Below are 53,067 nucleotides of genomic sequence, written 5' to 3'. Positions count from 1 at the left end.
CCCAGGGATGGGGAAGATGTCGATCTACTGTGAGACAGTACCGCCTTACCATCGCCAGGCTTCTCTGGCGACCCTGACCCTTCGGGTGTCCTCTCTTCACTGCAGGAATGAGGCAAGGGTGACCCTCCCTTCCTTCACCATCTGCCTCTGGGGCCCTGGGTGTCCCGCAGCCCAGACAGGTCTTCAGACTGGGCAGGTGTGCATGCCCCTCCCTAGGCTTGGAGCCCAGATCATCATTGATGTCTCCTCCAGTTCCGAGGTCAGGAACACTGTCTTCTCACAGCTCGTGGGGCTGGCTGCTTCTCCCACATCAGGTCTCACTGGGATGCCACATGTCCCGGGGAAGTGATCTTCGCAGCTGGGCAGGAGTTCCCTCCTCTGTGCTTCACAGCCCCAAGTGTGTCTCCAGGATGACACCTATCACTGCGGGGTTTTTTGTTTTGTTTTTTGTTTTAATATTTTTGGCTATGTTGGGTCTTCGTTGCTGCAAGCGGGCTTTCTCTAGTTATGGCGAGCGGGGGCTACTCTTCTTTGCAGTGCACAGGCTTCTCAGTGTGGTGGCTCCTCTTGTGGGACACGGGCTCTAGGCGCACAGGCTTCAGTAATTGTGGCACTCGGGCTCAGTAGCTGTGGCTTGCGGGCTCTAGAGCATAGGCTCGGTAGTCGTGGTGCCCAGGCTTCGTTGCCCCATGGCATGTGGGATCCTCCCTGACCAGGGCTCAAACCCGTGTTTCCTGCATTGGCAGGCGGACTCTTAACCACTGTACCACCAGGGAAGTTCTGTCACTGTGTTTTAATTAGCTGATTTACTTGTTGACCTGGCCCACTTGACTGTGAGCGCCTGTCCTCAGACAGGGTCTGTGTCACTGCTGTATCCCCAGTGCCCAGAATGAGGCTTGGCACGAGTAAGAGCTTTGAATCAGTCAACCAGCTTTAAGATTTTGGTGACTTCTGGAGTGCTACAGAGGACAGCATCTTGAGACTCCAGGCCTCCTGAGGGGTTGTGTGGAGGCCTCTCTGTGTGCTGTCTTCACTTGCGGGGGTGGGGGTATGCAGAGATCTGGTCTGAGCCAGGCATGACTTGCTCCTGCTGGCAGCAATCTGTCTTCTTCGATCATCTGAGCCCATCTCAAAGCTGAGAGAAACAACCTTTTCCCCCTACCACTTTCTACTGATTTTTCACTTAGCATTACTGTGTTCCAAAGGAGCAGCCCTTTTTTTGGCCTACACACCAATTCTTTCCTTCTCTGTCTCAGGAGTTTGGGCTCAGCCAGGAGCCAACTTTTCCCTCCCCAGGTGTGCACAGAACAGAGGAAGGGGCTGAGAATCAGCCTCCCGGGTTTACAGGGGCCATGAGTGGGCATCAGCACTGAGAAAGGGTGGGGATAACGCGGTGCTGTGGCAGGGACAAGGCCAGGTAGTCTGGTCCCTTCCGGCTTGTCCAAAGCCCTGAGGATTCCCACCACTTCTGAGCTCGTTAAAGGCCCAGGGTGACTTGCCTCTCCCAGAGCTTGACTAAGGCAGCTCTTTGGTAACTTTGAGTTAGGGACAGGGACTGTAGGGTGGTCCCGGCCTGGAGACAGTGCTGGCCTGTGGCTTTAGAGAGGCGGGGAAAATGCTCAGTGCCTCCTGGGGGTTCGGCTCCCTAGGGAGGGCTAGATACCCACTTGCTCATTTGATTCACAGCTCCATTTATAGCTGAGAAAACTGAGGCACAGACAGTTGTCTGTCCTCAGGCGTGCTTGTCAGAGGCCACCCAACTCTGGGGAGGTTAGAGCTTGGGCTCTGAGGTCAGAGCTACCACCTAGTGGGTGTGAGACTGGCAAGAAACTGCCCTTCTGGGCCTCCGTTTTCCTCCCCAGGAATCTGGAGTAGTAACAGTGGTAATAATGGTAGCTGCAGCCAGGCCTCGGAGAACCCTGGCCACCGACATCTCCCCACGGCCAGAATGTCACCTTATACATCTGGCTTCCTTCTGATGCCACCTGTGACCCGGACTTCAGCTCAGCAAAACAAACAAAAACCAACATGCTGTAACAAACAAAAACTGCAACATTTAATTTTTTTCCCCCCAAACCAAGACACTGACACTAGGCTGATTTCCCCTTACAATGCTATTTTCTACAATAGAAGCTGGGACAGAGTTACAAACACAGCCCACTGAATCAGGGGGTGGTGGTGATGGTAACATTCTGTTAGAAAGGAGGGGGTGTTAAAAAAAAAAAAAAAGACCTCCCCTCCCCCCATCTCCCTGCTCACCTCCCTAAAGGGAGGAAACCATGGACATTCTCCAGCCTGGCAGATCATGCCACGTGGTCAGTTTGTGGGGTGACCAGGGAAAAGAAAAAAAAAACCTAAAAATATTGTAGACCTTTATTTCTTTTTTTTAAATCTCCTAGTAAAAATGTTAAACTGTCTTTCAAGAAGATTCCAAACTGGCATTGCATAGACCAATTCCTTTCCAAAAATATCTCTAATATATTCTTTCTATCTCTCTCTATATATAGGATTTTAAGTCCAGAGCTGTGGGCACCTAATGGGAATTCGCTGAGCTTGAGGGGACCAGAGGGCTGAAGAAAGGGCTCCCACGTGGGGATGAGGCCGGGAGGCCGGGACTCCAGGCCTCCGGCTCCAGCCAGCATTAATTTGGTTGTGGCCGAATTCTGTTAGTCCAATTAACCTGGCCCAGGGCCTGGCGTGGGAGGATGTGGCAGGCTCTGTCTCTTTCTAGGGTGACTGTCAAGTTCAGACCTCGCCTAGGGTGGGGCTGGGGTTCCTGGTTTGGGGAATTCTCCCCAACAGCACCAAAGCCAGCTATTTTATGCCTAAAGCCCCAGAACTTTGAATCAGACCCTAAATATACCCTGAATGCTTCTCTTCATAGGGCTGAGGTCATGCAGACACAGAAGGGAAGGACAGCGTTCCTCCATCTTCTGGGGGTCACTTCAACTGGAGACAGTGCGGCCAGCTCCCTTTTAAAGTGCCAGGTGTCTATGGGGCAGGAAGGGACCCGCAGAGCTGACCAGAGCCTTCTCCAGCCAGAGCAAATGCTCCGTCCTGCCTCAGCAGACACCTTCTAACATTCCTTTTCTAAGAGGGTTAGGTAATTAAAAACAACAACAACAAAAATCCTAGAAATGCTCTGGTCCCAACGCCAGGAGGTTCCAAGACCAAGACTCCAATTCTTGCCAGTGGGGCAGAAGGGCAAGGATCCCTCCCAGCCTGGGGAGGATATACCCCCACCTGCACCCCACCCAGATTCCCAGCCCTGCTGGGACCCAGCCAGCGGGTAGGGAGAAAACAGAACCACCTCCCCTCGCCTGGGGGAGGAGAAAATACCAAACTGTGAACTATAAAAAAGAAAAGAAGGAAGGAAGGAAAAAAGAGAAAAAACGAGGAAAGAAAAGGAAAAAGGTAGAGGGCTGAGTAAACACCAGCCTGCTGGGTTTATACAAAATGAGTGAAATTTAAGAGTGACAGGGGAGTCTGTCCAGGGACTGGCTGGCAGGCAGAACTCACCTTCAAGCAAGTAATGAGGACAACAACGGGCGAAAGTGACGAGAGCAGAGGATTCAGGGAGGGGCGGGGGCGGGGGCAGGGCCAGACTGCTCCCCGCGGGGAAGACCCCCCTAATGGACCCCACCTCTCCCTTGCCCAGAGAGGGGATGCTTTCAGAGGACGGCTGAGGCTTTTCTGGCCAGGAAGCCAGCTCCGGCCAGTCCAGTCACAGCCTACCTGCCTCTCCAGCATCGGCCCTGGCCTGGGCCAGCTGACCCTGAGGGGAGAGAAAGGGTGCTTTGCTTGCCAAACCCAGCCCAGCCAGGCCACTGACCTCCAAGGGCTTGGGAGGCTCCTTCCCTGGCTTCCTACGGGAAGCCAGCTGCTCAGGACCCAGCCCTGGGCAGAGGGGAACCACTGTCCACGCTCAGACCTTGCTCAGCATGGGGATCGGGCCTCAGCTGGGGCTAACTGGAGGGGGGAGGGGCAGCGCCACGTTCCAGCTGGGCTGCTAGGGCTGGGCTGCTGACTGCACAGCAGGCAGTGCCCAGGAATCCTTGGGAAGGGCTCAGAGCACGGGCAGGCGAGGGCCAGGGAGCGGTGCTGGAGACAAGCGTGTGCAAAGTGCAGGCTGCCGGGGCAGCAGGAGAACATTTGTTGCAGGGGGAGGTGGGGTCTCAATCTGGAGTGTGGGTGGGGTTTGAGGTCTTGGTTCCCAGGAGGAGGCCGCCAGCAGGTCCCCTGGGACAAAGGGATGGGACAACTGAAGCTCTAAGCAGTCAGAGGGCCATGGTGGCAGGATTCCAGGGGTGGACTGGCCCCCCGAGGGCAAGGGAGCAATGGAGCAGGGCCCTGCCAAGGCACGGCTAAGCCGGTGCTCCTGGAGTGAGCAGGGACACAGGACAAGAGGCCCCTCGGCCACAAGCACCCTTGCGTGTGCAGGAGCTGCTGCGTGTCCTCGCTGAGGGGCCAGGTGGGTCTCCAGAGGGGCAGTCCCGCCGTGTTTGGCTGGCCCACCTGCTTCATGGGCCCATGTGTCCTGCCCCCTAGTGGTTCAGAGGAGAATATTCACAGTGGTGCCCGGGGCCCTAGCGGGCCATGAGCATCCCAGCAACGATGGGAGGTCAATGGAATGATGCTTTGGGGCTGGAGTGCACGGAGGAGGCACAGATGAGATGCGGCACGGACGGTGATCCAAAGGGGAAGGTCCCTCGTGGAATGGTGCGGGCCTGGACACCTGAGAAGGCAGGGCCCTTCTCCAGCCTGGACACCCGCTCTTCAATGGCTTTCAATCACGACTGGCTCGTAGACCCCAGAGGAGACCCTGCGGAGAGAGACAGGTCAGCTTGTCCTCCTTGATGGTCCTTTGGGCCAGGCCCTTGGAAGTACTTCACAAGCAGGCACTGTTAACGGGCCCCGTTTTGCAGAGAAAGACACCGAGGCTCAGAGAAGTTGAGTCACTTGCCCAGGGCAACACAGATGTTAAGTACTGGAGTCTGTGGGAGTGCCGAGCTGGCACAGACCATGCCGCAGCCCTCCTGGGCACCGGGAGCTACCACGCGGGGGTGTGCTGTGCCCAGCCTCACGGCAGCTCTGGCAGGGAGCGTCTGCAGCTAGCTCCACTTGACAGATGGGGAAACTGAGGCTCAGAGGGGTTATGAGGCTCACTAAAAGTGCACCAGAAGGTTGGGGAGCTTGGTCAGCTCTTCTTCCCACTGAGGCCAGGCCCACCCCTGGGGTTGTGGACATTCAGGGCTCAGCATACACCATACAGCTCTGCAATGACTTTGCTGCTAAATAGTTCGGTTCTTCCCATCCTGCATCTCAGTTTCCTCATCCTCAGAGGGGGCTAGAGAGGGATGTCACAAAGCCCCACAGAAATGCCCTCTGTTTTCTTGCCCACCCCACCCGGGGGCAGCCTAGGAGGCCGTGGAAAGAAGGCAGTTGCAATTTCAAGCCTCGGCCAGTAGGGGTCAGCAGAGCAGTACCGGAGGGCAGGTCTCCCTCCCTGGCCCTAGACGTTAAATGGGCACCTTCCCATCGGGCCCACGGGAACCAGGGGCAAAGGCCTCAGCACAGCGCTGCAGGTGGGAAGCTCCTCCACTCACTCATTCATTCAGTGAGCCAGGCACATAGCAAGCATGCTGTAAGTGAATGATCGTGAGAGGGCCCTCTATAAACTGTAGAGTTCAAGTCAGAGTTTGAGCCTACCACCTCCCCATCTCTGAACATCAAGCCGGCAGAAATCTGCCTTGCTCACTGCCACATCCCCAGCACTGAGCTCATCACCTGGTGCGTAGCTGTGCGCAATAAGCGTGTGTTCAATAAATAAACGAGTCATCATCATTTTGGGGGAGTTCCCAGATCCAGGAGGAAGGGAAAGAAAAGTGGAATCCAAAATAAGGATGAATTAAGCCTCTGCTGTGCGCCAAGCCTTGTGCTAGGCACTTTCTAAGGCTCCTCAGAACCCCCAAAACCCACCCCAGGGTATCTGCCCCAGGTTTCCAGGTGAGTTGGTGTGGTCCACATCATTTGACAGATGGGGAAACTCAGGCTCAGAGAAGTGACTGGTCCAAGGTCACACTGACAAGAGCTGGCATTCAAAGCTAGGTCAGTGGGCTGCGGAGGCCATATGTTCTCACCACTGGGCCCAGAGCCACACTCGTGACCCACCCAGAACCTTCCCCCCTACCTGTTGGCCAGCTGGATGCCACTCAGAGTGGTGGAGCCATCGCGGCTCACGAACAGCCGGAGGTTGCTGTCTGTGGGGACACAGGGGAGGATGGAGCCTGAGTGGGGTGGCGCCGCCAGGGAGCCCCTGGGCACCATCCCCGGCTGCCCCAGCAGGCAGCTCACCCTCAGTATTGCTGCCATCCGTGAAGTCCTGGCTCTGCACGATCTTCTCCACAATGTCGTCAGCGTCGATCCGCGTGTCATCCACCCAGGTCGGGTGGCTCTCCACCGAGTCCTTCTTCCTCCTGGGGTGGGGTGGGGCAGAGTGACAACCGTCAGGCCAGTAACAGGCACGACAACGACAGGACCAGGCACCCACAGCACTCAGGATGCTCGAAGTGCACCTGAGAGCTGGTCCAGACTGTATCCACTTAACCGTCACATCCACCCTACGTGCGGATGCTGCTACGACCTGCTTTTACAGAGGAGGCTGAGAGGTTAAGTACCAGCCTCGGAGAGGCCGCAGGGTGTGGAAGCAGGTGGGGACCCAGGGTACACTACACCATTCGCAGCAACCGCTCACTGAGCATGTGCGCCAGGCCGGGTGGGGCTCGTGAGCATCAGCTGGTTGAATAGCCACCCCCGCCCTCACCCCCACTGCGGCGGGGCCCCCTGGTCCCCGTGCTACAGGTAGCGAAGCAGAGGTTCAGGGAGCCACCAGAGGGGCCTGCTCTCCAGGAGCACTTATGGTGATACCTACCGAAATGAGCGGTCCGACAGATGCGGGGGCCGGGGTGGCCGCGGGGGCTTCTCGGGGGGCCGGTGCTCGCGCTCACCGCCCTCGGGACCCTCCACAGCCATGCTGAGGCCGCCCGAGGCGCTGCTGCTGGTGGACGTGTTCCGGCGGTGCGTCAGGTCCGAGAGGCTGGAGGAGCGAGAGTGCTCCGTGCTGTAGCCTGGTGGGCGGTCGGGGGCGTTCATTACCGGCGAGCCGGGGAAGGTGGAAGGCCAAGGGCACCGGGCCGGGTGGGCACTCACCGGAGATCTTGGACTGCTGGCTGGCGTAGCTGGAGTTGCGGGAGTGGCCGGAGTGAAACACCTCCTCGGGGCTGGAGAGGTTCTGGTCCGGCTCCTCTGGCACCCCTGGAACCGGGGAGGGGCGGGGGTTACCAGTGTGCCCACCCTGGCCCTTCGCTCCTCCTCTCACTGAGTGTGGCTGGCGTGGGGGGCACATTATGCATTTCTATTTAAGAAACGGAAAAACTGAGGTTCAGGGGAACAGCAACCTGCCCCGAGCTGCAGGTCACCACTCAAACCCAGGGTCACTGGTTCATTCCACAAATATTTGTTGGGGATGTCCCCCACGCAGGGTGCTGTACTGGGTGCTGGGAACAGAAGACATGGTGTCACAGGCCCCCAGTGGTGGGAAGGAAGAATCCTGAAAAATGACGCACGATTAACCACAACTGGCGAATGGCACAGAGCAGGGAGTGTATGGGGGCATCTGACCCAGTCTGGAATCAGGGAAGGCTTCTCTGAGGAGGTGGCCTTAATGCAAAACTTTCAGGATGCGTGGAAGGGAGCAAGCCCAATAAGGCATCAAGGAAAGAGCCTTCCAGACAGAGGGAACGGCATAAGCAAAGGCCATAAGGCTTGAATGTGCTTGGGTCTGTGTAGCTGGAGTGCAGTGAGTTAAGGTGGGGGGACGACACACACACTTTCAAGCACTGACAGCAGGAGATGCAGGGAACCATGTGGGGTCTGCCCAGGGCTCCACGAGTACCCACCCCACCCACCAGTCCTCCTGGTCAACACAGGAAGCAAGGACTCATCCATCCCCTCTTCAGAGATGAGCACTTCCAGGCCATAGGCTGGACCCCGGCCTGCCTGTGTCCCCCACCCAAAGCCACATGGCTTTTCAAGTCAACAGGTTCTCTGCATCTGAGCGGTTGCAGGAAGAGGGAGAGAGAGGCAGAAAACCAGCTATAGAGGCTTATGGGGGCTCAAATCCCACCCCCTGCGGGAGAGGCACCTCTTCTACTTTGCACAAAAGGCACCAAATGTGCTGGAGTGGCCTGGTCCCCAGATCTCTCCTCTGGGGACCCCCACCCTGAAGCTGGAGAGAGCAATGGAGCTGGGGAGCCCCCACTCCTGCATGCAGCCCCCAGGCTGAGGCAGGTAAGAAGCCCAGTTTTCTGCTCTGGGCCCCACCTGGCTGGGTGTGCAGGAGAAATGGGAGTGGAGGGAAGCTGGCCCTTGGGGTTAAAGGGTCCCTCACTGCTCCCAGCCCCTGGGGGCAGAATCACCCAGAAACAGGGCCTCAGGCCCTGCACCCTACTTGCCCTCGCAGCACTAATAAAGGCCGCCAGGTGCCGCCTTGCTTACTGATCAGCTTGGGGGGAGTCCACCTCCCAGCTCTGAGCTCACCCCCAGGGAAGGCGTGCAGGTACCAGAGCTCATGCTGGGCGGGGAAGCCTGCTTCACCCCACACAGCACTCGGGGTGGGGGGCAGGGCAGAGCCTCCTCTCCTTGTAGCACCTCCCCTCTTAATTGCCGCTCCTTTGGGGATTCAGGCTCATTTGCATTTTCTATAACATTAGTAATAATGATAATTTAATGGACGTGTGCTGGGAAACACAAGACACACAACGTGCCGGCAAGCCGCGCACGTCTGCCCAGCTCATCCCCAGAGCAAGCCAGGGTGTGCTTACTACTGAGGGTCCCACTTTGCAGAGGAGGATGCTGAGACCTGGAGAGGCAAAGCGGCCGGTCAAGGTCACACAGCAAATAGCAGAGCAAGAGCTCACAGGGCATCCCTCTGCCAGGGACACTGCACACCACACCCCATATTCAGCTCAAGTGACACCCCTTCAGGGAGCTTTCCCTGGTTGTCCCCAAGTGGACACCTGTGTTTCTCTCACAGCTCTCGTCACAGCTGTAGGCGGACATGCGTTTGACATATTTACTGCCTCATGGACACCTATCTCTCCCGCTAGACCGGGAGAGCCAGAAGGCCAGGGACCCGGTCAGTCTCGGTCCAGGGTGCAACTGTGACCCCTGGGCCACACACAGAGCCCAAATCACGGGAGGGGCTCTGACGTCTGCATGATGGAAGCAGGGGTGGGTAAACACCATCCCACTAGCCTTCTCTTCTCAGCAAGCGTCCCCCTTGGGACCTAGGGACGGGGAGGTAAAAGCCTTCAGCCATGGGAGGGGCGGGAGGGCAGGTGGGGAACAGTACCTGAGCTGAGGATGGTGGGTCGGGCCTTGGGGGGCCGGGACCCCGTCAGGGAGTTGGTGCTGCTGCTGCCGCCGCTGCTGGTCCCGCCACCCTTACACGTCAGCTGTAAGGAGGAATCCTGGCCTGGGATGGAGATGGACTTGGCAGTGGACGGTGGCCTTGGGAAGACAGATGGGTGTGACTGGGGTGCCCCACTTTGGGGTCAGAGAAGACAGGGGAACCCCAGAGCCTGGAGGAGGGAAAAGTCCCTGTCCCACCCCCCTGCCCCCGTGTCCAGGACAGAGCCCCCAGCCCTCAGACTCCCCGCACCAGCACTCACGTCTTGAAGCAGGGGTCTCCCGAGAGCAGGAACATTCCAATGGTGACCTGTGCAAAAGCCGGAGAACTCAGCCCTGCCCTGCCCACCCCCCAGCCCAGGCGCCCGGCCTCCCTGCTCTGGCTTCAGATGGGCTTGGACTCCGATCCCATCTCTGTCCCTTGCTGGCCCTGACGAGGCCACCAGATTTCACTGAAGCCCAGTTTCCTTGTGCAGAGGACAAAACTGATCCTAATGCCTGCCTCGTGGGATAGTGGAGAGGACGCCCGGCACGGAGTGAGGAGCTACTGTCACGGCAAAGCCACAACTAGACCGGGGGGCCCTCAGGGTGAGCAGACACTCTCCATCCTCCACGCCCCTCACAGCCCTCAGAGTGGGCGAGGCAGGTAGAGGGAGGCTCTCGAAGCCTACACGGTGGGGAGGGGTTCACAGATTCCAACACAGAGGGCAAGGCCTTGTGAAAGTTTGTTGAATAAAGTAAAGTAAGAAGCCATTAGAAATGTAACATCCACTTGGGCAAAGATTTTTGCAATGGTCCCCAAATCTGGGCTGGGATGGAGTGACAGGCAGAGGGGTGATGGGGTGGAAGGAGGTGCTCGGATCACAGGGACACCTCTGACAAAAATGGTGACCGCTGGGGTGAGGCTTTTTTTAATGGATTATTTCATTTGGCCATGATAGCAACCTCCAAAGTACATGATGGCCCCACGCTGTAGACGAGGGAACTGAGACTCAGACTCAGGGGAAGTGACTGCCCAAGGCCCTGCAGACAGGATGTGGGGGAGCAGGCCCTGAACCTGAGGCCACCTGCCCCCAGGGCCCCCTTGATCTGGCATGAGGATGCACTGGGCCACTGGGGTGAGGCTCAAAGGCCTTGGCTCTCACAACGGCTAGCCTGGACCTTTTCAGGTGCCTCTGGTTTCTTTTGCAAAAAGTCCAGGAGGCCCCAGAGCCCCTGCCTACCACTTCCTGCCCAGCTCTGCCAAGCACGACATGCTCCCCCTGGGTCAGCTCGCAGAGGTGTGGTTAGGACAAGACTGTTTTCTCAGCCAGGTGGAAGGGTGTGGGGATGAGGAAGAGAGGTGTGCTGGTAGCGGACGACCAGATATCTCTGTCCCAAGAGATCAAAGAGGCGGCTGCCTGTGGGGGGGGTGCTGCCCCAGCCCCTGGAAACTTTCATGTGGCTGGGCCCTCTGAGCGGCTGCCCGGGTCCAGGGACGGCAGGTCCGTCTGCTCACTGATGCTCTGGGAGCTCAGGCTGCCTCATGACATGTGGGACAGCAGTTGGGGGCTGGACAGCAGGGTCAAGTGCCAGCTCTGCTTGTGACCCCAGACGGATGATCTAACCTCTGTGTGTCAGCCCCCTCCGGTGCAAAACTGGGGCCAATAACAGACACCACACCTCACGGGGCTGTTGTCAGGCGCCACGAGATGAGGGGTGGGAGGCACTCAGCCGTGCTGAGCTCCCCGAAAGTGCTCACCAGAGCCTTACAGAGACTGTTGGGTCCGCCCCTGTTCCCCAAATATGGATGGGGAAACGGAGGCCAGTGCCTGAGTCAGGCCTTCGATGGTGGTTTCCCGACCCCAGGGCCCACATCTTCCCAGTGTCTCTCACTGCCTGTCTGGGGTGAGAACCTGGATTGGTAACAAGCCTCCAGGGGACTCTGACAAGGAGCACGTCTGTCCCAGCCCCTCGGTGGGAGGGGCGGATGAGGCGGCAGAGCCCCTGGTACCTTGAGGATGGAGTTGTCCTGTCGGGTGTTCTTCGTGTCATATCCCTCCAGCAGGCAGCAGCGCACCGTGGAGCCCGAGCCTGCAAACTCCGCCAGGTTCAAGTCGGCAAAGCCCAGCTGGGAGGACAGCGGAGAGGGTGTGAGGCTGAGGGGAGGGTGGGTGCCTGGCTGGCAGCCCAAGGGTCAGCTTGGCAAGGTGGGGGGCGGGGAGGGGAGGCAGAGCCCCTGCGCCTGCCCCACAGCCCAGAATGACTGTTGCATAACCGGCACACAAGGACAGAGGCCCTGGTTGGCGGCTCCAACGTGGCAAAGCCAGGAGCTCACATCCCTGAGCTGCACAAAGCGCCCTTTGTGCTGTGTCCCAGCGTGCACCGGGGCAGCGCCCGAGATGAAAGGGCATTGTCGTCTGTGACACAGACACATTGTTCCCTGGGAAACAAGGCTGTGCTGTGGGAGCCACCAGGCCAGCGGACAGGAGGGGAGGGAAGGCCCGTGGGAACCTGGTGTTGGGATGGGTGGGTGGGGGGCACTCTGCAGGGTGGGCAGGAGACCCTGGTGGGAGCTGGAGTGAGGAGCTGGTGGGAACTCCCAGCTGCTCCTGGGATGCAGAGGGGAGCAAGGGATGGGGAGGGAAGTGAGAAAGTGTGAGAACAGGCTATATGAGCAAAGAAGGCCTCCCAGGTGGCAGCCAACTCTGCCAGACCTGGAGGTTGGGTGGGGGGCGGTTGCTGGGCTTAGGGACTTGGAAGACAAACCAAGCCAATCAGGGACATTTACTGAGCGCCCACTGCATGCAAGTCTCTACTGCAGAGTTTAGGGCACATGCTTCAGACAAGGAAATAAGGTTCAGGGCGGGGAAGTAACCGGCTCAGGGGCTCACACACCTTAACCGGCAGAGCCAGGACTGAAACCAGGCCTGGTCAGCGTCAAGTCTCACCACCTTTCTGGGCCTCAGTTTCCCCCTCTGATTAAGGGGAGCTGAGCCTGTGGTGGAGGTTTGACTAGAAAATGGAAGGGAAGGGCCGCGCAGGTCTGACATGTGACACAGCAGCTTTGGGGGGGGGGGGCGCCCTGGCTGTCTGCTGGCAGTTTCCCTCCTAGTTGTCCTTCACCCACGCACATCAACAGGAGGAGAAATCTCCACTCCAAAAGCACCTTCCGCAGCCCAGTTCTAGCTACCCTGCCCTCTGCTTCTGGAGAGGGTATCAGCACCCTGGCCAGCCAGGGGGTAGTGCACGGCCGGGTCCACTGAGCTTCCTGAGCTCTGGTCGATGGGAAGGAACACGCCCTGAACAGCACCTCCCTCGGGCTCTCCACGCAGGGGGAGGTGAGGCAAAGGCATGTCCCCTCTGGACTGACTGAGCCCACCCTCTGCTGCTGGGCGCCTCCTCAGGCCGCAGAGGGTGGGCGAGAGTCCCCACAAGAAGAGGGCTTAGGGCAGAGCAGGCTGACTCAAAGCCAGAGGTAACCCTTTCAGAGCCGTCCTCCCCCGCCTTCCCCAGGGGAAAAGGCTTTCATGCGCAGGCCTGAAACGTCTGTGGTCACAGGGAAAGCCCGGCAACCACACAGATGTACAACAGCGGGGGCTGGCTGAGCCCCCCTCCCAGCCAGACGATGGGCCCCGCTGCTGTTAGACAGCAAAAGGAAATTTGTGATGACACAAAAACATGCTCATTGTGTATTGGTAAGTAAAAAGCCCAGTTGAAGAATCTGTTTAGAACAAGTCCCTCTTGTGAATTTACAAATCACATCACCTACACGTGTGCACAGGTAACACACACAGGGTGCTCCTTGTATGGTCCTCTAAACCACATATGCATGTGATTTATTCGCTGCTCTGGACATATATTTCATGTTTTTTTATTCCTCAAAGGTCTGGAAAGACCCTCACAAATCAAAATGGTGGAGTCTGAGGAGGAGGCCTAGAGAGGAACAGGGTGGAAACCACCCTTTCACTCTGAAAACCTCTGCACCGTTTGTGCTTCAACAAGTATCCGCTGCCTTTAAACACAAAGACTATCAAAGAGATATTTCCAGAAAACAGTACATCTCATGGAGGGCAGGGCGTCTTCTGTCTGGGGCAAGAAAGGCAGCTGAAGGTTCTTCTAGGAGCTTCTCTCAGGCCTGTCCCATCCCACCCATCCCGTCCCACCCCTCTGCCCCCGCACACGGCCCTGCTTACCTTGGAATAAGCCTTCCCGCCTTTCAGCTCCTGCAAGGGAAAAAGACACAGGCAACAGGATGACCAGGGGATCCCAGGGACCTCATGGGTCTCCCCAATCCACCCCACCCCCTAGTCTGACTCCCGGGGAGGAGGACGAGAAAAGGGAATGGGCCTAAAGCCACCACGCCGGTGGCCTACCAGCCCCCATCAGCCTCACCTTGCGCACCGACACCCGGAAGACGCAGGGGTCCAGCAGACCAGTGGCTGGGTTGGCGCTCATCTTACACACAAAGGTGAACCTCTTCCGCCACCGCACACAGTTCTCCTGCACCTCCTCCCTGCAGGCCAGAGGGACAATGAACACAGGGTACCGGGTCCACTTTTAGGGAGGTGAGGGCCCTGCTACCTGCAGGGATGGGGAGGGGAACTCCCACTTCTCACTTAGCATCACAAAGTGACTGTATTTTCATAACAAGAATCTGCCTGTGGAAATGCTATAAAAACACTAAAAACATAATAAAAAATGAAAAAACACAAGGCGAGGGTGGGATCAGGCTGGGAGCAGCCGTCTGTTTCCAGCACTGCCTGCCCCCTCAGCTTGTTCTGGGGCCTTGGGCAGCTCCTTCAGCAGCCATCGCCTCCTCCAGCTGGACGGGCCAACTCAAGTGAGCCTCACAGCGGTGTCCCCAGGATGCACTCCCAGCCCTTTTTACAGGTGAAGACACTGAGGCTAAAGTGCCCAGTGTCACCCAGCCAGGAAACAGCTGGCCCTCAGCCCCGTGCTGCCTGGCTCCAGAGCCCCGCTTCCTCACCACGAACAATAACAATGATAATAATAATAACAGCAGCTGACGCCAGTACGGCGCTTCCTATGTGCCAGGCCTCCCAAAGCGCTTTATACAACCAGCTGCCACAGGAGCCTGCTCCAAGCCCTGGGGACCCATGGTCACACTCACCCTCCCGGCAGCTGTCTGCGGCAGCTACTACCAGTAGCCGAAGCCCACATTCAAAGAAACCGGAGCTCTGGGCTGAGACCCCGGCCGAGGCCCACCACTGGCAGAGCAGAACAGGGACTTGAACCCAAGCAGCCTGGCTCTGGTGCCACACGTTCAACCCTCCCCACTGGGTCAGGGATGGGGCGGGGGTGGTGGGGGGTGAGGGGGTGTTGCAGGGATGCTGGTTTTCCAGCCCCCGGAGCTCCTCCTGGGCCTGTGGAGTGTAACCAAGTCCCCCAGTTCAACACCCTATCACGTGGAAGCACCTTGTGCCCTGGGGGTGAGTGGGAGCCAATGGGAGCAGTTCACCAGCCTCTCCAGCTGCCTCGGGGGCTGGCGGGTCCTGGGGGTGGAAGCCGCACGTGGTGGAAATGAGCCCCCCCCCCCCCCCCACCGCAGGACTGCGCTCAGGAAGGGAGGGGCCCACGTGAGAGACATTATCTCCAGCCTCATCCCACCTAACAGGAACGGCGAGCGGACAGCTGAGGAAGTGACCCTGGAGACCGGAGGGGCTCGGGTTAACGGCCAGATGGGGGCCCAAGGGCGGAGGGTCAGCACAGGTTGAGCATCTCCTGAACACGAGCTGGCTTGCTTCTCACGGCAACTCAGAAGGAGACTCTGTCACCCCTTCTACAGCTGAGGGCACTGAGGCTCCCGGAGACCACCCAAGGTCACACCCCCAGTGGTGGGCAAAGCAGGGTCTGAACTCAGGACTGTCCTACTGCAGAGTCAGAGCGCTCAGCCATCACTTTGGTTCACAGATCAGGGGCTCGGGAAAGCCTGACAGATGGAAGCCACTGGGGCTGTGAGGTCAGCAGTGCCCTGCCCTGCACCTGAGGCATCTACCATGTCTCTGAGTCCCAAGTATGTGCCAGGCGCTGGACACTGCAGGGGACTTGACTCACAGACTGACATTTGACAGTCACCCCAGGGATGACTCAGTGTCACCAGGACAGGGTGGGGGAAGGGGTGAGTCAGGCAAGGTGACGGGCTGCAGGGAGGTGGCATTCAGGCTCAGACCCGAATGAAGAATGGGGAGTAGCAAGAGGGGGAGACAGTTCCTGGCAGAGGGACGCACGTGAGTGAGGAACAAACATACTTGTGGTTTCTCGGGGGCTGATGAAGGCCCCGAGCCAAGCCTCTATGAGGAGCTCCCTCCTGGCCCCACAGGCGTTGAGGATGAGACCCAGGCTTCCCCACATCCTGCCAGGGCTGTGACAAGAAGCAACAGGACTCGGTCAGGCAGACCTGGGCCCACAGCCTTGCACTCACTGTGCGGCTCGGGCTGGGGCCTGACCTCTGCATCCGCATCAGGTGGGCCAGCACGACAGGCACAGCCGCCACTCACGCGTGGGCTCCCGAGAGCATTCAGTGATGCGAGCCCGCGAGGGCCAGGCCGAGGAACCTGTCTTATCCGATGGAGATACTGGGGTCTAGAGGGACTCGATCACCAAAACGCTTTGACCTGGTTAGGAAGGTGAGCTCCGACAACCCCTGCAGACTGGGCACAGACAGAAAAGGTCAGGGCTAGAGATGAGGGGGAGGAAGGGAGAGTTCCCAGCTCCCTAGCAGACATGGGCAGGAACCCTCAGGAAGCAGGTGCCACAGGAGGAGCAGGAGCCCTGGGCTGGGGCATCATCTGACCCTCCATGCTAGCTCTCCTTGTTCATGCATTCAAATAACTGAGCACCAGTTATGTGCCAGTCCCTGTTCTATGCACTGGGGCCATGGCAGTGACTTGCTTACATTTTGCTGGGATTGGGAAGGAAGAACTGAAACTACCTCTTTTGGCAGATGACTTGATCTTGTGTGTAGAAAATCCTAAGGAATCCCTAAAAAAACTATTAGAATACATGAGTTCAGCCAGATTGCACGATATAAGATCAATACACAAAAGTCAATTATTTCTGTATACTAGTGAACATCCACGATGAAATGAAGAAAATTTCATTCGTAACAGTATCAAAAAGAATAAAGTTAACAAAAGAAGTACAAAACATATACTCTGGGAAACTACAAACTATATTGCTGAAAGAAATTCAAGAAGATCCAAATAAATGGAAAGACATCCCACAGTTGTGGACTGAAAGATTTAATATTAAGATGATAATACTCTCAAATTGATCTAAAAATTCAATACAGTTCCTATGAAAATCTCAGCTGGCTTCTCTGCAGAAAATTGACAAGTTGATCCTAGACCTTGGAAAATTCAAGGGACCAGAATAATCAAAACAATCTAGAAAAAGCAGAACATAATTAAAGGATTCACATCTCGACTGCAAAACTTCTACAAAGCTACAAGAATCAAGAAAGTGTGGCTCTGGCATAAGAACAGACACATTGATCAATGCAACAGACTTGAGAGTCCAGAAATAAACCTTCACATTTATGGTCAATTAATTTTCAACAAGCGTGCCAGTGGGGGAAAGAATAGCCTTTTTAACAAAAGTTGCTGGGACAACTGGATATTCACATGCAAAAGAATGAAGTAGGACACATTTCTCACACCATATACAATAATTAACTCAAAATGGATCAAAGAGACCTAAGTTTGAGAGCTAAAACTATAAAACTCTTAGAAGAAAACATAGGGGTAACTCCTCATGATCTGGGATTAGACAACAGTTTCTTAGATATGACAGCAAAAGTACAAGCAACAGGAGAAAAATATAGATATATTAAAGTTCATAAAAATTTTAAACTTTTGTAATTCAAAGAACACCATCATAAAAAGTGAAAAGAAAAACTCAAAGAACAAAAGAAAATATTTGCAAATCATATAGACAAGGGTCTTGTAGCTAGAATATATAAAGAACGCTTACAACTCAATAATGAAGACAAATAACCCGATTTAAAAATGGGCAAATGATCTGAATAGACATTTCTCCAAACGAGATATACAAATGGCCAATAAGCACGTGAGAAGATGCTCAACCTCATTAACTATCAGGGAAACACAAATCAAAACTCTAACAAGTTACCACTTCACACCCACTAGAATGGCTATAATCAAGACAGATAACAGCAAGTGTTGATGAGGATGTGGAGAAATTGGAGCCCTCGTGCACTGCTGGCAGGAATGTAAAATGGTGTAACTGCTTTGGAAAACAGTCTGGCAGTTCCTCAAAAGGTTAAACATAGAGCTAGCATACGACTCAGCAATTCTCCTCCTAGGTAGACACCCAAGAGAAATGCAGCATATGGCCATGCAAAAACCTGTACACAAATCCACACAGCAGCGTTATTCATAATAGCCAAAAGGTGAAAGCAACCCAGACGGCCATCAATGGTTGAATGGATACAAAGGATGTGGTATATCCATACGATGGAATATTATTTAGCATTCAAAAGAAACCGAGCACCTAAACATGCTACAATGGGGATTAAACTTGAAAACATTACGCTAAGTGAAGAAGCCAGTCACAAAGAACTGTATGTTGTGTGATTCCATTTCTATGAAATGTCCAGAATAGGCAAATCCATGAGAGAGAGAAAAACTGATGACTGCCAGGCGATGGGGCAGCTGGTAAAAAATGGGAGTGATTGCTAATGGGTGTGCATTTTCTTTCTGGGGTGATGAAAATGTTCTAAAATTGATTGTGCTGATGGTCACACAACTCTGCAAACTAAAAACTACCAAATTGTACGATTTAAATGGGTGAATTGTGTGGTTTGTGAATTACATCTCAATAAAACTGTTACCAAAACAAAAACATGGTAGTTCAAATAAAGAGAAAAAAAATGGAGAAAACATAACAGGAAGTACTGATTGGAAATGAGAAGATGGGGGCTGCTACCTTGGGCAGGTCGTTAGGGAAAGCCCTTTGGCAGTGTTGTCTGAGTAAGGAGTGAAGTGAGCATGTGGGTTGAGCGAAGACTGGGGGAAGAGCCGTCCTGATGCATGAATAGCAAGTACACAGGCCCTGAGGTAGAAACAAGCTTAGCAAATGGAGAAGCAGCATGGGGGCCAGTGGCTGAATGGTCAGGGGAAGGGAGAAGAGGGGACGAGGTTGTCAAGGGAGCAGGGTGAGGTCATGCTGGACCATGGTGAGAACTTTGAATCTTCCTCTGACAGTGCCTCTGTCTTGCCACTGTGGAGTCCAGCTTTAGGCAGAGGCTGAGAGCAGCCCTGAGGAGGTGAATGGAAGGGCGAAAAGAGCAGAACACTTCCCAAGCAGCCAGAGGCCCAAGCGTGAAAGCAGAGAAAGCTGGGGGGCAGCCAGGGCTCCCGGGGGACCCTCAGATCTTAGCCCAGCCCCTGCACTCGCTGGGGCCAGCCCAGGAGTTGGAAGCAGTTGCTGGAGGCTGACGAGGAAGCTCACAGTGCTGGGCATGTTGAAACACCCAGAAGAATTAGGATTCGTGTCTGGGAACAAAAGCCGATATCGAATTGTGGGCTCTCTCCCTTCCCCTTTGTGAGTCTGCCATGGGAACGCCCGGCCAGGAAGCCTGCCTGACTGTGGTTCCTGTAGGCCTGGCCAGAGAAAGCCACGCGGAGCCCTCCCAGGCTCAGGTAACAGGCGTCTTCCTCTCCCCCTGCAGGAAGGTGGGCCGGGACAGGGCTCACGGGATCAGCCCTGGGCCTTGCTCATGTTTCCACAGGGCTCTAAACACACACTATTAAATGCCACCACTCCCACGGGAAGAAAATCAGAGCCTCACCCTGTCCCCACCCCCAGGAGGCCACAGCAGCCATTCCCTGAGGGACTACTGTGTGCCGCCTGGAAGTCCTGAACACTGAAAAGTTGGCCCACTTTACAGATGAGGAAAATGAGGCTCAGAAAGGCTGAGAAACTCACCCACAGTCACAGAGCGGTGAGGAACGCAGCCCGATCTCAACACCAGGCCCACCTGTGTCCAGAGCCAGAGATGGCACAGCCAGGACTCAGCCCTGCAGCCGCCTCCAGGGCCCTCTGGAGAGAGGGGGCTAGCACCCCCAGTCAGGTGGTATGGGGTCCTAGGCACAGGGTGGGGGAGATGGGGGTAGTGAACACAGGCTCAGGGGTGGCGGTGAGGGGGTGTTCATTTAAAAAAAAAAAAAAAAGGCAGGAATTAAGATTCCAAGCAGCCCTGCCTCTCCCACCATGAGTCCCAGGTGGGAGCTAGCCAGGCCAGGTTTGAGGAAATCTCAGAGGCTTGATTCACCCCAAAACCTCTTATTAAGCATTTACTAGGTACCAGGTACTGCTGAAGGCCCTAAGGACGTAAACAGTGAACAAGACAGATAGAAATTCCGGCTTTCAAGGGGCTTATAGTCTGGCAGTAGGTAGGAGATGGGCAAAATGAGGCAAAAACACAGCAGATGGTGGTAAGTGCTACGGAACCAGGGAAGGAGGCAGGCAGAGCCTGAGGGGAAGATGGCCAGGGAAGCTGTTGATGGGAAGGTGACACGTAAGCAAAGAGCTGAAGGAGGTGAGAGAGTGACCAATGCAGATGCCTGGGGGAAGAACAGTCCAGGCACAAAGAACAGTCAGTGCAAAGGCCCTGAGGTGGGAATGTGCCTGACACGTTTTAGAAGGCACGAGGCCAGAAGCCAAAACACCACTGTGCGGAATGACCCGCGGGAACAGCAAAGGCTGACTGCAGTGCTGCCAAGAGCCCTGAAGGGTGACCAGGATCCTAAAAGCTGAGTACCGCCTGACACCGGCCATGACCTTGATGGACTGTGGCCCCGGGGGCAACGTGGATCTCTGCATATGTTCCCCAACTCCCCAGGTGCAGTAAGCCGGAAAGAGGGAGAGCGTGAAAAATTACAACAAATGAGCATCTATGATGAAAAATCATAAAGATGATGCTCATTAAGAACACACAGGGGCTTCCTAGGTGGCGCAGTGGTTAAGAATCCACCTGCCAATGCAGAGGTCACGGGTTCGATCCCTAGCTCCAGAAAGATCCCACATGCCGCGGAGCAACTAAGCCCGTGTGCCCAAAGAAAAAAAAAAAAAGAACACACAGGATGGGCCTTCCCTGGCGGTCCAGCGGTTAAGATTTCGCCTTCCAATGCAGAGGGGGTGGGTTCAATCCCTGGTCAGGGAGCTAAGATCCTGCATGCCTCCTGGCCAAAAAATCAAAACATAAAACAGAAGCAATATTGTAACAAATTCGATAAAGACTTTTAAAATGGTCCACATCAAAAAAAAAAAAAGTCTTAAAAAACAAAAACACAGAACACACAGGAGTTCAATCCCAACCCCCACTCCACTCGCCCTGCTGATGCGGCTCAGGATGAGCTGATAACTGAAATGTAAAGATGAAGGCACCAAACCCAAAGAGGACACTGTCCAGAGCCCTGGACTCCGGGCTCCCGAGCCAAGCGGCTTGTTCCACCTGCAAAGGGGCAGGAGGAGACAGTGGCTGAAGGAAGGAGGGAGCTCGGAGTGGGTCTGGCTAAGGCAGGGTGAGGGACCACAGGGCCACTGTCTTCATGTCTGCCCAAGAATTGTTTCTGTAATTGAACTTGAAATTGAAAAATGAGAAAAGGGTGTGAGGTTGGAAGGGCTGGTCCAAAGCAAAAGGGATTTGAGTGCCTATCTACCCAATTCAAGGCCTGGAGCCACACTCGCCTTCCCGGCAGGACTGGGCGCCCCCTGGGTAAGAGATGAAGATGGCCCCGAATCTCCCTAGCCTGGGGTTTCAGGGCTTGAGTCCCCAGCTCCATGCTGCCAGGGACAGGTAATTACAGAGACTGGGTTTTCAGGGGAGTTTCGTTTTTAGCTTTAAGATACACAATTAGACGTCCAAACCCCAGAGAGGCAGGGCGAGCCCTCTCCACCCACCACAGCCCGCTGGCCGCCATCACAGTGGCAGAATTCAGCTATTTCTGGGCTGTCCTGAAATAGAGCAGAGCACCCCACCAGGCTGGTGTCTCCCTCGGAGCTCCCCTGGCCCCAGATCCCAACCAGGGCCTCTATTATGCGTCCACAAAGCCTCACTGTGGGTGCCGGCTCGGTGCCAGGCCCACGCGGGCGTGGGGACACAACGGGAGCAGACCTCCTCAGGAGCCCCCGGCTGAGTGGGGAGACAGACAGACTTACACAAAAAGCAACTGACAACTGCCACCAGCCTCCGAGGAAGTGGAAGGGGCTCCGAGGGAGCAGATCGGGGGCCTGACTTGGGGCAGTGGCGCCACAGCTGGGACCTCTAGGCTGCGGTCGGCTGGGCGAAGATGCGGGGAGATGGCCCAGGTGGTGGGAAGAGCCCAGGAAGACCCGGAAGGAAGGCAGTGGCTCTCAGGAAGAGGCGAGAGAAGGCCAAGGGCAGGGGGGTAATCAAACAGGGCAGGGGACCCGGAGGCCCGTCACAGGGAGCCTGGACTTCATCTGTGAAAGGGTGACACTGCCCACTACGTGGGGCTGTCGTGTAACCCTGAGGTGTCCTGTCCTGTTCCTTTCTTCACTGCTTAGCCAGAGCGGCGATGCAAAGAATTCTGCCAGCATGGTGGGTGGGTGGCCATGTCTTCCTAGTATCTGCCCCACCATGTGTCAGAGACCAAGAAAGGCCACTGGCCACTGTTGGGGCCCCACACAGGTGGGATCTCTCTGCCACCACTGTCTCCCCAGAGCTCAAGACAGAGCTGCACAGAGGGGTACTCTCACTCTAGAACATCCTCCTGCCTCCCAGGTTCATCTTTAATTAATCAACAGCGAAACCCGGTCCCGCTCACTGCGCTTGTTCTACAGGACATGTGTGTTATATACACAAGCAACCACCACAATCCTAGGAGAGAGGTGTCGTTATCGTTCCCATTTTACAGATGAAGGAACTGAGGTCCGGAGAAGGGCAGCACAAGCCCAAGCAAGGTTGGGCAGAACAACAGGGTGGATGCTGACCCCAGGCCACACATTTACGTCTTTCCCGTGTTGGTTCCTCTCAAAAGCAGGAAGGTAAGTAGACACCTGGGAGGAGGGAATGCCTCTTCCTAGGCCACCAACAACTCAAGATGCCTCAAAGGGTGATAGACCAGGTTGAAGTGGGCCTCCATCCTCAGCCTCTCAGACAGGGAAGTTTGGGACTCCTAGCAAGAGGCCACCCCAGAGTCTGGGTTCCATGGCTCCCAGACCAGCCTCACTGCCCAGGAAATGCAGCAAGATCTCAGAGCTTTAGCACCCGCCAGTCTCCATCACACAGGTGACAAGGGGTCAGTGCCACGGGAGCCACCTTCTGGCCACAGGCTGCCCACGGTCCATAGGCTGCCACACCTACAGGGTCCTCGTAGACAGGGACCATCTGGGGCCCCTCCCTGGAGTTGGAGCAAAGGCGCAGCATAGCCAGCAGTGGTCCCAGAGCAGGAAGTCGAGAGAGGGGAATGTGGGGTATCAGTGGGGAGCCCACGGGAGGGCTCCAGCCTGACCTACCCTCAGTCCCTCACCTTCTCAGCGGCCTGGCTGCAAGTACCTCGTCTGCATATCTGTCTGGTCACCGCCATGTGCCCAGCACAGAGCCCGCCTGGCAGGGGGCAGCTCAATTGTGTCCACAATCTAGAGGTGGGGGTGGCGAGGCCTGGGAAGACAGAGCTTCTCAGACTCAAGTCAACACTGAAAATTCCTCAGCTTGTCACAAATGAAGATTCCCAGGCCCTGCCAGAACCAGACTCTGCTGTGGCAGGGTTTCTCAGCCTCGGCACTAGTGACATGTTAAGCCATTCTGGGTTTTTTTGAGGGGGTGTCCTGTGCATTATAGGATGTTTGGCAGCATCCTGACGGTAACACAACTCCAGCTGTGATAACCAAAAATATCTCCAGATGTTGCCAACTGTCCGGAGGCAAAGTCACCCCCGGTTGAGAACCACTGCTGCAGGCCTTGGACTGGACTTTTTAAGCAAGCTCCCAGGTGATTCCGAGGCAGGAGCTGGGCACCCGGCTAAGAAAGGGCACATCCATGAGAACTGAGTGGGACCCCAGGGACTCCCAGCCCCACTGCACTCCTAAAGACTCCTGCCCTTCTGCCCCTGTGGTGAGAGAGAACCAGAGCAAGGATGCAACTTGAGCCCCTCCCCCCTGGACCAGGCAGTCACAGCATTCAGCCTGCACCTCCTCAGCCACGCCCACTCCATGAGTGATCTCCTATCCTTGGTCCTCGGCCGGGTTCCTGGAGGAGCAAGCGGTCACAGTGATGCAACTAAGGCTCCCGGCTGATGAAACCCAGCCCAGGCCGGGAAAGGCGAGAGTCTAATAAGGAAACAATTTAAATCGACATCTGCCTGTGCTTCCCTGAAGAGAAGAGAGTACAGCCGCCTGGGGAGGGGCCCACCGGTGAGGGGCCCACCAGGGAGGGGCCCACTCCAGGGACCAGGCAAAGCGTCTGTCCAGGGGCTGCAGGGCGGTAGAGCCTCCACTCCGGTGACGTGGCCAACGTGGCAGCCCAGCAGCATCTGGCTCCTGCCAGGAATTCAGGGCCGCGCAGGGGAAGCAGCTTGTTGCAATTCCGACACAGCCAGCCCCTCCTCCTGTGACACGACAAGGCAGCAAGAAGTTCCTAGAAGTCAAGCCACTCAGGCGTGGTGGGGAAACACCGATGTTTGGAGTAAGGATTCTGGAGTCAGATGCACCTGGGTTCCAATCCCGCTACTCACCAGCCCGGTAACCTTGAGCTGGATCAAAACACCCAGAGTGGGCAGGTGCTGGCTTCCCCATTTTATAGACACAGGCACACTGCCTCCCTGCTCTGCCTTCCCAGAGGGGCTTGTTTCCAGAGGCAGGCTCTGCAGGCAGCTCGAGCTTCCCTATCGCCCAGGCAGATGTGCTGGCGTGCTGTTCTCAGCTGATCCAACAGGCCACTCCCTCTTGCTCTGACAGCCCAAGAGAAGAGCAGGCCGTGGAAAGGAATCCGAAATAAACTGCTGGCTTTGACCCAGTGCTGGTCCAAACCCAGGCACCTGGGCAAAGGTGCCCTCACCACCACGTGTGGCCCAGCCTGGCTCCTGTTTCCTGGGTGCCAGGTGCTGCTCAAGCACGAACCCTTTGCAGGCACGACCACCACCCACTTCACAGATGAACAAACTGACACTGAGGGAGTCTGCAGGTCACTCAAGAGATGACAGGTGAACCGCACCCTCAAGCCCTACCTCAGGAGCCCCGCCCTGCAGGATCACTGAGAAAAGGCTCTAGGATAGAAAAGCTGTTCTCAGGGGACCGTGGCATCGGTCAATGTCCCTGAGCTTTGTGGGCTGACCCTTCACGAGCCTCAATACCAGGGAAGAGGAGGCCTTGAGACCAGCTTTATCCTAAAGGAGGGGTGATCATGAGGTCAGAGGGCACGGTCAGTGGGGCATGGCACTGGGCCAAACCCGGTAAGACCTGTTGGTTTTGGGGACGAAGCCTGGTCAATCCAGGGTCGAAGGGAGAACGGGGAAATGTGCCTGTGAAAGTCCATAATGTCAGCTTCCTGCCTCCTGAGCATTTCTGAGTTAGCAGGCGTTGAACTGTCAGCTCTCCCTGCCTGACTTCCTGGAGTCCATACCCCAAGCCTGGCAGGTAGGTAGCACCATCCCCACATCACAGGCAGGGAAACTGAGGTTCAGAGCACAGAAGCCACCCATCCCAGATCTGGCTGGGACAGGGCTGTGATCTGATCTGAACCCACAGCTGTCTGACCTCAGAATCTCAAACTCAGCCCAGGCCCTAGAAATTCAAAGCAAGAAGCCACAGCTGGGCTATCGTAGCAACTTTCCCTCCCCCCAGAACCCACGACTGTAAAAAACAGAGCTGTGGGGTTGGCTGTGTGCAGGCAGTTTCTCTCCCTGAGCCCCGAGATCCCCAGCAGGACCATTCACAAGACAAGGGTGCAGGAGGCAGAGAAGCAGGGGTCCAAGGCCAGGATCTGCCACTCACTGGAAACTTGACCTCTCTGGGCCTCGGTCACTGCCCTGCCCTGTCTCACGGGTTTGCTAAGAGGCCTAATGAGAGAACAGGGCCTGGCACATACCCAGAGGACACTCACACTGAAAGGCGGACATGGCCGCTACTGTCAGAAGTAACTCTGAGACTGATGGTCCAGCAGGTGGCCAGGCATGCGAGGCCCCTGATGGAGGCTCCACTTCCCCACCCCAGGGCCACGGATCCGGACATTTCCCTGGACCTTGAACTTGGCTGGGACGTCCTGGGAGGTGGCTGGCAGGTGGCCCAGGCACGCTCAGGCCGCTCCTGGCTGACTCATGCCTGGGTGGTGTTTGAATCACCGAAGCAACGGAAGAAAAAAGGACGGAGGAATCCCCATCCCCGGAGCCCAGTTCCTTGAGTGGACTGGGCTCAAATGAGTCACAGGGATGTCCCTGTCCTCTGAGCCCTTACCCAACCCCACAGCCTTTCCTGAAAGCACCCTCCCCACAACTAATGCAGACAAATTACTTCCTCTTCTGGGCCTGGGTCTTAGTAATGGTGAAAACGGGAAGAGGTTTCCATGTCCCAGAGTGCAGAGGTTCTGAAGGCAGGACCTTTGTTTCACTCACTGCTGCCTCCCATGCCCTAAGGATGGCACCTGGCACATGGGAAGTGCTCAGTAAGTCTCTGGTGACTAAATTAGTGACATTCACAGCCTGCTCCCAATAAGGGCCGCCCTAGACCTTCTTGCACTATTTCCACCTCCAGGAAAGGGGCCTCCAGCTGTGGTCAGGTCATGTTCTCCAGCTCTCTGAAGTTGTCAAAGGGTCAGAGGTCATCACCATCTCTGGATCTGCCCCCAGGTGTTCCCACCACTCTCCACCACATTCCCCATGGCTCCCTGGACTCCTGAGGTGACCGAGGAATCATCAGGGACCACTCAGCCAGAGTCACATCTCTTCACGAAACCAGCAGACTCAGACCTGCTTTGCCGGCCATCTTCAGCAGCTCTCTGAGATCCCAACCACAGACAAAGGGCTCAGGGTCAGGTGGGACCAGGAGGCCCTGACTCACCAATCTCCACCTCCTCCCCAGACACCTGGACTCCTGCAGACTCATGGACTGACCCTGGGCCAATCGCTGCCCTGACAGTCACTCGGTCCACACACATTAAATGAGCACTTACTACGACCCAGGCCTGAGTGGGACGTGGGGATACATCTAGAACAAGCCTGGGCCTTGGTCTTGTCTGCATCCAAAAGGGGCATGGCCTTTCTCACCCAGGTCCTTGTGATTCCTCTTTAGGTGACGGGAAACCCTTAGGAGGTGCTAGAGCCCTGGGTCAGGCCTTCTCTTGCATTCAGGGAGAGCACCCAGTCAAAGGCCCATCCCCAAAGACCGCGGTCAGGGCCAGAGCAGGCAGGAGTGGCTGATGTCTCTCCACCCCGACCGCGCTCAGCACTTCTTGGAGAGCTGATGTGTCTCATGGTCTCCCCTGGCTCACGGGCCCCAGGTTGTCTCGGCCATTGCTGGGCCCAGTGCCCAGTGCAGGGCCGGGGCAGCAGCCTGGCTCGAAGCACAAATGTCTGCTGAATGGGTAAACCACAGGAAGAGAGACGAGAAACAATCACGGGGAGAGAGGGAGGAAGGTGAACCTTTCCTTCCTGCTCCCACCCTGGATCCCCTCCAACAATTGCCCTAGATTAATACCAACCACTGCCAGCCTTTCCTGAGCACTGACTTTGTGCAGGGGGCTTTGCTGGGTACATAACAGGGGATAACCCCCTAAATCCGAGCACCAAGAAGGAGCTCATCACCCCATTTCACAGAAGAGGAAAGCAAGGCTCAGAGAGATCTGGTGGTCTGGCAGCCTCAGGAGCCAGCCTTCCTTCTGAAGCACCAAGCCCCACACCCAGCAGCCCCTGCCAGGGCTTGCAAGAGGCAGAAGGAAAATCCCCAGGGACATCCCTCATGGTTCAGTGGCTAAGACTCCGAGCTCCCAATGCAGGGGGCCTGAGTTTGATCCCTGGTCAGGGAACTAGATCCCACATGCCGCAACTAAAGATCCCACACGCTGCAAATAAGACCCGGTACAACCAAATAAACAATATTTAAAAAAAAAAAAAAAAAAAGACGGAAAATCCCCAGCCAGAGAAGACTGTTGGCAGCTGTGAAGATGAGCTGTGGCTCGTAACTAACGCTTATCAGGTAGGGATGGTTCAGGCTGCCCCACCAGAAAGACCCTGGAAAGACCGGAGGACCTCCTCCAGGTTCTCAGGCGCCCAGCACGACCAAAGGTGCGGGCCTCTCAAGGCCCTTCTCACACAGACACGTGCACACATCAGAGCACGGCTGGCAGGCTCTCCGAGCAGGCCTGTGTAAGCAGCCTCCTAGAGGCAGGACTTAACAGGTCCCGGAAGTCCCCTCCAGACATGACCGCCACCCCAACAAAGACAACATCATCCTGATTCGTATCAGGATGGGTTTTTTTAATCTGAATGCGTTTGAACTTTACATAAACGGCATTGCACAGCATGCTCTGATGTCTGGCTTCCTTCCCTCGATGTTGTTTGCGACACTGTCCTTGTTGTGAGTAACAACGGCTGCTGCGTAGCAGGCGAGTTTTGTTTTTAATCATTCCATGGTGACAGAGGTAGGAAACCGCTCCTCTCAGCTGACAGCCACCTCCCCTCCTGCAACCTGGAGTCCCAAGGGACCACCCCCATGGCTGCCCTTGGGGGTTCTAAAATACAACTCTGATTCACACCCTTCTGTGGATTGCCACTCAGAGAAGTCCAAGCCCCTCCCCATGGCCTCCCCGACTCCAGGCCCCCAGGCCACTAGCTCTTCTCAGCTCAGCACTCTTGCCCTTGCCCCGCTCTGCCATGCGCTGCTCTTCTCCTCCCTCCCCCTCCAACCTAATCACCTACTCATCCCTGGGACCAAGCCTAGCATCTGGGGTGGGCAGGGCACTGCAGGGACAGGGTTGTAACCCCAGGAAGCTGCGAGGGGCCCCCCACACAGAAGGTGCTCCGGAACTTGTCCCTGAGAGACTGGGGGTGGAGGAGCCGCAGGTGTGCCGCCCCCATGTCTGCAGAGAGCTCAGCCCTCTCACAGAGGAAGTGGTGGGAAGTGAGGGCACCTTGCGTGCAAAAAGGACCCAGACTCTGCCTTCCCCAGTGCCCTCCCCAGCACTGGGCTGTGCACCTCCTCCCCTCTCAGCAGGTTTAGTCTGGTTTCAGCTGCTGGGTGCCTGGCCCTGTGCTGAGCAGGTAGCCCTGACCTTGGTAGCCCTCCCACCCACATGGGCACCCCCACCCCACTTGAAGGAGGGGGAGGCCCAGGCTGAGAGGACAAGGCTGTTGGCCATGGTCACAGAGCCAGTGAGTAGCTGCCAAGGTCCAACTGCAGAGCCCGGGGCAGGCACCAGCCTCTGCCTCCTCCCCATCCCCCTAGGAGCACCCCACTCCACACAGAGGGTCCACCCAACACAACCCACCAGTGCCCCCAATGGCCTCTCAATCGCAGCCTCTGAGCCCAAGGCGGTTTCCAGCTGCACGATATGCGGCGAGGGCTGCTCCTGACACGCGCTGATACCTCCGGCACCAGGGTGGGGCGGCGCTGGGCCCAAGCAGCTGGCGGTGACCGGCACGCGGTCCAGCACCATCAGCGCCCACGCTGGTTCAGGGCCAAGGGAGAACAGTCCCAGCCCTGAGCCAGCGCCAACCCTCGGCAGGAAGCCCCAGGGCTAAGATGCAACAGAGGCTACTCCTGCCCACAGTCTGGGGCAGGGAAGACCTCCCAGAGGAGGTGGCTCTTGGGCTAAGCAGGAGTTCAGCCAGGTGAAGAAGCGGGAGAAGGGAGCTTAAGGACAAGGCAACCGCAGAAGCAAACAACTGGAAGAGGAAGGTGTGGTGAACGTCAGGGAGCGCCGGGGGCCTCCCTCCCACCGAGGGCCCCTGGCTTCACCCCCACCCTGGTTCCCCCCACTCCCCGGCCCCTCGCAGAGTCTGCCCTTCACCTCACGTGGGAGTGGTCTTCTGCCTGCCAGGGTGGGTCCCAGAACTGGCTGTGCAGAGGGCCCCTTCCTGCAGGCAGAAGCCCCCCACTCCCTAGCCCAGCCCCACCCCAGGGAGTGCTCCAGCTCTCGCCGGCTCGGAGCCAAGCACCCCAAGACAGGGCAGGTTCAAGCCAACAGGGGCAAGAAAGTGCACAGGCCCCACTGGGGACCCTGAACTCCAGCGTGAGGCCCAGCTCCTTAGACACGAGGTGTGCTCCTCGCCTGCTCCCACCCCACGGGAAGTAGCCTCTGCCCGGCAGCACCCCTAGCATCATGAGACAGAGACGGCACCCCAGTCAGTCCTGGCCCACAGGGAAGTTTCAGCGGCCACAGAGGGGCAAATGAGGTGTGCCATCCAGCCCCCCACCTCGACAGCCGGGGACGGGAGGACGGGCTGCAGTGGGTCCAGTGCCTCGACCACGTGCCAGGAGCCAAGCTGGACAGGTGACAAGCCTTATCTCACTGTGTCCTCCCAAGAGCACTGCGAGGCTGGCACCAACAGCCCCTGAGGCTTAGGGACTGAGTCCCTTGCCCAAGGTCGAACAGGCGACAAGAGGCAGAGGAGAACGGGAATGTCCTGCCAGGCCTGTGGGAGGGCAAGATATCAGCCTGACCAAACAGGCAGCGAGTCCTCCATCGGGGCTCCTTCCTCCCAACCGCGGGCTGGCCTCTCCCAGTTGACATCTGGGCGGGTGGGGGCAGGTGGTTCCAGGCCTGCACTGAGAGTCGTTCCAAGCCCAGGCCACCAAAAGAAGCTCAGAGCAGAGACTGAGGGTTTGCAACAACAGCCCTAAGCAGACAGACACCAAGACCAGGCACAGGCTGGGCAGCTTCAGGCCTCACCAAGGCCACCAACGGCACAGTGTGACCTCACGGAGAGCCAGACAGCCCAGGGCTGACAGACCTCAGGTCACAGGGCACATCTGAGGCCCCAGGGGCAGGTCTGGTATCCCCAGAACCCAAAGCACTTGCCAGGCCAAGTGCATGATGAAGAGAGGTGCCCTTGCCCTCACCCCACAGTAGTCCCAGGTCTCGGTCTAAGCAAATCTGAGGTCTCTCCCCGCCTCAGACCTCTCCGTGGCTGTCTGATGAGATGAGGATGAATCTATATGGGTCGCCATGAGTGCCACACTGCTCATCCCAGCAGCGGGCAAGTGGCTGGGGTCACCACACGGCCATCACCAGACTCCACACACTGAGCTCCCAGGCTCCCGAGGCCTGTGAGCAGACACGTTAGCAGCTACCACGACGCCCAGGCAGGGCTTCTCGAACGCAAGTCAGGACTTCCAGGTACTGAGCCAGCAGAGTTCAAAGGCACTCGGGGCCCTCAGACACACAGTGCGGTTGCTGCTAAGAACCCCTGGCCAGAGCAGCTCCCAGAACAGAGCTCCAAGTGAGGAACGGCCTCGCGGAACAGCCCTGGCTTTGCAGGGCCAGATCACCTCGGGTCAGGGCTCTGCCACTGCCAGGCTGGCAGGCAGGTGGCAGGGGTTGCCAGGGTGGCACCTGCCAATGGTGTGGCCAGCTGGCGGCAAGGGCCGGGCCCAAGGAGCAGACACCAAGGCCAGGCACAGGCTGGACAGCTTCAGGCCTCACCAAGGGCACCAGCATTAGAGTCTGACCCCGAGGGAGCCCGCAGCTGGCCTGGCTGCCACGGGTGGCCTCTGCAGGCGGCCAGCCAGCAGGACGTCTCTCCACAAGCGCCCGCCTCCTCAGGCCCCAGCTTCTACAAGGACCCCAGGAACCAGGCTGGCCCAAGTAAACGAGGGAGGCAGACCACCATCAGGGATCCAAGGGCACGCAGGGGGTCAGGAGGAGTCCAGAGCAGGCAGCCACAAAGCCCCTTGGGCCAGATGCTGCCACGCTACACTGTTGCCAGATTTTCTGATCTAGAAGTTTCTTATGCTGTCAGGGACTCTTAGAGCACTCTGCAGGGCAACCAAACCCCCGCCACATTTGACCACTGTGCACTCTCTGAACGTTCATCCTCTAGCACCTACTGAGTGCTAGGTGTGGTCCCTGGATCTTGAGAACAAGGAAGCCCACCTGCCCGCTCTACCTGCCCACCTTCTCTCCAGTCTGCCCACTCTTCTCCCTCTGCCTGCCATGGCCCAGCCAGGCCAGCCCCACCAGCGCAGCCAACTCCAACTTCGCTTGCTGAGTATCCGTCAGACGCCCTTGCATCTTCTCCAGTTGGCAGCCAAGAGCCAGCATCCTAATTGGCAAACCAGGCACACTGCCCCCCTGCCCCTCGGCTGGACCCCTAAAGCCAGGAACTGTCCAGCCCAGCTACCCCCATCTTCATTCACTCCAGCCAACCCCATGCTGTCCCTTCTCCACACCCCAACCATACCAGCCCCTTGCCTAGGTCACTGACCAAGTGCCTGCCAACCAGGGGCCTCTGCCTGAACTCTTCCCAAACTCATGGAGCTTATGCTGTCACAGGATGGGACACGTCACTGTGAAAGGGAGGGCTTCCCCTTTGGCCTGCAAGGCTCCCGTGAAGGGTCACTTCCTTGGGGAAGCCCTCCCTATCACAGTGATGTGCCCCATCCTGACAGCATAAGCTCCATGAGGGCAAGGGCCGTGTCCAGCCTGGGGTGGGTGCCCACTCAACACCTGTGAAACAGACAGACAGATGACTGAACAGAAGTGTCTCCCCAGTCAGTCCTGGGAGGACCTGTCCCACATGTGCCTGGCTCTGAAGTCTCGGTGATGCCCCCAGGCACACTGCCCCCACCCCATGGGCAGCTCCATGGGAGCAGGGCTGTCTGGTCCCAGTCACCTCTGAAAGCCCAGGACCAAGAGGGTGTTCGGTAAATGTGGAATAGGGACCCGTGCCTGCCGGCCGCCTCCTCCTCCTCCTCCTCCTCCCCCACTCGGTCTCCAGAGCTCCAGATCTGTGAAGCGAAGTGGATGCCCTCTTAGGGTCCCACTGCAACTCCACATCCCTGACCCGTTGGGCCCAAGAAACAGAACTGTGCGTCCATCTCCACACCACCCTCCCTCCACATTAAGACGTGCGTGACAGCAGGCCTCGCCAGGGCAGCAGACTCAAGCAGCATCTGCAGCCTTTTCCAAGGAGTAGGGGAGAGGGCCTTGGGGAAGCAGAGGCCCAGCCAAGTCTATGGTGTGTGGGCAAAGACCTGGACCCCCCAGGTCCGGGCACAGGGCCTCCAGCTGCAGAGCTGACTGTCCAAGGTCTTCTTCATGCCCCGCCCCCAACCCCCAAACAACCCTTCGAGGTCTCCCATCCCGGCCTGCTCAAGGCCAGGCCCGCGGAGGGAAGGCAGTACCTGTACTGTGAGCAGGCATGCCCTCTTTCAAAAGGTTGCCCAAATAAAAACCCCACTGAACAGACAGTTGAGAATTCAAAGCTGCCAAAGAAGAAAGGATGGGGTGGGAGCCTGCTCAAATCACACAGTCTGCTTCATAGACAGCCGGGTACCCACGTCCAGAGCAGGAAGAGCCCCCAGGGGGCCCCTCTTCTCTTTCTGGTCCAGCCTGCCTCTTCATGCAAAGAGGGGTACTGAGACACAGGGGACAGAGGTCAGGGCCAACCAGAGCACACCCAACTGTGCCATTAGCTCCTCCTATGAAGTGACCCTCGACAAGTGACTTCTCTGTCCCCAGCCTCAGTTTCCCCATCCACTGGCCAAGGAGGCTTGCTCTGCCTGTCTCCTCTAGAGAGGACTTGCCGTAAGGTAAATCAATGCCTCCCTCTCGCGCCCTCCCACCACCAGCCACGTGCACAGGGCAGGCCACAGGACCAGTGTCAGCTGGGCACAGAGACCTCTCAGGATGTTTGGGATTCCTCCTGCCTGAAAGACAGATGGGCTCCAGGCTGGAAGCCTGCGCCCAGCCTGCCCTGGGGAGACCGCAGCCTGGCCCACTGCTTCCCGACTCACCGGACTTGGCTGGGACACATCCCTCCCGGGACCCCTGGGAAAGCCTTCCAGATGCCATTTGGATGCATCTGCTTGGAAGGCCTCCGGGCAGAGGCCTTGGCAAATGCCCACTGTGCCCCAGTGCCAGCCCGTGCCTGGCACCAAGTCCACAGCAATAACTTCAGCCCCACCCCCACCTGTGCCCCCGAGGCCCCTTTTCCTCAGCTCTCACAGGATCTAGCCCACTGCCTTGAAATGAACCAAATCTGGATTTCTCTGTACCACCCAACCTGCTAAAAGGAACCTCCTTCAAAGGTCTGGGGACATCACATGGAGCTGTAGCTGCTTCCAGCCCTTTGCCACCAAGGCAAGGCAGGGCCTTGGAGCCGGACCTGCCTACATTTACATCACAGCGCCACCGCTCCCTGGCTGAGTGACACAGGTCCATCACTTCAGGTCTCTTGACCCCAATTTCCTCACTAGCTCACAGGGTGGTTCAAGGACTCAGCTGATCCTGAATTCGAGGTGCCCAGCAGGTCCCTGGCACCTAACAGAGCACAATCAAAGGCAGCTTAAACCCTAAGGATAAAATGGCTATTTTCCCAATTGCATTTCTAGCCGGGTGACTTCTCTGGATGGCTGAGAGGATTAACAGACCACCACATGCAACAACACTCAGCACAGCGCCTGGCACATGGCACAGAACACGGTGGCTGTGAGGATTATGGTTCATAAGGAGGCCTCAGAAAGATGAGGCTGGGGAACAGTGCCACATACCACCTGTTCTACCTGCTCGAATTGGGTCAGGCTAGAGCCGTGTACCCAGCTGTTGCCATAGTACCCAACACACAGGGAAACACTCTAGCTAGGAGGGTGGGTGCTGCAGGAGTGGTGTCTCGGGCCTGCTTCGCTCAAACACCACCCATGCCACCACCACCCCCACTCTCTGGGCCACGTCAGGGGCCCCTGGGGTTAGGGGCAGTACGCTAACCAACTAAGCAGGTCTTGTTACTCCTGATCCTACCTCGACTCCAAAATAATGGGGCCTTGGCCCTCAGGAGGGGTGCCCTGTGGGGGGGGGGGGTCTCCCAGGCTGCAGACCAAGGTGCCTGGGATGGGACTGGAAGCGTAGGAAGCCAGGAACCCCCATCTCCTGGGCAAAAGCCAAAGCAGCTCTAAAGCAGCCTCAAGTCCCAACGTGTCTGTTCCCTCCAGCCACACTTGCCCAGCAGCAAACAGGTACCCAGACTCTACTAAGTGCCCAGTTGTTTGGGGTTCAACGTCAGCTCTTCCCTCCTCATGCCACTCAGGTTTCATCCAGGACCAGGGTTGGGAAAGGCTGTTTAAGCTCAGCTGAGTTCAGGGACTCCATGGCCCCTTGCCAAGAGGGAAGAAGGGGAGAGAGAGGTGAAATCCAGACGCTGTGGGCTGAGACCAGGAACTTTCCAGACTTTCCCGGATGAGGGGGCAGGTTTAGGGCAATGGAAAGGCTGACAGGTAGGGTGACAGTGGCCCCAAGGCCTGGGAAGCCAGCTGAGACCTCAACCAGGGGCTGCATACTAATTCCTCAGGAGGATCCAAGACTCTGCCCTCCACTCTCAGCTCAGATGTAGGCCCCCTGCTGACTCCAGCTGGTTCCCCCAAGACCTAGGAGGGGCTAGGGCCTGGGCCCCTCTACCATAGTAACCACAGCTGCTGCAAAAATTTGCCTGGCCAAACGTGACATATATATACATTACCCAATCCCTGTGGCAAGGTGTATACGACTTCTCCCATTTCACTGAAGAAGAAACTAAGGCTCAAAGGCAGAACAGGCTACACACTGCAACTACTGAAGCCCAAGCACTCTAGGGCTCGAGTGCCACAACTACTGAGCCCACGTGCTGCAGCTACTGAAGCCCGATCGCCTAGAGCCTGTGCTCCACAACAAGAGAAGCCACCACACTGAGAAGCCCGAGCACCGCAACAAAGAATAGCCCCTGCTTGCCAAAACTAGAGAAAGCCTGCGCACAGCAACGAAGACCCAGCACAGCCATAAAAAAATAAATAAATAAGTAAATAAATAAGTAAATAAAATAAGATATAAATAAAAAATAAATTGCATCACGGATAATAAAAATTATAAAAATAAATTTAAAAAAAAGGCAGAACAGGGTAGTAGCTAAAAGCACATCCTGAGTTTGAATCTGGGCTCTATTGTATTAACGCAGGGAAATGGCTCCCTTTCTGGGCTTCAGTTTCCAACTCTATAAAATAGGAATAATAATCTTACACACCCCCCCACCCAATCTCCACTCTGCTCCATGGCATAGTTAGGGGGTTAAGTGAGAGGTGCTAGCAAAATAGGGTGCAAAGCACCAATAATTGCTGGTTCTTGGAATCAGAGAGGTTAGGTCCCTTGCCCCAGTGAGTGGCCAACTCCAGGCCCCAGCTTTGAGCACAGCCCTTTCCCAGAAAGGTTGGGCTGCTCTGTGGGTGGCCGAGGGATCACAGGCTTCCCAGGCAACGAGGACAGCCTCCCACCCCCACAGCAAAGGGCAGCCCTTGCCTGAATTCCTCAGATAAGAAGCTCCCAGCCTGAGCGGGGCCCAAGTGCACAGAAAAGGCACCCCACCCTGTCCCACACCAGAGATTCCTAAATCTGGGTTAGGCTGTATGCCTCCTGTCACCACTCCCAGCAGAACATTCGACCACCAGATTCACCCAACAGGTCTCCAAACAGGTCAAGTTCAGTTGACAACTGCCTCCTGCGAGGTCCCTGGCAAGCCACTTACTTTCTCTTTCTGGGCCTCAGTTTCTCCATCTGTAACAGGTCCCCCCATCTCAGAAGTGTGAGGCAGCTCCAGCTAACTGGGCCCACAAGGAGGCCTGAGCAGCAAAGGGACAGACCAAGGAAGGGAACCAGCAGGCCACAGGCACTGGGCCAGGCCCTGCACTGCATTCTGTCTGCTGAAACTTCTTCACAGCTCTGACAGACAGACCTGTATTGGGCCCAGAAAGGGGCCGAGCTAGGACTCAAACTCCCATCTGTTACACTCCAGGACTATGTGACCCCCAGTGGGCCCAGGCCATGGGCGCAGCTTGGGAACCCAGCTGCCCCCAGCAATGAGCTGGGCAGCTGGACCTGCAGGCTGGGGAAGAACACAAAACTAAACTTGACCAAGCCTCTTTCTTTCAGAGAGGGCGAGGGCAGCAACCTCCCTGACAAGGGCATTTGCAATGCAAAGCAGCCCAGTTCCAGCCAGAAGAGGACAGTCACTCAGAGGGGGCCGGGCAGGCCAAAATCCAGCCACCACCCTCCAGCCAGACCAGGAGTGCCTGGGGCTGGACCTTCCCAGGCGCCACAGAGTGCCAGGGAACCTGTGGCTGGCCTGGGCTCTAAATCATATGACACCCCGAATGGCCAGCTGGGTGTAAGATACCCTGGTACATGCCTCCCCTTCTCAGCCCTTCCAGGCCAAACCCCACCGGGCTCTTCATACAAGTCTGCAGAATGGGCCTACTGTGGGCTGTGTGCAATGGCCTAAGAAGGAGCTGAAAGAACAGAACCCCCCAGGTGTCCGGCTGGTCACCTCAGATGGGTGCCCAGCACCCTGCCGGCTTCCTCAGGCCCAGACCTCCCAGATCACTCAGTCCTGCCTTGTGCAAACCTGTCCCAGACACACACAATCTCCAGGACTCTCTGGGCCCCAAAGGGCACTTCCACACCTGCCAAGTGGTGAGATCTCGCTCATCATCATCCCCCCCACCCCACCCCACCCCCGCACACCCCAGGCAGGACTGCCCCAGCTCCTACCTTGACGACAAGCTGACAAAATCCCCGCCATCCAGCAGCCGGACCTTGCAGAAGAGGACCCCGTTCACGAAGGGGACCGCAGTCAGCTCCTCCAGGGTGAAAGTGGTTTGGAATTTGAATTTCTTCTTCTTCATCAAGAAAGCCATGAGCGAGTTCCCTGAGTCTGAAGCCCCGAAGGCCACAGAAAGGGGGGGCGCCAGAAATCCCCAGGATTCCTTTCCCTACACCACACCCCCTCCTCAAAACACCAGAGCCGGATCCCGCCCAGCTGGGATCTGAGTCCGGAGGGCCCAGCTCTGAACGACCAGTCCAGTTCGCAGGCCGGCTGGCTTCACCCTCGAGGAGCTGGGGCTGGGAAGGGTTCGGAGCGGCCGGGGGCTGCACCGGCATGGAAACACTGGGGCACGGCCCAGGCGCCAGAGGCAGGGATGGCGGGCGGCACGCGAGGGGCCGCGCCGGCGGACAGCATCCCGAGCCGCGGGCCCCGGAGAGCTCACGCCGCTCGACCGGGCGCGGCGGGCGTACGGGTGAGAATGAAACCGACGGGCGGCCCGGTGAGGCCGAAGGCGGCCCCGCCCCCGCCCCGCTGGCGGCCGGGGGAGGTGCCCACGCCGCGCCCGCGCCCCCGCACCCGGGTGCCAGGCAGCAGCGCAGGTGAGTCCCGGGAGGCTGAGGGCACCTCCAGGGGGCGGCCGGGAGCTCTGGGGGCCTCTCCGGGAGGCGCGTCGGCGACGCTCCGGGCCGGGAACGTCCGGCCACGGCCCCCTCCCGGCGGGCACCGGGCCGGGCTCCAGGCAGCAGCGGCGCCGCCTCCTCCTCGGTCTGGGGTCCCGCGCCGCGGGCCCCGGCGGAGCTGAGGCGCCCTTCCGGCCGGCCGGTGGCGCCCTCCTCACCCGCCGCCTCTGGCCAGCACCCCGCGAGCAGCCGCGCCACCGCCTGCGCTCCCGACGCCGCCGCCCGCCCAACGCTGCGCGGCGCCGCTCGGAGAATGCGGAGGCCCAGCGCGGCCTCCCGCGGAGCGGCCACAGAGCGCGGGAGGGGCGGGGCGCCGGAGCTCAGCCCGCCCACGATTGGGCGGCCCGGCGGGGCGGGCGCGGAGCGCGATTGGCGAGCGGCGGCGTGGGGCGGGACTCGCGGGAGGCCGGGGCAGCTCGAGGCGCTCGGATTGGTGCGTTGCCTCTCTGGGCCCGCCTCCTCGGTCAGGGCGGAGCGGAGGGAAAGGGAGAGGGGCCCTGGGAAGACAGTGGGCGGGAAACCCGGGCCGCCAGGCAGGCAGGCATGCATGCAAGGAGAGGGGCGCGAGCAAAAGAAAAAGAGAAACAATGAAGAGAAGAAACGATATGAGTACTGTGGCTGAAGTGACCCTCCAGTGTCCTCCCAGACTTGAGTTCGCTGACCACTAGCTCAGGCCCGGAAGGTAGTCCCATTTTACAGAAAACACACCCACAGAGGTGGCCGGAACTAGACCAGGCAGGTCTTTGGCTTCGAATCCCTAGTTCTCAGCATCGAGGAGGGAAGTACCTGCAAAGGCTTCGCCAAGGGGTGAATTGAAGCAGTTCATCACGCAACCTGCGATGGAACCAGCTTCTCCCGTCCCAAGCTGCTATCTAAGCCTTTTGTTGTTGATTAGCTTCTGACCTAGCTATGGCTGGTCTCCCTGACTGCGGTAACTGCCCTGGACGCAGAGACCATTTCGGGAGCTTTTTATGTCCCAGGCCTTCGACGTATTGCAGTTCATTGATTCAGTCCCCAAATGTTTAGGGGCAATCAGCTCTGAGCCAGGCTCAGTTTTGGGAGTGAGCCTAGTGGGCCTGTCGTCTCCAACCTCGCCAGGCTCAAAATCAGGTGGACTCAGAGACAAGGCCTCACAGAGTCATCCAAGCCACTGGCAGGATGTGTACCCAGAGTCAGGCAGGGTCCAGGCAGAGGGAGCCTCAAGAGGCCTGGCAGCCAGAGAGTGCGATGCCCACAGAAAGGCGGAAGTACCTCCATGATCCTGCACTGTGGCTCTTTGGGAGAGGTAGGGGGAGGTATGGCTGGAAGGCCTGTAATGGCTGGATCTTGCAGAGTCTTGTAGACCAGAGTAAGGAGGGGAGCCACACACACGTTTTGAGCAGAAGAGTGACACAGACAGATTTGCTTTTTGTTAGAGGAAACTCTGCTTTGACTATAGACAGTGTGGAAGAGAGAAGATGGGAAACGGGTGAGGGGCCTGTTGTGGTCCAGGCCACAGATGATGGCTGCAGAACCACAGCACTGCTGGAAAACTGGGGTCCGAGAGGCATTCGAGAGAGAATCAAGTGGACTTGGGGATGAGTGAGGTTGGGACATGTATCCGAGGACTCAGATTTCTGATTTCTTCCTGCTTCTCAGCCATAAAATGTGTGGCAACCTGTACCGCTCTCCAGTTTGTCCCATAATTTGAAAAACACAGCCAGATAGGAGAAAAATGATAATAGCAGCTCCCAGTACTATTTTGTATCCCCATTTACAGCCAGGGATGTTGAGACCTAGAGAATTTAAATTACTTAACTAGGGTCTTGACCCTGGAGCACAGGCTCTAGAGTGCTAAGCTGTGCTGCTCACACTGTGGGGGTGGGGGTGGGGTTCTTCTCACTAATCCTGGCTGGACCTGCTCCACAGGGGAAAGGCCTGTGGCTACCTGACCCCAGGAGCAGATTTCAGAGAAGGGAGCCAGCCAAGGATATCCCAAGGCCTGGCTGACTTCTCTGCTGTGACCCTGAGTAACCCCAAAAGGAAGCAGGGTGGACCTTGGCTGCCAGGCTTAGCTCGGGTGGGGTATTTATCTCTCTGCAGCCTCTGGGCTGGGAACCCAGGAAGTTTCCCTTCCCTCATTTCCCAGATGGGTCCTGGAGACGGGAGAGAGCTAGGTGCCAGGACAGGATGCCGCATTTGGGGTGAGACAAACCTGGGTTAGGGTCCGGGCTCTGCTGCATGTTGGTAGTATGGGCTTGGTTCGAAACACCAAGGCTCAGGGGCTCCAAACAAAGACGGCATTCAGTATGGTCTGGCCAGGGCTGCTTGTCCCGCAGCCAACAGAACTGGGTCCGAAATCTGGCTGACACAACATTGACCACCTGTGTCACACACACTTTGGGTGTAGTTTTACATGCATAGGAAGAAATCTTGGAAACACCCTAAACATTCCCATCTCTGAGCCACAGTTTCTTCATCTGTATGTTGGGAATAAGAATATCAATCTTTGCAGAATGTTGTGGGGACTTCAAGAGACTGCACCTGCAAAAGGCTCAGGCCTGGAGGGACCCAGGGATCTGAGCAAGTGGCCAGCAGGGAGCTCCAGGCTGGCACTTGCTCACTTCTCCAGCCCCCCAAATTCCCAAGCATAGCCCGTCCTTCCTCCCTGAGTCCTGACCGGACATAGAAGGAAACCAGTACCTAACAAGATAATTCAGACAAGTAAGTGGTCTGGAGAAGGAATCCCAGGAGAATATGAGAGAGGATGATCGGATTGGGGGTCCTGATTTAGACGGGGTGATCAAGGTAGGCCTCTGTGAGGCCTTATCTCAGCCCAGACCTGCATAACAAGGGGGCCCCAAGCACAGGAAGCTCTGGGAGCAGAGGCAGGAGTTGGCTTGTTTCCAGGACTCTGTGTGCCCGGAGGGGAATGCAGGGAGGGAGGAGCGAGAGGCCAAGAGGCATGGAGTCAGGCCGGAGCCAGCTCACGTGGGCCCTATGGGCCTGGGAGTTTAGACTTTATTCTAAGCCCCAAAGGACGCCACTGGAGGATGTAAGCAGGGGGTGACAATATCCAAAATACCATTCTGAAAGTTCTTTCCAGTTTGAAAGTTCTTTCGGTTCTTTCCGCTCTTTGGAGAGTGGATTGATGGTCAGCTGGCAAGAACAGAGGCAGGCAGACAGGTGAGGAGGCTGTTACAGCCATTCAAGCAGAAAACTGGTGGCTCAGACCAAGGTGGAGCCAGAACAATGGGGAGAGAGAGGGAACACCTGTTGAGCAACGATCATAGTTACCCACTAGAACTTTTTGAATATTCCCAGGATTTTGAATTTGACTGAATGCCACCAGGGTCTCCAAGTCAGGAGGTAAGTGAGTATAAGCACTGGAATAGGAGTGGGGAAGGAGTAGAGGGGAATGGGGGAGCTGCGTGGGACGTGAGCCTGTAGAACAGAATCACAGCTGAAGGAAGTGGGGTACCCTTAGAGAATCTTTACCCTTATCTGGCCCTGGACAAACTCTTGTGATGCTATTTTCTTCTCTCTTGTTACAGCATGAGCTTCACAGGGTCAGAGACCTCACCCATGGTATCCCCACATCCAGTTCATGGCCGGCCACATGATAGACACTCAGTAAATGGTTGTCCAAGGGATGGATGCATAGATTGATGCGTATATACATGATGTATGTGTGTGTATATGAATGGATAGATGCGTGGATGGATGACTGTGGATTTAACCTCCTTGTCACCTCCTACTTTAAAACTCCTCGGTGTTGCCAATAACTATCAAAAGTCAATTGTGTGTGGGGCTTCCTAGGTGGCGCAGTGGTTGAGAATCTGCCTGCCAATGCGGGGAACACTGGTTCGATCCCTGCTCCAGGAAGATTCCACATGCCATGGAGCAACTAAGCCCGTGCGCCACAACTATGGAGCCTGCGCTTTAGAACCCGTGAGCCACAACTGTTGAGCCCATGTGCTGCAGCTACTGAAGACCATGCACCTAGAGCCCGTGCTCCGCAACAAGAGAAGCCATGGCAATGAGAAGCCCACGCACCACAACAAAGAGTAGCCCCCACTCACCACAACTAGAAAGAAAGCCCATGCACAGCAAAAAAGACCCAACACAGCCAATAAAATAAATAAATAAATTTATTAAAAAAAAAAGTAAATTGTGTGGGACTTCCTAGGTGGTACAGTGGTTAAGAATCCGCCTGCCAGTGTAGGGGACACGGGTTCAAGCCCTGCTCTGGGAAGATTCCATATGCTGCAGAGCAACCAAGCCCGTGCACCAGAACTGTTGAGCCCGTGTGCCGCAACTGCCCACACACCTAGAGCCCGTGCTTCACAGCAAGAGAAGCCACCACACTGAGAAGCCTGTGCACCACAATGAAGAGTAGTCCCCGCTTGCGCCGAAACGAGAGAAAGCCTGTGTGCAGCAACGAAGACCCAAAGCAGCCAATAAACAAAGTAAATAAATTAATTAAAGAGAAAAGTCAATGTATACAAGTCCATTTAAAGTAAGTTACCCAATAGCAATACTCACACATGCATACAAAGTTACATGTGCAAGATGGCCCTGCATCATTACATATTATACGAAAACATTGGAAGCAGCTTGATGTCTGGCGTGGGAAGCGAGAGGTCTTGAGGGAAAGTACTGTGTTTTGTGCCTTGCTCCATCCTCGGCATCCGGGGCAATGACCAGTACCCAATAGGGTTAAATAAATACATATTTGTGGAATGAAGGGAAGCGTCAACAATGAGATGCTGTCCAGCTGCTGAGAAGGATGCTGGAACCGTGTGTGCCGAGGTGGGAGATGTCCACCCCATCGTGGCAAAGCGAGCACAGAACAGTATGTAAAGGGTGAGCTTATTTTTGTCAAGAAAAATAGGTTTATTTACGTGAGCACAGCAAAGAATCTTGAAGGACACACTAAACTGTTACCAGAGGCTTTCAACTCAGGAGAGGGTTTGGGGGGAAATTTTATTTTAATGAATATTCTGGGATATTGTTTGGTTTTTATAATATGATAGATTTATTTTATAATTTAATAATATATAATTATAAGGATGTTATTAACAAAAGGCCTTCCGTGCTTCTCCATCACCCTCTGGATAAAGTCAAAGGTTTTGTCTTTTTTTTTTTTTTCTTATGTAAGATATGGATTTCTTTAGACAGATACACATTCCACAGACAGAATGCAGTCCTTCTCAAAAGATGAGAACGCCCTTGGGAGACACACACTTCACAGACAGAGTGTGGGCCATCTCAGAAGGCAAGAACAAGTCAAAGGTTCTCAAAAAAAAAAACAAAAAAAACAAAAAATGGTTTTTAGCCAGGCATTCAGGCCCCTCTGGAGTCAACTTCTCAGCCTCTCCCTGCCTGCCCCGCTTGGGCCCCTGCAACCCTGCTCAAAGGTCCTGGGCTTGTCCTCTTGCCCACCTGGTGACAGCTACTAAGTGTCAGGCTTCAGCTCGAGCATCCTCTCCCACCCCATTCCCCCACATCAGTCACAGTGCTCACGCCCTACTCTGTGCCCCCAAGTTACCGACCATCTGTGTGTGGAGAAAATGAGGGTTCCACCTTCTGTTTTCTGTCACAATAACTGGTGCATACTTGGCACTCTTTGGAAGAGAGGTGGGAGGGAGGGAGGAAAAAAGGGAAGAAAGGAAGAGAAAAAGAAAGGAAGAAAGAAAGGGGAAACTGAGGTTGGGGTGGAAAATGTCACTTGCCCAAATCACCCTGAGGGCAGCTACCCAGCTGGCCTGCTCTCTAGGTCGCCTGACAGCCAGGACAGAGTGCCACGCCAAGCCTTTTTCCCAGCACCGCTTGCCAAGAGCAGTCGTTGCTGATTCACCGGTGACTGGGTTCCAATTATTTGCAGAACTGGTATGACAGCTGAGCCACCCAGCAGCTGACCAAGGGCGTATCGATTTGTGTTAGGCTCCTTGCTAATAATCTGAGCCAGTCACTCATGAAGATAAAGGCTCCAAAGAACTCACCCATGGTGATCTGTTCTGCTTAAACCTCCCACGGCCAAGTCCATAAGTCTCCCTGTTGATCAGCCAAATCTGCCCTTTCCAACTCAAGCCTGATTGTCACTCACGAAGAGTAGTCATGGTTCAGAACACAAGATCTGGTGTCAGGTGGCCCTGGGTTCCAGCCCAAAGGTTACTGAGTCAAAGGGTATTTACATATTTACTGTTAAGAGATGCTGTCAAACTGTCTTCCAAAAAGGTTGGACCCATTTATACTCCCACCGGCAGTATAAGACAGTGCCCATTCCCTTACTTTCTCCATCTTTACCAGTCTGTTTGGAAAAAAACTAAACCAAACAAAAACCCCTTTACTACCATGCTTGCATTTCTCTCACTAGTATCTTTTCATATTTTTTTGGCAATTTGAATTTCTGTAAATCGCCCGGCCATATCCTTTGTCCGTTTTTTAAAATTCGAGTTGTCATGTTTTTATTTATTTGTAGTAGCTTATTACATATTGTGGATATCAACCTCTGTTATATATGTTAAAGTATTACTTCCACTTAACCAGTGGTCTGTTGGCCTTTGTTTATGGTGTCTATTTGCCTAACAGCAGCTCTTACCAAACCCCAGCTAAGAGATAGAAATCCACTTACTTCAGTGGAGAGAGCACTGGATTGGGAGTCAGAAGCCTGGGTTTTCAATTACACCTCTGTCACTGATTCACTATGTGACTTTGAACCAGTCCCTGACCTCTCTTTCACTATCTGCTAAATAAGAACATTGAATTAAGTGGTCTCTGTAGACCTGTCCGCCTCCATGGTATAGGCAAGCACTATTTTTTTAAAAATAAATTTACTTTATTTATTTATTTATTTATTTATTTATTTATTTATTTATTTATTTATTTGTTGGCTGCATTGGGTCTTTGTTGCTGCGTGGGCTTTCTCTATGCAGAGAGTGGGGCTACTCTCCGTTGCAGTGTGCGGGCTTCTCATTGTGGTGGCTTCTCTTGTTGCAGAGCATGGGCTCTAGGCTTGTAGGCTTAATAGTTGTGACTCACGGGCTCTAGAGCTCAGGCTCATTAGCTGTGGCCTACAGGCTTAGCTGCTTCTCAGCATGTGGGATCTTCCCAGACCAGGGATCTAACCCGTGTCCCCTCATTGGCAAGCGGATTCTTAACCATTGCGCCACCAGGGAAGTCCTAGACAAGCATTATGAATAGAACTGCCTGCAATGATGGAAATGTTGCACCTCTGCCCTTTGTGATATGGTAACCACTAGTCATATGTGACTATTGAGCACTTAAAAAAGCAGCTAGTGTAACCGAGAAACTGAATTTTAAACTCCATTTAATTTAAATTAAAAATTTATTAAATAGCCACAGGTGGCTAATGACTACCACATTACACAGTGCAAGCCTGGATGGTCTAGATTCCCCACCTCTGAGTAAGCGGTAATACAGTTTAATTCAGGCAGCAATGGAGAGTCCCTGTGTGACTTGGGGCAGGTGACTCAACCTCTCTGAGCCTCAGTTTTCCCATCTGTCCAGTGGGGCCAGAGCAGTCCCTGCCTCCTGGGGCTGTTGGACAGATTTGATTAGTGAGGGTGTGAAGGGCAAGGCCCAATGCCTGACCGGACACTGTGCAAAATCAGGCCAGATTCCCAGGTTGAAACATGATAGTGTGTTTATTCCATTTCCACTGTGTCCAGAGATCCATCGAGTAGCTTTCCCCAGAGCTGCCCATCTTCTCCTCCAGCTCCGAGCCCAGACTTATTTTCTTAAACCAGGGCTTCAGCTCCAGCATGCCTTCAGCCCAGGATTCCAGATCGTTGATGGGACAAAGTCCAAACTTCAGCCTGCGTTCCCAGCTCTGAGCACTGGCCCTACCCTTGCAGGACTGTCATTAATACAACCTGCAGGTCAACCCAGCAACCTCGCCACCCTCACCCTCTATGCATTGCCTACCCCGACCTTCCAAGGTCTGCCAAGGACATCTTTCATTCACAGATATTCATCACCCCATCTGCTCTGGGACTGGGGCTGTGGTGGTGGGCATGTAAATGTGGCCCAAGTGATGAGAACCGTGATCCACTTGGGGGTCAGGAGGAGTTCGGGGAGCAGTAAGAACACAGAGGAGGTCTGTCCTGGTGTGTGTGGTCAGGACAGACTTTCCTAAGGAAGTGGCATGTAAGCCCGAACCTGACCAATGGAGAGAACTCAGCCAGGAGAGAGGGGGATTGGTGGAGAGGAAAGTCTAAGCTGAGAGAATGTAGGAGCCCAGGATTTAGGAGGGGCAAGGGCAGGGCTAGAAAGGTAGGCAGGCCCCATCCTACAGGAGGGCCTTGCAAGCCATGTTGATGGTGGTGTGCTTTATCCTAAAGGTAATGGGGAACCATGGAAGGTTTTAGAGAGAGGATGATGTGATTATTCCAGGTCAGCTCCCTACATGGCCTGTAAGATTCAGGAATTTGGGGAATCCCCTAATGGTCCAGTGGTTAGGACTCATGCTTTCACTGCCGAGGGCCCAGGTTCAATCCCTGGTCAGGGAACTAAGATTCTGCAAGCAGCATGGCCACAAAACAAAACAAAACAAAACAAAACAAAACGGAATTTAGCCTCTTTAACTTTCCCTTCTCTGCCTGCCCTCTGTATCTTAAGATACATCAGAGCACACCCTTTGGTTCCCAGGGCCTTCCTTTTGTTTAAAGTGACCTGGGTTCAAATTCCAGCCCTATCGCTTGCAGCAAGCTATTAACCTCTTTCAGTGTCCTCACCCATAAAATGGAGATAATGATACCTTTGCCCAGTCATGCAAATTATGAGGGAAAAGTGTATGGCACTGAGCCACTTCGGAAGTGGAGTCCTATTGAATTCCTTCTGTGCAAAGTCAAATGAAAGCCATGGAGGGGGCCTCTGGGGATCTTTCCTGAAGGGCAGGCAGAAGTCCCTTTTCTGGGAAGTGTTCCTGGGGTCCTGCTGGCCTCGACCAGGGTGGAGGGAAGGATTTGGCTGAGGCCTTTCTCAGGCAGCCTGACCATGTGCTAGGCGACCTCAGAGGGGAACTCCAGAGCTGGACCTGGGCTTCTTAACCTTTTCAGACCCCCAGCCAGCGGGCCAGGGGTCGGCAGGTGGCCCTGAACTTACATAACTGGTCAGGAGTCTGATACCTTTCACCCAGTGATCAGGGCTGTGTTTACTGAGAAGAGGTGTTCCCAGGTCACCTCCCTGTCCTCTTAGGTACCTCTTAGGCACACACAAAGTCCTTTAGCCCTTGCTGAGCTCTGCTTATTTTATGATTTCTTAGTCACAGTGCCTGGTGTTTCTGTCAGCAACGGCTATTTTTTTTTTAATGGGAGTGAAGTTGATTTACAATATTGCATTAATTTCTGCTGTACAGAAAGATTCAGTTACACACACACACACACACACACACACAGATATACACATGCTTTTTTCACATATTCCTTTCCATTATGGTTTATCATAGGATACTGAATATAGTTTCCTGTGCTATACAGTGGGACCTTGTTGTTTATCCATCTTATATATAATAACAGCTACTATTTTTAAATGTGAAAATCATCAGTGATGCCACTTAATGGTGAGGCACTAGGGGGTCAGTGGGGGACGGGGGGGACAGGGGGACAGGGGCTGCAGCAGGGACCGGGGTATGAGTCCCAAACTCCTTCACTCGTTAGCTCTATGACCTGGAGCCAGTCACTTGGCGACTCTGAGCCTCAGTTTTTACAGCTGTAAAACGGGTTTAGTGACCATACTTATCTCATGAAATTTTTTTGAAGATTCTACAAGGTAGTAATGTACATAAAGGGGGTTGTAAATTACCTGGCATAAGGGAAGCACTCATCAAATGTTAACTATTAACATCACACCATGCTTTGCAACCTGTCCCTTCTACTCAACTCACTATGAAACTCTTTTCGGTGACAGTGAGGAATATGACACTTGGGGTTTTCTGACACATCCCAAACTCCTGACTGGCAACTGGGAATCCTAAATTTTAATCTCCTGTTTGGCCTTCCAGCCCCACCCTCCCGGACCTTAGTCCCCACTTCCTACTTGTAGAACAGCCTGGGAGTGGGGTGGAGGTTGATGCTTGCTAAGGCCCTGTTCTCTGATTCTGTGTTTCAGGACTACAGACCCCAGACCTTGCCTCTCACCTTTTCCTTCCTTCCTTCCTTCAAAAAATACCTCCCAGGGTTCAAATTCCAACTCTGCCTCTACTTGGCTGTGTGACCTTGGACAAGTTATGTAACCTCTTTATGCCTCTGTTTCCTGATCTCTAAAATGGAAATATCGTACGTATTTCCCAGGTATGTTATGAGTAATGAATGAGTGGATTTTTGTAAAGTGCTTAGAATAGTACCTGTGTGACTAGATCACAGCATGAGTGCCCATGCAGTGCCACGCACTGATGTAAGCCCTAAGGGTAGAAGTGTGGACCATTGGACAAGAGTCACGATCTCAGTGAGGTTTTGTTGGCAGGGAGGGTTGAAATCAACACAGCGATACAGTGATGCACCTCCAGTCTTGCAGGGCAGTGGAGACCATCCTCCTGCAGGGAGGTTGGCTTTCAAGGAGGCCCTGATGCTCTGATGCTGTCCCTTCTCTTTGTCTAAACAACAACAGCTTCTGTGTATTGACCTTGCCCTGGGGGCCCATGCCCCAGGCTGAGCCCTGTGCTCCTAAGGTCTCCTCAAAAGCCAGCAGCCTGCAGGAGGTTCCATCATTGCTATAGACCAAATGTTTGTCTCCCCCCCTAAATTCATATGTTGAAACCCTAACTCCCAGCGTGATAGTATTTGACAGCGGGGCCTTTTGGAAGTGATTGGGTCATGAGGGTGGAGTCCCCATGAATAGGATTAGTGCCCTTATAAAAGAGACCCCAGAGAGCTCCCCTGCCCCTTCCACTATGTGAGGACATAGGAAGAAGACAGGCCCTCACCAGATACCAAATCTGCCAGCACATTGATCTTAGACTTCCTAGCCTTCAGAACTGTGAGAAATAAATTTGTGTTGTTTGTAAACCACCCAGTCTGTGGTATTTTTGTTATAGCAGCCAGAGTGGACTAAGACAATCGCTATCCACATCTCACAGAAGAGTTTATGTCTGCCGCCTCCCAGGCCCGAGCCCGTAACAGGGGGCCAGTGAGTGAGTGCTGAAGGAAGGAGGAAGGAACAAACGAACACAGAACACTACTGACGCTAATCCTTCCATGGGGTAAGCATCACACCAGGGTTTAGAAGCCCTTTGGCTCCTGGAGGACAGGGGGCTCCATCGTACATGCTTGTGGCCACCATACAGGGCTCAGCAGAAACATCCTCTAGACTGTGCCGTTGCCACTGGCCTGTGCTCCCCACATCATCACAGCTGACACTTCCCTGAACCTTAGTATGTTCCCCAGGCACTGAGCTAAGGTTTTCAGCAGATGAACTCTTTTTTTTAATAATTAATTAATTAATTAGTTAATTATTATTGGCTGCATTGGGTCTTCGTTGCTGCGCAGGCTTTCCCTAGCTGTGGTGAACAGGAGGCTACTCTTCGTTGCGGTGTGCAGACTTCTCATTGTGGTGGCTTCTCTTGTTGCGGAGCACAGGCTCTAAGCTCATGGGCTCCAGTAGTTGTGGCACTTGGGCTCAGTAGTTGTGGCTCACAGACTCTGGAGAGCAGGTTCAGTAGTTGTGGCACACGGTCTTTGTTGCTCCAAAGCATGTGGGTTCTTCCCAGGCCAGGAATCGAACCTGTGTCCCCTGCATTGGCAGATGGATTCTTAACTATTGCTCCACCAGCGAAGTCCCAGCAGATGAACTCTTTCAATCCTCACAACAGTCCCATGAGGTATGTCCCATTTCATAGATGAAGACACTGAGGCACAGACAGGGGATGTCATGCCCAGGGTCACGGGTAATCAGTGATGGAGCTGACTTCAAATCCAGGCAGTCTGGATCCGGGGCCTGAGCTCTTCACCACCATGCTATCCAGACTTTCTCTTTCTCTTTCAGTCACTGCTCTGCTGATTTCAAATATAGCACGTGCTCTGCAGCAGATTGAAACTAGAAAGCAATGGCAGAAGGAAAACTGGAAAATTCACAAATATGTGGAAATTAAACAGCACACTCAAGCACTCAATGGGTCAAAAAAGAAATCTCAAGGGAAATGAGAAAATATCTTGAGAACAAATGAAAACAAAAATACAACACACCAAAATTTATGGGATGCAACAAAAGCAGGACTAAGAGGGAAGTTTTCAGCAGTCAATGCTTACATTAAAAAAGAAAGATCTCAGGGAGTTCCCTCGTGGCTCAGTGGTTAGGACTCAGCGCTTTCACTTCAGGGACCCATGTTCAATCCCTTGTTGGGGAACTAGGATCCCTCACGGCCAAAAAAAAAAAAAAGACCTCAAAGCAAAAGTAACACATGCTCATCTTTGAAAAATTCAAGCATTGCACAATTTTATGCTCTAGAAAGTGAAAGTTTAAAAAGTGACAATCCCCTGTGCTGCCCCTTCCCAGAGATGACCTTGGTTAAGATGCTTCAGGTAGCTTTTTCAAAGCTTGTAGTACTGGCATCTTTTAAGAACTTTTATTGGGATATAATTGACTTACAATAAACTGCACATATTTGAAGTGTACAATTTGATTTTTTTTTTCTTATGGCATCTTTAAAAAAATGGAATAATACAATACACATGGTTTTGTCACTTTTAGGTTGTTTTGTTTCACCTAAAAGTGACTCTTAGAGGCTGCCCCTTGCTGGAACATTCTCTTCAGGGACTGTGATCGTCTGCGGTGAGGACATCCGCCCTGGATTTAGCCAGTTCCTTCTGGATACGTTTGCAGTGCTTGCAGTTTTTAACTACTTCAAGCCACTGCAATGAGCACCCTTGTAAATGCCCCCTGTGTGCTGGTGGAGGATCTCAGGGCGGGTAATTTCCAGAAGTGGAATCTCTGGGCCAAGGGTCAAGAGCATTTTAAACATTCCCTCCAAGAAGGCAAAACCAACTTTGCCTGGAGAGCAGGAGACGGTGAGCTCCCTGCCCTCACATCGTTGCTGCGCCTCTCCCCAGCTGGGCAGTGTGAGCCCAAACCATTGTCTTGCCCTGTTGAGCAGTGCCTGAGCCTCCAGAGTGACCCAGCCTCCCGTGGTGAGAGCCCCTCCGTTGCTGTCGGGGTCCAGAAATTGACCATTCTTGTCGAGAATATCATCAGATGCTGAAGCTGAAGCACTTCTCAAAAACCCCAGCGTTTGCTCTTGAACTCATTTAGGGAAGCCAGCAGTGTCCACAATAAGCCCTTGGAAAGAGGCCAGAGCTGCGCCATAGACCGCCGGGGAGGTGACCGGTGCCCAAGCTGGCCTCTGATTAGCATCTCTATGCTTGGGTAGCTGGATCAGCTGAATCCCATTCCAGAATCCAGCGAGTGGCTTTTTCCCTGAATCACCATGACTCCCGCAAACTGGGCACTAAGGTGATTAGCGTCCTTCCGGGCCACTTGGTAGGAAACAGCAATCGAATACATCCACGGGTTTGTCCTGCTGTCACCTCGGACAGCTGCGGGCATTTGACTGTGACTGCCAGTGGGGAGGTGGAACAGGGTCACAGAGGGGCAGGGCCAGTCACCTGGAGGCCAGGGCGTGGTCCTTATCATGACTTCTCACCTTTGCCTGGTGTGACCTTCAGCAAAGCACTTACCTAATCTAGGGCGTGCTGTACATGTGGTTCCCTCTCACCTGGACTTCTTCCTCCTGTAGGCTCTGCCCTCTCCACTTTGCCTCCCTCGTTCCTTGTCCTCTGTAGACCTCAGCAACAGCATCAGTTCTGCAGGGAAGTCCTCCCTGAGCCCTCCAGGCAAGGATGGTCCCTTTCTAGATCCTCTTAGAGTACCAAGCTTGCAGCTCTTAAAACAACAGTGACAGCTCCTGATGTGGGGCATTGCTATTCACGTCATTTTCCCCAGGCCCACAAGGAGAATGTTTGTATCCCAGTGCCTGGAACAGTGTTAGGCACATGCCAGTACCTGAGGGGGCAGTGGTTACAAGCATGACATCAAAGCCAGGCTGCCAAGGTTTGAATCCTTCCCCTGTGAACCAGGGCAATTTACTGAACCTCTTTGTGCCTTAGTTTTCCCATCTGTAAAATGGGGGTAATAAGGGACTTCCCTAGTGGTCCAGTAGTTAAGACTCTGAGCTTCCACAGCAGGGAGCACAGGTTCAATCACTGGTTGGGTAACTAAGATCCCACATGTTGCATGGCACAGCTAAATAAATAAATAAATAAATAAGTAAAATGGGGGTAATAGTACCTACCTCTTGGAGTTGTTAGGAGAGCTGCATGAGAGGATGTAGTATATGAGCGCCTGGCCTGTTGAAGGTGCTGGATCAGTGGGAATGCTAGCATTAAACACTAGTGATGAGACAAAGGTCTCTGAGCATCTATGTGTAGCAGGTACAGGGTCCTCCTGTATGGAAACTGTTAGCCCATCGGAAGTATAACTTGCTGTGGCTTGTTGTGGTGGTTGTTGCATCAGTGTTGCAGAGGTGGCACTGCAGCTCTGGCTATGGTCAAGAGTCATCACCACCATCCTGACTCCTCTGCCCGCTTCGCAGGTATATTTTCATCCCTGCTCCTACCAGCATAACTGACATTTCCCTGCATAGCCTTGTTCAGATCCCTCAGAGGACTTTTGCCATTGCTGCCCTGGGGCAGGTGACTTACCAGCTGTCACCAGGGACGTGCTATGGCACAGACCTGGGCAGGGAACCACTGCATGGGAGGGGGCTTGGCCTGGGCTATCTTTCTAATACTTGCGCCCCTCAGGACAGCTGCCCCACAGGGAGGCACCATACTGTCTGGAGGCTAAACCACCCAGTCAGATTTTTCTCTGCTTGTGGAGTGTAGTGGACAGACTTTGGGGATTGTCCAGCTGAAGCCTGACCCTTTCCTGAGAACCCCTTAGAAGGCATCTTAGGGACTTCCCGGGGGGCACAGCGGTTGAGAATCCACCTGCCAATGCAGGGGACACGAGCTTGATCCCTGATCTGGGAAGATTCCACATGCCACGGAGCAACTAAGCCCATGCACCACAACTACTGAGTCCGCATGCCGCAGCTATTGAAGCCCGCATGCCTGGAGCCCGTGCTCCGTAACAAGAGAAGCCACTGCAACGAGAAG

At 55.0% G+C, this 53,067-nt stretch overlaps 2 protein-coding genes across 5 annotated transcripts; one reads left to right on the top strand and one right to left on the bottom strand.

Moving 5' to 3' along the window:
- Positions 1–1,792: 1,792 nt before the first annotated feature.
- EEIG1 (estrogen-induced osteoclastogenesis regulator 1) lies at positions 1,793–38,198 on the bottom strand. The gene is made up of 11 exons (XM_057724086.1): positions 37,181–38,198; positions 13,843–13,963; positions 13,644–13,673; positions 11,462–11,578; positions 9,732–9,778; positions 9,413–9,570; positions 7,210–7,314; positions 6,932–7,127; positions 6,355–6,476; positions 6,191–6,260; positions 1,793–4,822 (listed from the first exon to the last, which is right to left on the bottom strand). The coding sequence occupies exons 1-11, from the start codon at positions 37,324–37,326 to the stop codon at positions 4,777–4,779; spliced, it is 1,158 nt and encodes a 385-aa protein (XP_057580069.1). The 5' UTR covers positions 37,327–38,198; the 3' UTR covers positions 1,793–4,776.
- Positions 37,569–42,032, top strand: LOC130846082 (collagen alpha chain-like). 4 transcript variants are annotated; one of them, XM_057724089.1, is made up of 4 exons: positions 37,569–37,834; positions 41,219–41,263; positions 41,449–41,463; positions 41,714–42,032. In XM_057724089.1, exons 1-4 carry the CDS (start codon positions 37,569–37,571, stop codon positions 41,727–41,729), a joined length of 342 nt encoding a protein of 113 aa, XP_057580072.1. In that variant the 3' UTR covers positions 41,730–42,032. The 4 variants fall into 4 exon arrangements, with proteins under 4 accessions (XP_057580072.1, XP_057580071.1, XP_057580074.1 ...); XM_057724088.1 differs by having other exon boundaries at positions 41,449–41,579; XM_057724091.1 differs by lacking the exon at positions 41,449–41,463.
- Positions 42,033–53,067: the final 11,035 nt, after the last annotated feature.

Source organism: Hippopotamus amphibius, chromosome 2 (assembly GCF_030028045.1).
Source record: "Hippopotamus amphibius kiboko isolate mHipAmp2 chromosome 2, mHipAmp2.hap2, whole genome shotgun sequence".
Lineage (NCBI taxonomy): Eukaryota > Metazoa > Chordata > Mammalia > Artiodactyla > Hippopotamidae > Hippopotamus > Hippopotamus amphibius.
The sequence above is the reverse complement of the archived record's forward strand: the minus strand, read 5'-3'. Positions and strand labels throughout refer to the sequence as shown.

Coding starts and splice junctions, on each gene's coding strand:
- LOC130846082 (XM_057724088.1), top strand. CDS start 37,569: ATGGAAACACTGGGGCACGGCCCAGGCGCCAGAGGCAGGGATGGCGGG. Junction 37,835..41,218: donor GGTGCCAGGCAGCAGCGCAG/GTGAGTCCCGGG, acceptor GAATATTCCCAG/GATTTTGAATTTGACTGAAT. Junction 41,264..41,448: donor CAGGGTCTCCAAGTCAGGAG/GTAAGTGAGTAT, acceptor CTCTTGTTACAG/CATGAGCTTCACAGGGTCAG.
- EEIG1 (XM_057724086.1), bottom strand. CDS start 37,326: ATGGCTTTCTTGATGAAGAAGAAGAAATTCAAATTCCAAACCACTTTC. Junction 13,964..37,180: donor TTTGTCAGCTTGTCGTCAAG/GTAGGAGCTGGG, acceptor TCTGGCCTGCAG/GGAGGAGGTGCAGGAGAACT. Junction 6,477..6,931: donor CTGTCGGACCGCTCATTTCG/GTAGGTATCACC, acceptor ACCCCACCCCAG/GAGGAAGAAGGACTCGGTGG.